At 35.3% G+C, this 72089-nt stretch overlaps 3 protein-coding genes across 8 annotated transcripts in view; 1 reads left to right on the top strand and 2 right to left on the bottom strand.

Moving 5' to 3' along the window:
- The first annotated feature begins 18552 nt into the window (after positions 1 to 18552).
- LOC126821783 (ras-related protein Rab-4B) lies at positions 18553 to 37809 on the top strand. Its single transcript, XM_050550285.2, has 7 exons — positions 18553 to 18653; positions 23211 to 23291; positions 25131 to 25245; positions 27257 to 27319; positions 31511 to 31665; positions 32207 to 32302; positions 32530 to 37809. The coding sequence occupies exons 1-7, from the start codon at positions 18638 to 18640 to the stop codon at positions 32643 to 32645; spliced, it is 642 nt and encodes a 213-aa protein (XP_050406242.1). The 5' UTR covers positions 18553 to 18637; the 3' UTR covers positions 32646 to 37809.
- A 1031-nt stretch (positions 37810 to 38840) lies between these two features.
- LOC126821773 (aftiphilin) lies at positions 38841 to 58854 on the bottom strand. 4 transcript variants are annotated; one of them, XM_050550264.1, is made up of 9 exons: positions 58754 to 58854; positions 55852 to 58159; positions 54981 to 55135; positions 53427 to 53559; positions 52456 to 52605; positions 51191 to 51248; positions 49165 to 49227; positions 48002 to 48016; positions 38841 to 43629 (listed from the first exon to the last, which is right to left on the bottom strand). In XM_050550264.1, the coding sequence occupies exons 2-9, from the start codon at positions 58090 to 58092 to the stop codon at positions 43409 to 43411; spliced, it is 3036 nt and encodes a 1011-aa protein (XP_050406221.1). In that variant the 5' UTR covers positions 58093 to 58159; positions 58754 to 58854; the 3' UTR covers positions 38841 to 43408. The 4 variants fall into 4 exon arrangements, 3 of the variants coding, with proteins under 3 accessions (XP_050406221.1, XP_050406222.1, XP_050406223.1); XM_050550265.1 differs by lacking the exon at positions 48002 to 48016; XR_007680491.1 differs by lacking the exon at positions 51191 to 51248 and having other exon boundaries at positions 43514 to 43629.
- Positions 58855 to 68028: 9174 nt separating this feature from the next.
- The window catches only part of LOC126821777 (tyramine/octopamine receptor), a 13011-nt gene continuing 8950 nt past the window's right edge, over positions 68029 to 72089 (bottom strand). For 2 of the 3 annotated variants that reach the window (XM_050550276.1, XM_050550274.1), the window contains exon 2: positions 68029 to 72089. This exon is cut by the window's right edge. In XM_050550276.1, coding sequence (XP_050406233.1) covers positions 71357 to 72089 — 733 coding nt within the window. In that variant the 3' untranslated portion in view covers positions 68029 to 71356. The other variant, XM_050550275.2, reaches the window with a different exon arrangement.

The following is a 72089-nucleotide window of genomic DNA, read 5'->3' as shown; positions in this document are numbered from 1 at the left end:
ACAAGCGCGGCTAGATAAACACGTAAATAAACACAAGTATCTCTTGAATCTAGTTTTACCCCTACCGTGCTTGGTATAGAAAGGTCCCGCATAGTCAACACCAACCCTTGCGAACGCACGTAGTGGAGATCCAAGACGATATGCAGGCAAAGGTGCCATAACTTGTTCGGCAGGCTTCTTGCGACGTCTGACGCACTCATTACAAGCGGACTTGACAGATTTTACGAGACAACGAGCACGAATAATCCAAAATGCAGTCCGTAAAAGCGACAATGTGTGTGAAACACCGATGTCGTGGTTGCCATCCTCGTGACAAGCCGATACGATAAGACGCGATACATAGCTATCTCCCGGCAATATAACGGGGAATTTCGCATCATACGATAAATGTTCTGACTTGCCGATTCTTCCATCGACGCGAAGTACTCCATTGTTATCTAAACAGGGATGTACTGTTAACAGTTTTGAACTCTTAGGAATAGACTCTCCCTTAAAAATTGCGTTAATCTCATCACTAAATGCAGTAGCTTGAGCAAATTTATACCAAAATCTTCTAGAGTGATCAATTTCTTCAGAACTTAGAGTTTTTGATAGGATGCGCGAATTAGAGTTTCTTGAATTGTTTACAAACCGAAGCACCCACGAAGTTATTCTTAAAAGTTTAGACCACTTAGAAAAACGTGACGGTGCTAATCTTCCGAAGTCTTCTATGCGTGGAAAAGTTAGAAAAGTATCCGAGACATTAGATCGAACTTCAGTCAAAGCTGTATCAACTGAAGCTGGTATCTCGATTTTTGGCCAATGTGACGATTCTTGCGAAAGAAACGATGGGCCATACCACCATGCGTCACTGTGGGCTAAGTCGGCTGCGGTCATGCCGCGCGTAGCTAAATCAGCACTGTTTAAATTTGTCGGTACAAAACGCCATTGACTAGGTTCAGTTAGTTGGTGAATCTCACCCACACGATGTCCAACAAACGGTTTGTAATTCCTTGATTCACCCTTTATCCAATATAACACGTTCTGTGAATCGCACCAAAAAGTTACTAATTTCATCGAAATATTTAATACTTCACGAACAGTTAAGCTTAAGCGAACTCCTAAAATTGCTCCACATAGTTCTAACTTTGGAATAGAAATTGTTTTTAAAGGAGCTACCCTCGTTTTTGCAACTATTAAATTAGAAGTGACTGAGCCATCTTCATACTCGCTCCTAAGGTAACAACAAGCTGCGAATGCCTTTTCTGAAGCATCGACGAATACATGTATAGTCTTGTTTACAATGCGCGATCCGTCGTTTACTAAACACCTCGATACTTCGACATTTGCTAATAAAGAAAGTTCTTTGAACCAATTAGTCCAATTAAAGGCAAGATCACCGGGTAACTCGTCATCCCAGTCTAATCCACGTACCCATGTCTTTTGTATACCTAATTTTGCGCGTATGGTGAACGGAGCGACTAGGTTAAGTGGGTCGAAAAGAGTGGCTGTTCTACTCACAACCACTCTCTTAGTAAGAACTATGTCCGATGGTTCCGTGATTTCAAAAGTGAAAGTGTCTGTTTCTGCCTTCCATAAAACACCTAGAGTTTTTACGGATGGTAAATTATTATCGTCCAATGAGAGGCGATTTACACGATCCGAAACAGGAATGTCTGCCAACACTTCTGTCTTGTTGGACAGCCATTTGCGAATCTTGAAACCCGCACTATCTAATAAACCGGTTACCTCGTGGCGCAATTGAATAGCTTCCGAGATGGACTCGACACTATCCAGAAGGTCGTCCACGTACATGGAATTCAAAACCGAGTTAGTACCATTTGGGTATACATGACTATTTCGATTGCAATGTTCTCGAAGCACTGCTTGGGACAAGTATGGTGACGATGTATTCCCAAAGACTAGTCTATTGTATTCATAAATTTTAACAGGTTTATAATTGTCCAAATCTCGCCACAAGAATCTGTGATATTGGTGGTCCTCTTTGCGAAGCCCAATTCTCAAAAACATCTCACTTATGTCAGAGGCAATGGCGACTGGCTTGCTACGGAAGCGGAGGAGAACGTCAAAAAGTTCACGCTGAAGTTTTGGTCCAGCGTTAATACAGTCATTCAAAGCGACATTGTTAGTTGGCGCTGCAGCGTCCATTACAATTCTCACTTTCGTCGTCGATTTGTCATTTCTAACGACTGCAAAATGCGGAAGATACCACGACGGTTCACTATGCGAGTCAACCAGAGAAACGTATCCTTTTCGTATATGATCACGAATTGTTTCACAATACTGTTCAGCAACCTCGGGTCGTTTAGCTAACGAATGTTCTAGTTTGTATAGACGATTTAACGCACTTGGATAATTCGACTGAAGTTCATGTCGATTCGATTTCCAAGGAACGCCAACGATATAACGATTAACGGATTCATCGAAACGCAAAGTGTCCTGTGTAGATTGGATTGCCTCTTCCTCGGCCTTAGTAAAGTTCTGTGATTCAAGCCGAACGCCTGCGTTCTCGATCTCCCAATAATTACGAAGTAATGTATCTGTATCCGATTCAGTTTTCACGAAATACGCGAAATGAGCGAAATTGTTTGTATTAGGTCGAAATGGACTGACAGGACCAATGCATGTCCACCCCAACGGAGTTAAGCGGGCGACTGGCTCACTTGAGAGACCTGCTATCTCCGTGATAGCTCGATGAATACCAGGAACATTAAGACCTATCAAAACATCAACACGAGTGTTCTCAATTTGCGGAAACGGTATTCCCTGCAAATGCGGCCAAAATCGCGCTTGTTTATTCCAATCAACTGTGCGCAAGTCTCCGGTAACGTTTTTAACGGTAAATGCGCCGAACGAAACACATGTTCGGTAATCAAGACTACAAAGTTCTGCGACTACATATGTGGAGTTTAATGCGCTCGATTTTCCACCTAAGACATTGACATTCAAGTCCGACACTTCACCCCGTAAACCTAACTCTGCAGCTGCGCATTCGTTTATATAACTGTCTGTTGAGCAGTCATCCATTAAAGCGTTGCAACGAATTGATCTGTTGGCGCTTCGAATAACGATAGGAACAACTCTCATTACTAAGGCAGTGGCTTTTCTAACTTGCGTGTGCGTATGCCTAGACGATATAAATTCTGCAGACGGCGAAGGTTGAGATGTGGACGATCTATAAACTGCTGGTAGGTGGTTGGAACCAAGCGAGGGCGTGTCTGAATCCCCCGATCCCCCTCCGTGCAACAAGAAGTGATGAGTACGTGTACACCCATCAAATTTACACTGTTGACAGTTATTACACTGATTACCTCTATGATTTGCACTAAGACACCGAAAACATAAACGTTTCTCTTTGGCTTTCGACCAACGTTCGTGAACGGACAAGGACCGAAAGTACGCACAATTGATTACACCAGGTTCGTGACTATGAGTACAGAGTTCACACGATTTCGGATTATCATTTGTTCTAGCATTTGTAGCAAAAGTTTTCGATCTATCATTGTGATATCTAGATCTAGTATGCGAAAAATTGTCAGCTTTATTGCTCGATGAAAACGATGAGGATGAAGTCGAAAATCCTTCAACCTCTTCCTTAGATTCTACTCGATATTTGATTTCTTTCGAAAGCCATTCGTGAAATGTTACAACAGATTCTGGTTTGCGTTCTAAAGTGGCCCAACGTTTATATTGAGCAACATTGTTCGAAGATATTCTCGATCGGGCAACACAAAAGAACATGGAGTTGGGTCCAAACTCTTCAGTTCGGCCACTTTCGCGAAGCGATAAAATACAAAGTTCTAAATTGTCTACAAATTCTTCAAATTTCGTTAGATCATTAAAATTGACATTTTTAACGTTCATGATCGATTCCAAATGAATGAGAACGGCGCGACGGTCACCACCGAATTTGTCCTCAAGCCGATTAAGGGCTGCATCGTACCCAGTTTCGGAAGCCGGAAAGCCTTCAATTGATTTTAATGCCTCACCAGTTAAGTGTTGTCTAAGTTGGAGCATTTTGTAAGCTTTAGAAGACGATGTATTATTAATACATTCTCGAAATGCATCTATGAATGGCGCGTATTCTCTCTTATTGCCAGAGAACTTTCCTATCGACACCCTACCTAATTGCCTATACATATCTCTATCTATTTGTGTAAAATTTGAAACCTGTGGAGATTGTTGATAACTTTCACCATTACCATCTGTATTAACACCATTACTATCTGTATTAACACCATTACCATCTTGTTGAGGAGATTCGGTTGGATTTCTCGCTCTGGACTTCGTTGAACTAACTGTGGGCTGAAGCCGGACTGTTTCAGCTGGTGAAATTGCCTCCCTTGATTGACGTCTACACAACCAATCTGTAGCTCTCGACAATAATTCTGAGATGCTCGAATCATCTTGAACAGCGTCGAGTTCTGCTTCGAATTCAAGATTCTCATCACAGAGACTGTTGAGAATATCAATAGCAGCATCTTGATGTCGTAATATAGCATCAACAGCATTTCTAATTTGTTGCTCTTGTTTTTCACCGGCACAAAGTAGGCTGGTCAGCAAAAGCTTCGATTTTGTCAATTGAGATTTACAAACTCTCTTCTTGCTGCGCAATGCAGCAACTGTTGCTTGATTATCGTTTCCGTCGACAGGTTGATCGGTAGATTTATCCGTTGTGGTCTGGTTGTTTACTTGATCAGGGTTATCTCCCATCTTGGCCACGCTTTCGTCTATTTTCTACTTTTCAAACTTCGATAAAACTAATAGAAAATACATTACGAACCACGACTCTGGCTACCATATGTTGCGGACGATGTTAAAAACGAAGGCCCATTCTAAAAAACGATGTTTTTTATTCGATGACATACATTACAATTATATCGATGGACGATGAAATGTGGAAGCGTGCTATCCGTTCTTTCTCTCTCGAAGCTCTTCACCCTCAGAGGTACGATGGGATATATGCTGTGTTTGACACCTGATCGAAAAATGTGATCTCGAATGGCTGCGCTCTAATACCATATCGACCACGTAATATCATTTTAAACAACAGTAGTGGACCGTCCTAAGGCCTTCCTTTGTGCAAGTTTTGTACAAAGTTACTGGCCTATAACTCCTTTAATTTCCAATTACACTGACCCCAAACTGTACTGTGCATAGCTTAACATATAATAAACCAATTCTCATTGAAATAAAGCTGAAACCTTACCGCATATTTATATGATTTGATTTAACCCAACTGCTATGCGAAATTTTTGTTCAGTTAAAATGGCCACCGTACCAAAATCTCGTGATATATCACTCGAAAATACAGAAAAACTATTCGGTAAGATGGAAATTACGATTTCACTGTTTGTAACATAATCACTTATTTCCATGCAATCTATGATGATAGGTGTTGAAAATTTTGCAACTGAACCTAATTTACTTGCGTAAACAGTCGAATAGTGTATCAATTGCAGCCGTAGATAAGAATTATCTCGGCTAAAAATTGCAGCTATTTAGCATGTAGACCCTGTAGAAATCACAGATTTTATTTGATTGTAAAAACCGCTCAAATATATCAAAGTTATACCATAATATTACCGTTGAGTTCAAATTTGGTGAAAATTGGGCCGAAAATGCTGTCGGACAAATTATTCGCTCCCCTTAAAAGCGTGTAATACCCAGGTTAGATTTAAATATTAAGGTCACCTGCAGATTTCGTCAAGTTCACGAGATGTAAAACAAGGCTAGCGACAACCCTAACCCAAGAACTAGCCCTTACCCAAACTCCACAATCCTCGCCACAAATCACGTTCCCTACCCCTGTTTACATCTCGTGACTTTGATGAAATCGTCCTCTGGCCTTAATATTTAGATCTGACCGTAATACCCAGGATGTGGACCATCCAGCGGTACGAATTTCTTATGACCCCCCTTATTGTACGAAATATCACGTTTTTAGCTTATGGGCCCTGCAGAGTTCAAAATTTTTATTTTATTTTCAAAACTGTTCAAACTGTTCACCCTTACACCATAATTATGGTTGAGTCCGAATTTCTTGAAAATCGGACCGAAACTTCTCGTCAAATAGTCGCTCCCCGTTACGCAAATATAACAAAAGCATGTAATAATAAATAATAATAATAATATTAAAAAACCCCAAAAAACCCCAAAAAAACACCTTTGTTGAAGGGTGCAATTAAACTGATATCTATCTTATTTCAACCCTGAACTTTTGGAAATCAGTCATTAAAGATGGATTGTCACGAAAGTATGAGAGTAGTTATTTCCAATAAAAGTATGGCAGGTACATTTCGTATAAACAGAGACGCCCAATCTTATTAGAAATATTCCGAATTCCCTGAAAAACACCCATGGGGCAGGCACTGGGCAAAAATGTCAGGATACCACTTACTGGCAAACCGACGGCTTATTGTCTGCCAGCTTGACTTCGGGAGCGATTGTTATTTCTTGATCGAAATATTAGGTAATTTTTGGGTACATTGAGGGGATTAAACGTATAAAAGACTCTGCAATTAAACAGCGGAAAAAAAGTCAGCCGAAGATAATCCAATAATTTACTTTGGCTTCAATATGTATGGCAAATAGACAGTAAGTAACGACAAATGCATTCTGAAATGGGCCCTCCCGCAATAGATTTTCTTTATATCTTGGGCTATTTCCTCGCGAATACAATGTTTTGAGGGATTTGAAGCAAATTTTTGATGGTTTAATTAGTTTGGTTATGTTTTTAGTCTAAATCTTTAACCAGATCACCAAGTTTTTACGCTGGAAGGCATCTTTAAATAAACGGTGTATAGTCCACTATATAGTTTTACTTTTCGTAAAATGTCTTTGAAACTGATAAAAAGTAAGGAATCAGACCCCTGATCTAATCTTTCTCTACTGAAAGATACGACTTTTCGCTCAAACCATGGAATTACCATGGATTTTTGTAGTGTAAACGGAAACCGAGTAAGACTTTGTTGGGCGAACGGAATTAATATCGGAGAAAATTAAAGAGAAATGGCCAAGGTATAAAATATATGTTTCTCACCTTGTTATATTTCTACTGATAGTGATGCAGTTTGTCCCTGGATTCGGTTCTCTCTCATCTGTAACGTAATCGACTTTAGGCATAATACATAATTCCCCAATCAAGTGTCAACGTATATGCAGTACACTTCAAGCGGAAGTACTAAATTTCCCCGAGGTCCGACCTGGGCGGAAATGAAAATTCGCGTACGTCAGTTAATCAATCCGCTCTGGCCACGCTCAAAATTCCGCTCTAAATTTCCTTCGCGAATTTAAATAAACCGCCGACCTCCGCGATTATTTTAAACCGCCGCCCACCGCGAAATTTTAAAAAGTCGGACTTTCCACGCATGTACAGTCGGCACACCCATAGCTGGTTTGAAATGGGTTTATTTATCGTGCGATTCCACGGCAGTGATATCGTAGTCGAATATCGGCTAATACGGCATGCCAAAAAAAAGATTGTTAATTTAACACGGTTAGACACGTAGATTTTACTGGCTTATATTGAAAAATAACAAAAATCAAACAGGCTTTTAAATAATAAAATAAACAGAATTATGGCTGTACCGATACATTACTTCATCAATATGTTCGACATTTTTAAGACTTGCATCGATCGACTATTTCAAACTCATTCAAATTACGAAAATTTCAAAGTTTACACACATAGATGCTGGTCTTACCGTTAGCAAAGTTTTGTCCATTGAAATAGCCATTTCCATTCGGACAAATATGTCACACAATGCATTTTAAATTGATAAATCACACCCGAACAAGTAATATATGCCTTCATGTCCTGTTTTCAAGCACACATAGCCAGAGGTCACCGTCAATCTTGCTGAACACGTGTACATTGTACACGTATCAGTCTGATAATACCTTGATTTCGGCACCAAAGAGTCTGAGTCAATGCATACTGGCAGTCAAGATTCCTAATTAATTACGTGAATTCACACGTGTCATCAAAAGGAATTGATAATTGACTTAAATAGAAGCCCCTTTAACAACAAATTGTTACCATGTCGTATTCTTGTAAACAATACTTTTATTCTGAATTGTTAGTAAGTAATCATTATCCAAAATAGTTGACCTCATTATTAAAGAACAATTACAATTGGGACGCGACCAATCTAGATTTTCACACAAAATAGGTGCCGTTATCATGGCTAAATTACGAACGGGCTACGATGAATAGCACACCCCACCCCATACAATATACATCATGTATTACCAGTAGGTTACAAGGGATTCTATTAATTTTATTTACGATAAAACTAGGGATTTAAAAAATGTGGATATAAAAGATAATTCAATTTTTGAATCGGTTTTTGTCTGCGATATCACCTCGGTGGAAGCGGACGTAAAATACAACTAACTAACAACAACATTGAATCGGTACAGACTTAAAGGTTGTCGTATGCACCGTGTGAAAAGAATACTTAATCATCATATTCGCAGTTGACATATTCCGTTAAATCATTCGTTGAACCGGTGGTGATATTTTTTTTTTAATTTGGCACAAAAACCATCCCTTATATCGCACCGTGTCCCTTTAAGTCGGACTTTCCATGCATGTACAGTCAGCACATCCGTATATGTAAATGTTTTAAAATAGCTAGGTTTATTTATAGTGCAATTGCACCGCAGTCATCATATCGTAGTCGAATATCAGCTAATACGGCATACAAAAAAAGATTGTTACTTTAACACGGTTAGACACGCAGATTTTGTTGTCTTACATTGAAAACATAACAAATATCAAAAATTGGCAGGCTTTTATATAATATAATAAACAGAGTTATGGCTTACGATACATAACTTCATCAATATGTTCGACACTTTTAAGACATTCAAACTCATTCAAATTACGAAAATTTACACACATAGATGCTGGTCTTACCGTGGGCGAAAGTTTTGTCCATTAAAATATCCATTCCCATTCTGACAAATAAGTTTCACAATGCATTGTAAATCGGTAAATCACACCTGAAGTTCGTTCGTTCGTTCTTGGTGTTTAACGTCTGCTTCCACATAAGTGATTTCGCAGACAAGACATAGGAGAGCCGAAGCTGATTCCAGTTTTTTAGAATATGATTTTGCAATCTTTCCATTTGGCCGTAGGCCATGGATTTGGTTTAGTGGGAAGTTCTTCCCTTTATTTAATATAAAACATATCGTTTGGTAGATGATCTCGTCTGCTTCTGGATTGGTAGATGTCATCGTTTTAGTGTTTAGGTGCCTGGTCCGTCTTATCGTGGCCTCCCCTTACTCCACTATCCCACTCTCTGGGTTTGGTATCAGTTTTATTTGCGGAATAGTGTTTAGGTGCCGAGTTCGTCTGACCGTAACCCCCCCCCCTTACTCCACTATCCTGATAGTTTGGTAGATGTCATCTTTGTGGGGTTTGTGTTTAGGTGCCAGGCCCGTCTTATCGTGACCTCCCCTTACTCCACTATCCCACTCTGTAGGTTTGGTGTCTGTTTTTGGTGGAATAGTGTTTCGATGCCGAGTCCGTCTGATCGTGACTCCCCCTTACTCCACTATCCTGCCAGTTTGGTATAAATCCCCTATGTAGTTTAGTGTTTAGATGCCGGGCCCGTCTAACCGTGACCCCCTCTTACTTCACTATTCTACTTAGTCCAACTGTGTCCATTAGGGCGTGGATTTGTTCGAAGATTTGCAGTTTCAGATCTGGTCTCGGGAAGAGTAGGTTCTTAGTGTTGAATGGTATGTTGTTGGTCTCCATTGTTCTCACTAGTTCCCTTCTCTCCTCCTCGTATACCTCGCAGTCTACCAGGACATGGTTGGTGGTACATTCTTCTCCGCACTCACAGATGATGACTTGGTGTTTGTAGTCTCGCAGCCGCTCTTTCACCCTTAGCTTCGATATAAGTCTACAAATATCTCTTCTAGGGTGATTGAGTGTTGTCTTTGTGTAGATCTTGTCATCCAGCCGGAATCTGTATGTGCCAAGTTCAACGAGATTTAATTCCCAGATTGAATTGACCTGTCTTTTGACCATACTGTAGATTTCCGTGGTGCTGTAGTCTATGGTGCGGAGTGGTGCTGTGTCCTTGAGACCTTCATTAGCGAGTCGATCTGCCTCCTCGTTTCCTCTAATGTTGACATGTGATCTAATCCACACGAGTTCTACTTTGCTTCCCTTCTCTATAACCCTCTGGTACAGCTGCCTGATTTCCAAAATGACTTCTGGTCTTGAGTCCGAGTTGTCATTTTGGATTGAAATCAGAGAGAGTCGCTTGGAATGACGAACTTACTAGTCTTTTGATGGGAAATCCATGATATAGCGTCACGAATGGCCACAAGCTCTGCAGTGTACACCGAACAGTTATTGGGCAGTTTCCTGCTTATTCCCTGTTTCCCGTTTGGCAGGTATATTCCAAACGAGCTGGTGCCCCTTTCAGGATTGCGTGAGCCATCCGTGTACACATGGTCCCAGGCATCAGACGGCCAGTTGTCTTCCAGGTGTTCTAGAGAGAAAGCACGTGCAGCAGTGGGGTTGTTTTTCTTGTCAGTTTTCTGTAGTAGATCTAGATTAACCGGCGGTATAGGGAGCGTCCAAGGGGCGATCGCTGGAGGGTCGTGTTCATTTATCACGAGCTCCCCCAGTTGCAGTTCCTTGATTGTTTCCCTGATACCCTGGTCGAAGCTTTTCTTTCTAGGATCTCTTACATATCTTGTCTTTTGTAGACTGACAAAAGTAGGGGATCTTTCGCCCAGTTGCGAGATCTTGGCCCAATACCTGGTCGCTAGTTCTTTTCTTCTTAGGGATAGGGGCAACTCCCCGGCTTCCTGTAGTAATGCCTCTCTCCTAGTCCCAAGCCCTACGCCGGTCGCAATACACATAGCTTTGTATTGGATGTAGTAGTAGTTCTTGGTGTTTAACGTCTGCTTCCACATAAGTGATATCGCAGACAAGACATAGGAGAGCCGAATTTAGCTGATTCCTGTTTTTAGAATATGATTTTGCAATCTTTACATTTGGCATTAGGCCATGGATTTGGTTTAGTGGGAAGTTCTTCCCTTTATTTAATATAAAACATATCGTTTGGTGGATGGTTTCGTCTGCTTCTGGATTGGTAGATGTCATCGTTTGGGGTTAGTGTTTAGGTGCCAGGCCCGTCTTGTCGTGGCCTCCCCTTACTCCACTATCCCACTTTTTGGGCTTGGTATCAGTTTTATTTGCAGAATAGTGTTTAGGTGCCGAGTTCGTCTGATCGTAATTCCCCCTTACTCCACTATCCTGCTAGTTTGGTAGATGTCATCTTTGAGGGGTTTGTGTTTAGGTGCCAGGCCCGTCTTATCGTGACCTCCCCTTACTCCACTATCCCACTCTGTAGGTTTGGTGTCTGTTTTTGGCGGAATAGTGTTTAGATGCCGAGTCCGTCTGGTCGTGACTCCCCCTTACTCCACTATCCTGCCAGTGTGGTATAAATCCCCTATGTAGTTTAGTGTTTAGATGCCGAGCCCGTCTAGCCGTGACCCCCTCTTACTTCACTATTCTACTTAGTCCAACTGTGTCCATTAGGGCGTGGATTTGTTCGAAGATTTGCAGTTTCAAATCTGGTCTCGGGAAGAGTAGATTCTTAGTGTTGAATGGTATGTTGTTAGTCTCCATTGTTCTCACTAGGTCCATTCTCTCCTCCTTGTATACCTCGCAGTCTACCAGGACATGGTTGGTGGTACATTCTTCTCCGCATTCACAGATGATGACTTGGTGTTTGTAGTCTCGCAGCCGCTCTTTCACCCTTAGCTTCGATATAAGTCTACATATATCTCTTCTAGGGTGATAGAGTGTTGTCTTTGTATAGATCTTGTCATCCAGCCGGAATCTGTATGTGTCAAGTTCAACGAGATTTAATTCCCAGATTGAATTGACCTGTCTTTTGACCATACTGTAGATTTCCGTGGTGCTGTAGTCTATGGTGCGGAGTGGTGCTGTGTCCTTGAGACCTTCATTGGCTAGTCGATCTGCCTGCTCGTTTCCTCTAATGTTGACATGTGATGGAATCCACACGAGTTCTAATTTGCTTCCCTTCTCTAAAACCCTCTGGTACAGCTGCCTGATTTCCAAAATGACTTCTGGTCTTGAGTCCGAGTTGTCATTTTGGATTGAAATCAGACTGCTCAGAGAGTCGCTTGGAATGACGAACTTACTAGTCTTTTGATGGGAAATCCATGATATAGCGTCACGAATGGCCACAAGTTCTGCAGTGTACACCGAACAGTTATTGGGCAGTTTCCTGCTTATTCCCTGTTCCCCGTTTGGCAGGTATATTCCAAACGAACTGGTGCCCCTTTCAGGATTGCGTGAGCCATCCGTGTACACATGGTCCCAGTCATCAGACGGCCAGTTGTCTTCCAGGTGTTCTAGAGAAAAAGCACGTGCTGCAGTGGGGTTGTTTTTCTTCTCGGTTTTCTGTAGTAGATCTAGATTAACCGGCGGTATAGGGAGTGTCCAAGGGGCGATCGCTGGGGGGTCGTGTTCATTTATCACGAGCTCCCCCAGTCGCAGTTCCTTGATTGTTTCCCTGATACCCTGGCCGAAGCTTTTCTTTCTAGGATCTCTCACATATCTTGTTTTTTGTAGACTGACAAAGGTTGGGGATCTTTCGCCCAGTTGCGAGATCTTAGCCCAGTACCTTGTCGCTAGTTCTTTTCTTCTCAGGGATAGGGGCAACTCCCCGACTTCCTGCAGTAGTGCCTCTCTCCCAGTCCCTTGCCCTACGCCAGTCGCAATACACAGAGCTTTGTATTGGATGGTGTCAAGCTTACTTAAGAGTTTTGGCGCACAGTTCATGAAGGCCAAAGAGCCGTAGTCTAATACAGAGCGTATTAGAGCACGATACACCATCATTAATGTAACTCTATTGGCACCCCATGTGCTGCCCGTTATTTTCCTCATTAAGTTTAGGATTTTGGTGCATCTATCTACAGTCTCGTCGATGTGCGGTTTCCAGGTCAGCCTTCGGTCAAAGATTACACCAAGGAACTTGGTTTGGTCTTTAAACTCGATGGTTTTCCCGTTCATACACAGTCATTCTATTTATCCCTCTATCCCTGCTTACAAGCATGCCGACTGTTTTCTTCTCCGAGACTTTGAATTCCCAATCGTTTGCCCATGCCATGAATTTGTCTAAGGCCTTCTGCATGTTCTTTTGTAGTTCACAGAAGTTCCTCCCTTTCCTCCATATCGTACTGTCATCAGCACACCTGAAGTAATATATCTTCAGATTTAAATCACAAATGAATTAAATGCACACCTCGCCAGAAGTCAACGTCAACCTTGACGCAACAGGTACATTAACACGTATCGGTTGGATAATACCATGATGACCTATTCATTTCGGCACCAAAGAGTCTTGAGTCAATGCATACTGTCAATCAAGTTTCCAAATTACGTGAATTCGCACGTGTCATCAAAAGGAATTGATAATTGACTATAATAGAAGCCCCTTTAACAACAAATTGTTACCATGTCGTAGTCTTGTAGACAATACTTTCATTCTATATTGTCAGTAAGTAATCATTACCCAAAATAGTTGACCTCATTAAAAAAGAATAATAACAATTGGGACGCGAACAAACTGGATTTTCACACTAAATAGGTGCGGTTGTCACGGCTAAATTACGAACAGGCTACGATGAATTAGGGTTAGGTTAGGGTTAGGGTTCCGATATCTTTCTTTAGGGTTAGGGTTGGGTTAGGGTTCATTAGTCCACCGATATCTATCATTAGGGTTGAGTTAGGGTTAGGTTTATTGATACCCACATTATAGTATTTCTTATAGCGGCGGACTAGTGAACCCCTCTCGGTGATAATATTTTTAATTTGGCACACAAATCATCCCTTATAACTAACGCATGCTTTTTTGTTAGGCAATTTCCTTTGTTCTGTTTGATGTTCACTCTTTGATCAGTTACTATTAATCTAAATTCTGTCCGGACAAGATCCCATTCATAAGATCTGGTTGTTAGGTGTTTTATTAAAGGTTCTTCGATATGTTCATTGATAATTATTGGTAAGAAACCGAACCGGATTATTATTTAGGATATTTATCGTCAACTGTATAAATACGGTAAGCAGTTTGTGTGTTGCATTTATAAGTTAAAGTATAAAAAGAAATATTTGAAGGGGCTAAATAAGACATGATATTTTTAAGCCTTTTACCTGTAACTGAAACGATTTGACGTGTTGATCTGTTTTGGAATGGGGAATCTGTAAAGTCAAATACGAAACTGAAATAAGTAAACAATCTTCCAGCTTCTATCCAATATGACTTTTAATTTTGGGGACATAAAGTACATGTATATATTGAACGTTGGGAGCCGAATCGTCATTTTAATTGAATTACCGTTAAAGGAGAAAATATTCCTTCCTAGCAATTTATGCTAATTCGTTTATTTCTACGAATATCGTTAAATTGTTGTTCATAATTAAAACGGATAATAAATCAGTATATAAAAAAACAGCATATTTTAAGACATATCCACGTGCAAATCGCTACCTTCTATATATATATATGTTTATTGTCGTCCATTTTCAGACATTGTTATCAGAATTCACGAAACATGGTTTCATTGTCTGCTCAACTAATGACATAGAAAATTGCTATGTGTGTGTGATTCACGAATTAAATACCGATGTAGATGTACATTATAAATGAATAGAACATAACGGACATTTTAGGATATGAATACAATAATACATTGGTACACTTTAGTTAATAATCAATTATGAATTACCGGTGAACTAAAACGACTAATATACTCGTGATATCATTCCATTAAATATTTGTTTCTTTCTAATAACGTTGTGGCAATATGGACTAAATTACTCTGACTATTTCAAATCACTATGGACTATAATCCGCCGCGAATTTGATATTTCCACCGACTATAATCCGCCGCGAATTTCATATTTTCGCGGGCGATAATCCACCGCTAATTTTATATTTTCGCGGACTTTTTTCCGCCCAGAACGTCTCTAATTCCGCTGAGTGTATATGGGTAAAACACCGCGATTTTTGAGCGGAAAAAAACGCCCTCAAGGACTATTTTCATACTTCCGCACGAAGTGTACTGGTATGTCATAGCTAGGATACGTTAAATCCACTAGCATGTGCCACCAAAACATTCCCGACCCCCCCCCCCCGTTTTTAATTAGTGCCCTTATCTAAGTTTCATCTTCCTGCCCACTTCGAATGCCCCAGCACGCCTCTGGTTCTTCTGGCATCCTAGACCGTGTGTTAATCAGATTCATTGTTGTCCAATGACTAAATCTATTTGTTCGGGCCAGTCAATTTTCGTCAGGGTCGTTGAGATGTAAATAAGGTTAGGGCACGTGATTGTTGGTGAGTTTATAGGTTAGGGTAAGCATTGGGGCTAGGTCCAGAGTTAGAGTTGGGATTAGCGCTAGTCCGTTTACATTTCGTACGTGACCTATGACGAAAATGTGAGCTTCATCATTGGCCTTATCATTTAGCACTAACGGTTGTCCAATATTGTCAACCGAAATCCCATTCTATGCCGACCTGAATTCCAATCATCCAATCAGAATGTTGCAGCTGCATTCGCAAATAATAATCGATGCCCGGAAAATGTCGCACAAAACAGAGTGGCTCCAGACAATATGTTTTAATCCATAGTCAATTCAGTACAAATTCGTGGTGTTCAATTTTAAAAAAAGGGTAAAATTAGTAGCCTATATGGCTACTATCAATATCGAATAAAGTAACTCCAAAAAAGTCATTCGAAATTAAAACAAATTCGTATATGATTAAAAGGTGTAAACTTGCACCCCTTCCCAAAACGCATACCCCTGAAATAAAACGGTATTACCAGCAACACTCAATTAAAACTTTCATAAATGATAGAATTGTGTTATTGAACTGGATTTTCTTCAAAACGGGGCACGGATAACGACATTTTATTTTATGATCAGTAGTGGAATACCGCGTTTTATCAGTGAAATAAAAGTGTTATTCCACTGGCTAGCAGTAGTCCATGTTGTTTTTACCTAAAATGATTGTAAAATCATAAAATAAATAGAACATTTGTCGTTTTGTCGTGAATAACATATTTTATTTCATCTCTAAGCAAGAAAACGTTTATATTTTCACTCATGCTACGCATTCGTGAAAATATAAGTTTTCTTGCTTCTCGATGAAATAAAATATGTTATTCACTCTAAAACGACAAATATCCTCTATATATAATACCGATTTAAAGGTGCCTATATAAATATATTTTTATGTAAGGTTTTTATTAATTAATATACCCTCCAAAATGTACTCCCCTCCCTCTTCGGAATATGTCATATAAAATTTATGAAGCTATCTCAAAATTCATAGCAAAATCGGGAATTAACTGTTAAGTTAGTTGCGTTAAAAGAGCACTTGTCAAGGAAAGATAACTGGTTGTGTAGACTAGGTTGGTCCCTAAGCCACCTGGATGCTTTACTAATATCAGAATAAATTAACCTTAAGATAGGGAACTACATATCTAGTTACAAAGGCAGGAACTATTGTTGTAAGACAGTATGGTGGTTCAGCCTACTGCATGATTTAATATAAGAGAGGGAGAGAGAGAGAGAGAGAGATGGGGTTTAACGTCCACTCGACACAAACTAGGTCATTTCTGGACTAACATAATATGGTTCAATTTTATTTCCATAATTCGCTTGCGCGTAGGGATCTTTAGCCTTGGGATGAAACCGGAGAAAACCCACGAGGTTGGACAGGCGACCCTACTCCTTGTCACGTACAACCGGAGAATCGAAACCCCGTCAGTTGACTCAATGACAGACTTTTATGATGCAGCGTTCACGTGCTAATCATTCAGCCATCTAACCCCCCGATTTAATATAATAATATAACTAGGGACAAATAATGGCAAAATAAAAGAATAGGGACCTACAAAACCATTATTAACAATGACAGTGCATATCAATCAATTAAATTTAATTTATGTCTAAATATTAAATGTCATGTATTATTTCTATAAATGTTTTAATTTGTTTTAATTGCTTTGTTCTGTGTTGCTGCTAGCTCTTATTTTCTTTTCAGGTAACGTTTATCTGGGGAGAGTCATACGCAAGACGCAAGAAAAACCCTAAAGGCCCGGTCCCTGATAAAATTACGGATGCAAAGAAGATGTAAAACGGGGAAAAAATCGTGCCCTCCGTTTGAAAACGCCATTGCATACGTGTTTCATACGCTCTATCCATCGAGCATCCGTTCACTTTGATTTCATCCGCACAAAAAGTTTTGAGCTGCACAAAACTTTCATATCGGATGAACTTTCTGCCGTGTACGATGTAAATGCGCGCCATATTATACGAGCACCAAACGTTCCATGTCCGTTATCATCCGTTAAACGTCCACTGTATCCTCTCTGCATCCTCTGGGCATCCTCGCAACTCACATCTGCTCCAGCTAAAAACGGAAACAGTGAGGAAAGATAAGGTAGGCTACATGGAACGTCTATACATCGTTATAATAGTAGCACGGAAATAGAAAGGATGTAAGCGTATGCATCTCGTATATAAAGTTTTCAAAACGGACAAAGCGTTTGTATCTGGGATGTATCTGATATATTGAAGGATGTCTGGAGTTTGCCGGAGCTGTCATCCACTTCCATCCGCTAGGCTCCCGATGAACATCCATTTAACATCCCCGCTACATACTTCCCAGGTTCGTTCTTTTCCGTTCTGTTTTCGCTATAATGTGGTTTTTACTGCGAACACTTCGCTTTTTCACATAACGCAAGCGGATTCTTTTTCCCCACGTTTTTTTTTCTATCCGCACTGATGGCGCCAAACATCAGTCAGCTGGACCTCCAGTAACATGTTTTTATTATGACAAAGGGAGAAGATGACCCGCCCTCTCTTCTCACGACAGCGATTTTATAAGTGTGCTTTAAATTGACTTTTTAATATTCAAGGACTTTTTATTTTGTGTTAACCAATTTTAAGGAGACAAAATTTTGATATACACGGACGTTTGTATTGTATGTTTTTACCAATTTTCAACCCATTAAGTGTAAATAATTTAATTAAATCAACCTGTCCATAATCATATTTAACATTAAATCTGTAATAAACAACAACATTAATTATTGATTGCTTGATAAAGATACATGTAAAAGTATTGAAACGTTGCATGTAATAAACCAAGAAGTAGTAAATCCATAAAGTTGTGTTATTATGAATATTAATTATACATGTACCTCTACTTCTGAATGTCATTTAAATTTAAGGATATTATAGTATAGGCCTATATATGTAATTATAACAAAAAGTTTTTGCCTCGGTAGGCTCGGCAGGCTTTTTTTCACATAAATTTTATATGGGTTTCTAAGTTTTTCTAAGTTATTCTGGCTTTACAAAGATTCCATCTACGTAATAGGTGGCAATGACGACCAAAAAACAATTTTATTGTAATGTCATGCAATTGGCGTTCTTTCCGTGTTCAAAGAAGGTCGACATTATTATAGCGTAGTATAGGAGACTGGATAATCGGGTCAATAAAAGCCGTCCATTTTGAAGGAAGTGGTCATCGAAGAAAAGCGATTACATCCAAAACATCAAAAAATGTCAGAATCTTACGGTAAGCAGAAACATGTTGCTTCTGTCTCGGGGAAAGGTATGATGAGAGATTAATAAATACTAATGTAGCTCTCTGTAAATGTGTCGATGTCAATGTTGTGAGTATTTTTTAGAATGGAGTAAAAATGTTGTTTACATTTTCTGATTGTCTTCCCCCACGGCCCAGTCATGTCATTTTCTATTTTCTCTGCACGTCACCTAGTACCTACTCTCTCTTACTGACGTTTTGCCAGATTTATTAATATCCCCCAAATTATGGTTGCATGGTTCTATTTTAATCTCTGTGTTGAATATAAATCAATAATAAGGTATTTTGTTTTTGTGTCTGTCTCAGGTTAAGTGCGACCCTTTGGCTTTATTTTAAACCAGCTGTAGGCTAGTCTACTCTAATAATGAAGACTTATTAAATGTAATACGGTAGGCCTAATACAACTTTTAAATTAAAATGGAAGTAGATTTAGTTTTAAAGATACATTCTCACAAAAGTATTTAAAGGAGCTAAATCGCCGTTCTTTGGTATCGGTAGGCCTACCTAGAAATGGACACAAATGAGTCGTAATGTAGCCTATTATTATGAATGTATATATTTATAAATTGATTTACATTCAATCGTTTCTGTTTTTACTGTAATTTCTAACCAGTTATGTTCGGCGAAATACACGAAGAGTCCTAATTGAATATGGCAGTCTTTGGCGTCTGGTCTGGTTATTCAAGTCTACACCAGTAGTATCTCCTGCAGGGTATGGTTAGCCTTGTTCATCTAGTCCAGGGGTAGTTCAGCTCTGAACATAGGTCTCATTACACTCGCCCTATACGTTCGGGAACCGCCCTTTTGAATCCTTGTCGAAAAAGTATTGGCTCCCAGTCAATTTTACTGGTAAACGCCTCAGCAATGTAAAGGAACCTTTTAGTGAGAAAATAAGACCTTGCTTACCTCGCTAGAGTAAGTATGTTTGACACAACATGCTGTTAAAAATATGTCCCCTTCTGCTAAACGGCTTGGCAGAAGCCATTGAAGTCTTAATATAGAGTAACACACAAATTTACGTAACCCGGCCATATAAGACGAAACGAAATAAAACTTGTCGTGTTTGCAATGTCAAAGACTGTAGATGATATTGGCTTAACGACTTGCCTCCTTTAAAGGGTACCGGGTATAGTTATTTTCAATAAAAGTATGGCAAATTTGGTATAAATGGAAAGCAGAGACACCCAGTCTTACTAGAAAAATACTGGATTCCTAGAAAAACACCAATGAGGCAAGCACTGGGCAAAAATGTCAGGATATCACTTACTGGCAACCAGACAGCTTATTGTCTGCAAGCATTATTTAGGGGCGCTTGTTATTTCTTGATCGAATGGTTAGGCGGTTTTGGGAACATTGAGGGGTTTAAATGTACAACAGACGACCCTACTCCTTGTCACATACATGTACAACCAAATATTAATAGGACAATTAAACCCAAAACTTCATAGAGTATAATTATTACCATACTGAATTTAAAGGAACAGCAAATCAAAACACGTCCCTTGCTATAACTATAAATGAAAGGGGATACAGATTGTTAAAATTACAAAGACAAACCATATTGGGCATACTGGTTTGTACTATAATTTGTTTAGACCTATAGCCTACATCAGTGGCGGATTAAGCTCCACCAAGGCCTGAGGCGGCAGTTGCTGGAGGACCTATTTAGTTTTTAAAGTTAGAGCCAAGGTAGTTGCTAACATTAAAAACGTAATGTAACTTTATTTATATGCCCATAAATGACGTCACGTGGATACAATATATAAAGCAAGACATAACCGAAAACTTACAAGGATTTAACGTACATTGTAGGCCTACGTTTAAAAAATAAGATTAGATCTCCAAACAATAGGGCCTATTTAAAATGGCGTGGGCCTAATTAATTTTGGGTCAGGGCCTATGTTGATTCCCGTTGGGCCTAAACCCCACCCCCCTAACATTCATTGTCTATGCGTTTTTAATCGTATCAGACAAGTCTAAAAAAAAATTATTTACAAAATCTTTGGGCCTGAGGCTGCAGCCTCATCAGCCTCACTGATAATCCGCTACTGGCCTACATTTGTGAAAGCTATTGTGTAGTTATTGAATGTTTATACAATTATACAGCGGGATAACCAACTGTACACTCTTTGGATTTGGATCTTACTGCTTTGGCTTTGTGCAGGTTTTAATCTGGATGGCTTCCATTATTCCCCTAATCTTCTGGTGGCGTTGACTGATGTGAAAGGTTTTTACAGATGACCAGCCGATTCTGTGCTGAGGGATATTTCTTAGGTGTTCAGCTACAGCCGAGTCGTTGGTACTGTCATGGTGTTCTATGTATACTATAAGTCTTTTGGTTTCTCCTACGAGGTACGTTTTATTGCATGAGTAGGATATTTTGTACACATCCCTTCCCGTGAATTGGATTCTTGGGTGCAGCTTATTTAAGTACTGGAGAAGATTGGTGGCATCATCATTATTTTCGAGCATCAAAATTTAAATGTCATTCACTTTCAGTCAGCATATCATGTGGAGTTTTATGTATATTGGGGTTTCTAGCTCATTGATTCATTGACTAAAGGTAAGTAGGTTTTCTGGTCTTGATGCTGTTGAGTTTTTCACAGAAATCTCCAGAGTCTTTGATGAAGAAAGATGTGTGTGTGTTTGTGGAGCTAGTTGCTTGGATATGTTATGTGCAATGTTGTAGTAAACATAATCTCTGGAGCAGACTAGTAGGCTGGGTTTGTTGGTTTGTGGGGCGTAACATCTGCTTCCACTGGGGTGGGTGTGTGTGTGTGTGATATTGCTGACAGCTGGCTTTGATGGGCGTTTAGTTGTTTTTATACGCCCACATTTTCATGTGGACGTATATTGTTGATTTTTTTAAAATTTGAAATGTAAGTTTATAACCCAAAGATCTTGGTTCCTTTCGATATTCGCGCATATCGGACCGTAACTTCCTGAATTATGGCCCCTGATTGTACGAAAAATAGTGTTTTTTAGCTTGTGAACTCTATGGAGGTCACAATTTTATTCCGATTTAAAAAAACGTTTGAATATATCACTGTTACACCATAAAAATATGGTATATCAAGGTTGTTGACCCTCTACAGCTCACAGTTTTGATCCGATTTTGATGAAAATTGAAATACATGTTTATAACTCAAAGATCGTGGTTGCTGTCGATATTTGTGCATATCGGATCATAACTTCCTGAATTATGGCCCCCTGATTGTACAAAAAATCGCTTTTTGTTTAGCTTGTTCTCTATCCATCTCTTGAAAAATGTGGGTGTATCCTGACTTGCGGTCGCTGGTTTATAATGGCTCTAGCAAATAGTGGACAGGGGTGCTTTGTTTGTAATAGGTTAAACAGATTTATTGGTGATTAGGCTTGGTCCATTTAATTGTTTGGTTTCTCTGTCATTGGTTGTTTTGTTTTTCTTTCTTTTCCTCTGGTACTACAGTGGTAGGTGGTAGTTTCGATTAGCAGGTTGGAAACTGTGCCTATATGCATGTAGTAATTTTAGTCCTACTCCCCTGGTCATTAAACTATCTGTTTACCACATGCATCATGGATCACAAATCACAATTTTGCATGTGTTCTAAAACTTCAAATCGGACAATCTTTATTTTTCAAAACTGGATGTTGGTTCACTAACCTGGAGGTCCTGTGTTTGATCCCTGTGTTGGCTGAGAAAGTTTATCATGGCGTGGTTCCCCCCTTGTCAGTAGTGCTGGCTGGAGGGTTTAGCAATTGACAGCATTGGCATGAACGTAAAAGTACCCTTGACATTTGGAATTCCCAAAAAAGAGTAGGCCATAGCACTGCTGTTTGGGGAAGATGCCTCAGATAGCACACTGCTTGGCATATATGCCCTTCTTCATTAACCCAGTGGGTGCAGAAAAGTAGAGGATATTATTCCCCTGAAATTAATTTCACGGGCGTCAACATCTTGTTTTAGGACTAGTTACCTCCCTTAGACTTTGTTTATGATAATGTAAAAGATTGGATAAACTAGCCAATGACCTATTATTCGTAGAATATTTTTCTGGATGATATAGACTACTCAAATGACGTGTTGCGATATTATAGCTTAATGAAAGAAAACATGATATAGTCTGAAGTTAGAACTTAATAGTGTGAAGAAACTTATAAATCAGACTGAGTCCATTAATAAGAATATTGACTGTGTATGTTGCTTTTATTCTTGATTGTATACTTTTGGAATTGTTCTTCCCTGTAGGATTATATTCAATGAGTCAGTGCTTTTGTTTTGCTGTAATATTTTTCCTGTGGAATGAGTTGTTCTCTTATTAGCTGACCCCAACTAAGCAAACAAAATAAAGATTATTTCTTTAACTTTAGAATATTATGTTTTATAAAAAAATTTGCAGTCATTCCAAACATGTTATTATAGTATAATGTTACACTATCATAGTTTCTAATCAGCATTATTATATCAACTTAAACCTTCATTCATTGTTAACTAAACAAATTTTTGCAAAAAGTTTATACCATTATCATATACCTGTTCTTTGTTTTCAGATTTTTTATTTAAGTTTTTGGTGATAGGAAGTGCAGGTGCTGGTAAATCCTGTATTTTACACCAATTTATAGAAAATAAATGTAAGTAGCCTTGAATAATTTTCATAATATGAAGTAGGGCTGTACGATATTGCAAAAAGGGACGATATTGATATTGGCATTTTTTTCAACAATATAGTTAAATATCGCGATATTTAATAATAATGTCACTTTGCTATTAAATAAATTAAATATAAATGCATTAAAGCTGACTACAGTGTGAGTAAGACTTGTGGGTAAGAATTGCTTTATTCATACACTTTAAACTTTGCTTTTTTATATAGATTTATCAAAATGAACAAAACAACATCCTTTTTGGATAAAAATTAAATACAACCGCTTTAAAAAGCGTCTGCTTGTGACCTTGTGTAAGAAAATTCTCAAATATCACCTGCAGCGGAAGTACGTAGGTGCGGTCTTCTCGTCTTGTATTGTAAGTTCAAACAGTTTAACAAATACTAAATGATCTGGACTATCTTCCATTCATGTATTCGATTGGCTTCGGTATTTGTGGCCTAACAGTGACAGTAATCTATTTATAGATCGATTTATTCTTGCTTTCAGAAATTAAGTTTTGTAGAGTTTTCTAAAAATATTCGTTTTTTAAAAATATGACAACCTATTTAAAGCCTGGTAATTAGCCGCGGTAGTGGGAAATTTCAGGCGTTTAGTAGGCCTAAACTTTACATGTATGTAGTAACAACTGACAATTTATTGTGGACTAAAAACAAAGTAAAAGTAACGCATACACGATGCACTGAAAAACGGCTGCGGACACTGCGCAAGTGTTTTCAACATTTAACGATTCTCAAAACATTAGTTTTAATATAGTTTATTGTCGTCGGCTAATTTCCACTGCTGTATAGTGTATTTATTATCTATTTTTATGATATTTTTTTTTTGATATTTGAAGTTTTTGGCGATATTCGATAAACCACTATATCGACGATTTTTGGACACCATGATATTGTACTTGGGTCTGAAAATACCATATCGCGATAAATAACTATATCGAGAATATCGTACAGCCCTAATATGAAGTAGTCCAGATAACAGTTTTATATCTGCTTAAACATACATTATGCAAGAGCTAAATCTGCCTATTGTAGGTCTTTCTTTAGGCCTGAAATGTTATCTAAATTATTAATTAGACATTAATTAACTTATCCAGACCCTAATCAACTCTCGATGTCATCGCTAGCCTGCAATATTTACTGGATTTGGATCCGATTTGCTGCTCAACTTTCATTCAAGATTAAATCATGAAATGGATAATCGAGACTATGTTTTTTATCGTACCGACTTTATGATGATCCAGACTAGGCTGAAAATTCAATTGCTAAATTCTTGGTTCAGAGTGGATCAATTTTACTGAAATTTTCAGCAAATACCCTTTACATTATCTAGTTTTTAACTATTATAGTGAAAACTGCCACTATACGTGACGTGACAAGGAGTATTGTCGCCTGTCCAACCTCGTCGATTTTCTCTGGGTCCTCTGGTTTCCTCCCACTACTAAAGACCCCAACGCGCAGGCAAATCATGAAATAAAATTGGACCATATGTATCGAGTGGACGTTAAATCCTATTTCTCTCTCGAATCCTGGTGTGAGGTGAGAATAACTGTTAGTATTTTACAAGCCCAGTTCTTACATGTCAGGGATGGTGCCTGTGGGTTAACAAAGAAAGTGTCCTTAGTTACTTATGGAAAACTGAGGTCTACACATGTACATAATGCACATAAAACACCTTTGGGAGTTGGAATTTGAAGAAAAGGTAGGCGAAAACATCACTGTCATGGTAAAAAATCCCCCCCCCCCCCAACCTGCTCCTGTTATTGCACTCATAACTATAGAGATTGTGTTTTGGTTTCTCATACAGTTAAACAGGATTCTAATCATACTATTGGTGTAGAATTTGGTAGTAAAGTTGTTAATGTTGGAGGTAAAGCCGTTAAATTACAGATCTGGGATACAGCTGGACAAGAGAGATTTAGGTAATGTTGATAGAACTGGTTACACAACATATATACAACACATGTATCTAGGTTTATAAACATTACTGATTGGTAACTTCTAAATTAGTGCTGATTTCTCTGTAGATATATTTCTGAAACAGTTTTTGAACTTTTGATTCATTTTAAGGTAGATATGAAGAAAAAATTTAATGTAAAAATGGTAAAACAGTTTTTATACGCCCACATGGAAATGTGGTTGAATATTGCCGACGCTCCCGTCCGTCTTTCCGTTGTCCACAATTTCTTGTGAAAACTCTACAGACAACATTTATCATCTGATTGTTTTGAAATTGATATATGTTGTTTACATTAGTGTGATGAAGAAGCCTATTTAATTTCAATAATTTCCGTTAATTTCTTCTGGAGTCATTTATGTTAGTAAAAAGAAGAATCCTAAGGAATTTCAGCATTTTTGTCAATTACATCCAAAGTTATGGCCCTTGTTTCCCCTTTTGAGCCTTGTAAACGCTCAAACGACAAAAGTTATCATCCAATCTGTATGAAATTAATATGCATTATTTAGATTAGTGAAACGAAGACTCCTATTGACTTTCAGCAATTTCCGTTTACTACGTCTAGAATTATGCACCTTGTTTCACTTTGTTGGACCTGTGAATGCTCAAACGACAAAAGTTATCATCCAATCTGTATGAAACTTATATGCATCATTTTAATTAGTGAAACAAAGAATCCTATTGAATTTCAGCAATTTCTGTTAATTACTTCACGAGTTATGGCCCTTGTTTCACTATTAGCGACAAAAGTTGTTGTGTGATCTGTATGAAATTTATATGCATCATTTAAATAAGTGAAACGAAGAAGCCCATTGACTTTCAGAAATTTCTGTTTACTAGGTCTAGAGTTATGCACCTTGTTTCACTTTGTTGGACCTTGTGAACGCTCAAATGATAAAAATTATCATCCGATCTGTATGAAATTTATTTGCATCATTTGAATTAGTGAAAAGAAGAAGACTATTGACTTTCAGCAATTTCCGTTTACTACGTCTAGAGTTATGCACCTTCTTTCACTTTGTTGGACCTTGTGAACGACAAAAGTTAACATCTGGTCTGTATGAAACTTATAATGCATCATTTAAATTAGTGAAACAAAGAAGCCTATTGCATTTCAGCAATTTCTGTTAATTACTTCTAGAGTTATGGCCCTTGTTTCACTTTGTTGAACCTTGTGAATGCTTTAGTGAAAAAATTATCATCCGATCTGTATGAAATTTTATAATTTCTAGAGTTATGGCCCTTGTTTCACTTTGTTGAACCTTGTGAACGCTTAAGCGACAAAAATTGTGATCCGATCTGTATGACATTTATATGCAGCATTTAAATTAGTGAAACGAAGTTCAAACCTATTGAATTTCAGCAATTTCTGTTAATTACTTCTAGAGTTATGGCCCTTGTTTCATTTTGTAGAACTTTGTAAACCCTTACACGATGAAAATTATAATCTTATCTGTATGAAATTGTCTTGTAAAAGCCCCTATTACCTACAAAAGAATAGATATGCGACAACACTTGTTGACCGATGCGCTTGAACGTTTTAGCTACTGTGGGCGTATGTTTCTTTGCCTGGCAACCTATCTTAGTATCCGCAGGCATTAAAAAGAGTAAATGTGACAGTTTAGCCTGGTCTAGTTACAACCATAGTATTGATATGCCTATGTTAACGAACCAATTTCTGATTTTTAACAGTTTGTTTTTGTGCTTTTATACACGTTTTATGATGTATCAAATTTTACATTTATTGTAAATAAAACTGTATTTTATCAGTAGTTTTAAACAGTGGTTTTAAACAATGGCATTTAGTTTAAACAGTGATATTATTATTCAATAAAATGTAACTTGATTGATCTTGAGGTAACAATGCCATCTTCCACAGTATTGAAAGAATGCATTCATTATCATCAGAGTTAGACACTTTGTTTGCCCTTCTACATTTAACTTGAAATTGTAATATTTATTTTCACATTTTATAGATCAGTAACTAGAAGTTATTATAGAGGAGCTGCTGGTGCCTTATTAGTTTATGATATTACAAGGTATATATAATCTGTAAACTTTCTTACACCTAAGTTATACCTGTATTCGCTTTAACAAGTCCTGAATTGGGTAACATATTCACGAATGTTTCCTTATGAAGAACACAGGTGTCATTAACAAATCCTATAATTCAGAAATAGTGATGACGAGACAGTAACAAATGATGGCATTTTTTATCTGACTCTTTAACACATATCTATCTCTATGTTTGCATCTCTGAGCTATTTTATTATTAATGCATATTTAAAGGAGAATGCTACAATAAAAGTTTAATTTTATCATTTACTTAGTTCATTGTGTAACGCATTTCAGAATTTTTTTTTTTTTTAAAAAAAAGTTTTAGTAACAAATTACGTTAAAAAACACTTTCAGATTTCCGAAGTTATGGAAACACCCAACAATTAATGAGGTAAAGCTAACTCATGTGACATGACGTAAGAGGTGACACTCGTGTAGCAGTCGATGTATATTTCAATATGGCATCGGCAGAAATTGACAGCTTGTCAGGCATTGATTTTGCCCCGAATGTTCTTCCCTATCAGTACAAGCCAATTAGAAATGCGAGCACAAATCGTTGCAGGCTGTGTTTGGATTAGATCAGAGTTAAGAGTACCTTTTCTTCTTATCACAGTCCTTTGATTCTTGATAACTTTTCGCTTTATTTATTGATGTTCAGACTTTGTCGGTGAAAATATATCAAAGAAAGACTATTATTTCCAATAAGTCTACCCTAGTCATAGTCATAGGGTAATATGGTATTATATGCCCTAGCCTACTTTCTTTGTGCAACAACTGAAAAACAAGGGTTTATTGTTTTTGCTTAGATTATTATTATTATTTGTTTTGTTTTTTTGTTTTTCTCCTGCAAATCTTATATCTCAGAATCTGACCATAGGATCTTTCTGAAACTTTTATTTTTCAGATTATTTTCTCGCTATATTTAAGCTTATAACTTCGCAAGTTTTTGAGCGATTTTAATAATTAATTTTTCTTGTTAAGATTCTTTATATAACCTATGACATGTGACTGGAAGTGGCAGATCTAGTTTATTGTTGGTGCTATTAGTACATCCCCAAGCATCGCAGTTGGCCATGTTTATGCTTCTAGTTAGTCAAAATGACGGGATGCAGTGCTCAATTGCAATAGCCTTCTATAGGGAAATTTACAACATCTGTCATCTCTTACGTCACTCGGGGGGTTGGATGGCTGAATGGTTAGCGTGCGCGCGCTGTATCTTAAAGTCTGTCATTGAGTCAACTGGCGTGGTTTCGATTCCCTGGTTGTACGAGACAAGGAGTAGGGTCGCCTGTCCAACCTCGTGGGTTTTCTCCGGGTCCTCCGGTTTGTCCATCTGTCGTCCACAATTTCTTGTGGACACTTTACTTATGCCAAAAGTTATCATTCGATTGGTTTAAAATTGATATATGTTTACCTTAGTGAGATGAAGAAGCCTATTTAATTTCAATAATTTCACATTTTTGCACCTTGTGAATGCTCTAACATCAAAAGTCTTTCTGCTGATCTGTATGAAATTTATATGCGTCATTTAGATTAGTAATTACATCTAGAGTTATGGATCTTGTTTCCCTTTATTGAACCATGTGAATGCTCTAAAGGCAAAAGTTATCGTCCGATCTTTGTGAAATTTTTATGCATTATTTAAATTAGTAGAACGAAGAAACCTTTTGAATTTCAGCAATTTCCTTTAATTACTTCTAGTGTTATGGCCCTTGTTTCACTTTGTTCAACCTTGTTAATGCTCCATTAATTAAAGTTATCATCCGATATGTTTGAAATTTATATGCATCATTTAAATTTGAGAAACAGAGGTCTATTGAATTTCTGCAATTTCAGTCAATTATTTCTAGAGTAATGGCCCTTGTTTTACTTTGTGAACGTTCGAATGATAAAAGTTATCATCCGATCTGTATGAAATGTAAATGCATTATTTTTAAATTAGTAAAACGAAAAAGCCTGTCAAATTTCAAAAGTTTCTGTAAATTACTTCCCGAGTTCAGGCTCTTGTTTCTGTTTGTAGAACCTTGTAAACCCTCAAACGACAAAAATTATAATCTGATCTGTATGAAATTGTCTTGTAAATTCCCCCATCTTGAATTTTGCAGGGCCCAAAATATTCTAATATTAACGTCATTTTTATAAGCCCACATTGTCATGTGGATGTATATTGTCGTCGCCCCCGTCTGCCCACAATTGTTTGTGAACACTCTACCCTTTACAATGAAACGTGAAATATAGGTTTATCATCCTAAGATCTCGGTTCCTTTCGATGTTGGCATGTATCGGACTGTAACTTCATGGATTATGGGCCCTGATTGTACGAAAAGTCATGTTTTTAGCTTGTGAACACTGTAGAAGTCACAATTTTTATCCGATTCGGTTTAAACTTGAAATGTATGTTTATAACCCACGGATCTCAGTTCCTTTCAATATTCGCTCATATCCGACTATAATTTCTTGAGTTACGGGCCCTGAGTGTACGAAAAATCATGTTTTTAGCTTGTGGACCCTATAGAGGTCACAATTTTTATCTGATTTAAAAAAAATGTATGAATATATCACCGTTACACCCTAAGGATGGTTGAGTTCGAATTTCGTAAAAATAGGACCGAAACTGACTGACAAAATGGCCGCCCCTTGTTCGCAAATAGTGTCAGGGTTGTGGACCTTCTGGATGTCATAATTTTCATCTGATTTTGATGAAACTTGAAATGCATGTTTATAACCCAAATATCTTGGTTCCTTTCGATTTTCCTACATATCGAATCGTAACTTCCTGAAATATGGCCCCTGATTGTAGCTTGTGATCTCTCTAGAGTTCACAATTATTATCTGATTTAAAAAAATGTTTGAATATATCACCGTTATGTTTGTTGAATTTGAATTTCGTGAAAATCAGGCCGAAACTGCCAGACAAAATGGACACCCCTCATACGCAAATAGTGTAAACATCTGGTAAATTAATGTTGTGGATCCTCTAGAGGTCACAATTTTGATCCGATATGGATGAAACTTGAAATACATGTTTATAACCCAAAGATATTGGTTTCTGTCAATATTTGCACGTATTGGATTGTAACTTCCTGAATTATGACCCTTGATTGAACAAAAGAATCGCGTTTTTAGCTTTTGGTGCCTATAGAGGTCACAATTTTTATCCGATTTCAAAAAATGTGTAAATGTATCACCATAACACACTAAGATCTTGGTTCCTTTTGATAATTGCGGATACCCGAACTTAACTTTCTGGATTATGGCCCCCTGATTGTTCGAAAAATCGCATTTTTAGCTTGCAGATTCTTTAGAGGTCACAATTTTTTTCCGATTTTAAAAACCGTTTAAATACATCACCATTCCACCATATTGAAGGTTGAATTTGAATTTCGGAAGAGTCCAAATTAAACTACTCGACAAAATGGCCTCTCTTTGTACGCAAATTGTGTGGAAGTGTGTAATATGAAGGTTGTGGACCTTCTAGAGGTCACAATTTTTATCCAATTTTGATGAAACTTAAAACATATCTTTATATCCCAAAGATCTCAGTCCATTTTGATATTTGCACATTTCAGGCCATAACTTTCTGGATTATTGCCCCTGATTGTACAAAAAATTGCATTTGTTTTTAGCTTGTTCTCTATCCATCCCTTGAAAAATGTGGGCGTATCCTGTCTGGCAGCCGCTGGTTCATATTAAAACCACTTTTTGTGGTAGTATTCTCCTTTAAAGATAATAATAATAATAATAAATTGTCTTATATAGCACTAAATTATGACCGCTTGGTCATTTCTAAGCACTTCACAGTGAGGCCAACTATTTGTTCTTGCACAGATATTTGGTAAACAGATGTGTCTTTAGTGTTGTCTTAAAACTTGAAAATAGAATTGTCAAGCACATAATCTGTTGAGGAAGCTCATTCCATAAATATGCACCATGAACTGGTAAAGAGTATTTTCCATGCAATTTATTATATCTTGGAACCGAAATCAATGTTTTATCTGCTGAAGATCGCATTAATACTTCCAGTATTAATTAATACTTCCAACAAGACAATAGTGATCTATTCAAAACATCCCAAAACACACCTAATTATCAAAACTGTACTAAACCTTCATTTAATATGACTGAATTGTTAAAACAGTTAATATTCAACTTTTATACTTTATATATTATAGTCGTGAAACATACAATGCCCTAACTAACTGGTTGACAGATGCTAGGACATTGGCCAGTCCTAATATAGTAATAATATTAGTGGGAAATAAAAAAGATCTGGAAGCTGATAGAGAAGTGACATTTTTAGAAGCCAGTCGATTTGCTCAAGAAAATGGTAAGTTTGTGTTATCAACAATAACTCCAAGAATATCTCTTTAAATTTAACTTGTTGGATTTTGATGTAAATAAAGAATTGATTAGTGTTGTTATTTTGATTAAGGATGAGTCAAGCGCTATATGATTTTGTTTTGAGTTTGAAAGATAAGTGGAAGTCTGATTGTTGTATCAATGTTAGTTTTGTTTGGGCTTCCATGTTTACTATTGTATTAAACACAAATAAAATTAGACATTTAAGTACCCAGAAATCAAACTAAAAAAAAAAACCATAAAGTTTCTTGCTGCTGTACAGTTAATATTATGGGGATGTTAGGTTACAGTTCAAAGAAACATTGACAGTTATTATGTTGAATAAGCTCATGTATTGGCTTAATGTAATGTTAGATATCCATTTCACAAAAGAGTAGTATGTTTTACCTAGAAGTAGAATAGAACACCCAGTACCACTTCCCTTTCCAGTTCACACAGCTATCAATATGACACATTTGTATTGATTGTGTATTGTTCTAATTCAATTGACATCTGTATTTTTATTGTAGAATTAATGTTTCTGGAAACAAGTGCATTAACGGGGGAAAATGTAGAAGAAACCTTCCTCAAATGTGCCCGGTGTATTTTGACAAAAATTGAAGCAGGTAAGTTTTGTCTTCTTTTTTTGTTTAAATGAGTTATAAGCCTTTTGGGTAAATGGATATGTATTAACCATTATAATAATAACCCATACTGTTTCTATTGCTAATCAATTGATTAAAAGCTTATATGCAAAAGCAATATGTAAAAAAGGCACTAGGCCATTTATTTCATTTAAAAATAGAAATATTATAATAAAAATGAAACATCATCATCTTTTATTCTTGAATAGGTGAACTTGATCCAGAAAGAATGGGATCAGGAATACAATATGGTGATGCTTCTCTCAGACGATTAAACAGAACAAACAAAGAACCGCAACTCCGTCGACCAGATTGTGCATGCTGAGTACACTTGGTATACTATTCCATGACATTCAAACCAGTATATATATATATAACTATCTACTTATTATATATTTTCCTTTTTTTACTGGTGTATAAAATGACATCTTATAGTTTTATTATTATTGTCTGAGAAACATTATCAAAATGATCTTTTTTACCTTTTAATCAACATCATTACCTTAATTATCACCAGTCTGCTTATACCATCATCTCTCTAATAGGGACAACATGACATTAGGCTGATAGAAATTTATTGACAATGTTTTACAAAAACTGAAGGTCAATACGAATTATTTATAGATCAAAAAGTACTAATGAGTATTATTTAACATAGTACAAATGTAGGTTAACTAATCTTCTTGTGATGATGTAAGCAGATGCAATTTCAGAAATGATACTCAGATATGTAAGACAAAATGATCAAGACAAGTGTTATAAGAACTGTTTTGAATGAACAAATTTCAACTTATTTGAACACAATTGTGTTTTAGAATGTTGTCTTTAGGATGGATCCAGTAATAATCTATCTTTTTTCTGTCCTGTTGTCTCTCTAATATGATAAATACATTGATAAGAAATTGTGATACAATCTGTTTAAATACTAAAACATAGTGGAATATATATTATATATTAAAGATACATTATGGGAGATTAGATAAAGAGCTGGCAGTTCTCACTATAATAGTTAAAAACTAGATAATGTAAAGGGAATTTACTGAAAATTTCAGTCAAATTGATCCACTCTGAACCAAAATTTTAGCGATTGAATTTTCAGCCTAGCCTCGATCATCATTACTAAAGTCGGTATGATAAAAAAATAGTCTTGATTATCCATTTCATGATTAAATCATGAATGAAAGTAAAGCAGAAAATCGGAACCTAATCCAATAAATATTGCAGGCTAGCGATGCCATCAAGAGTTGATTATGGTCTGGATAAGTTAATTAATGTCTTATTAATAATTTAGATAACATTTCAGTCCTAAAGAAAGACCCGCGATTGGCAGATTTAGCTCTTGCATAATGTATATTTAAGTGTCTGACAAATATCAACCAAAGATAAACCAAGATTTTAGACCTGTAAATGTAACATGTATGAATAGAGGTTAATAGGTTGTAAAGTTAATTGGAATGCAAATGTTATGTTAACGTTCAAAGTACAGAGTCAACAGAAGTTTAGAAATTTTCTACAAATATTTCCATCCTTTTAACTAACATTATTTAAATTGTATTATTATCCCTTGACAAGATATGTAAAATATAAAATATACTTGACAAATATAATATATTAATATATATATACTGGAAATTAATTAACAGTCAACCCTGTGGATTGCGTGTATATTTTTCACACAAGTTTATACTACATGTTTGTAGTGCGAATACTAACTGGCTTTTTTTATAATTAATCTATACATATATTCATTCATGTTGATTGTTTTATAATATTTGTTATGTTTGAAGTTTCTGATTCAATTTGTGTATTTATAATAAATACATGCCCCAATGAATTTATTTCTTTTAAGCTTCAAATTTATTGAAAGAATACTATTAACCTATTAATAAAAAGGTCCAACTTACCTAGCCTATGTAACTTTAAGAGCAATTCAAGGGTAATAGGACCTCCATGATTTTGAATATGTTCCAACAACTTCAAATTTAAAATGAATTGAAAGAATACCATTAGCTTACCATTGCATTAAATATTTTGAATTTGGTCATATTTTAGGTAGTTTAAAAAGTGTTTTTAATTGGATACAGGGTGATAGTTTGTTGTCAGATTAAATTAGGTCAGAATTCTGGTCACATTGTTTGTTCTAATCAGTCACATAGTCTCGTCGATTTACAACTAGTAGTATCTTCAGATAGTGATATCACAAAAACTAACTAATTTTAAGAGATTCAATTTTATGATTTATTGGAAAGGTAATGAATAAGAAAGAAATGGGGTTTAACTTACACCAAACTAGATCATTTCAGGACTAACATATGGTATATCTTACTTTCAATAATCACTTGCAAGCAGATTTTTAGGAATAAGAGGAAAGTGGAGAATCCAGAAAAAACCCATGGGGTCCTGCAGGCAACTTTACTCCTTATCATATACAAGCATTAGATGGAAGTGCCACAACACTTTTCTTATGGCAGACCTGATGATCTAAAGCACACACGGTTGAATCACTTGGCCACCCAACCACTGCCAAGGATTAAACTGAATACAACAGATTACGGCCAAATATAATTAAAGGTACGTGGTGCATTGCCTCCAGGTCCTTTAAATTATTGTTTGTCTAAGGGGTTTTGGACTATGATATAACTAACATAAAATCAATTCTGAGGGGGGTAGACAATAATTGATGACTTGATTTGATTAAAATCAAAATGAATTTCTCTTGCCATTGTTTAATTTTCTATAAATTCCTGAATTATTCCTGATTATTTCAGCTGGAAGTGACATTTTATGTACAAATACTGTATACATATCATTTTCAAACTTTATAATTTTTAATGGTGTTTGTTTCATAATTAGCATGATGGTGTATTTCTTCAAATTGATTTTTATTAATCATAATTTATATGTTTTGGATGCCCATCAAAGATATTTCTCTTTGAAAAAAAATAAACACAAAGAATGACACTGTGTATTCACTACACAATTTCATTTTAGTTATATTGTTACATTTATTCATTTTTCATAAACTTCGTGGAAACAAATTTCACATTCAAATTTTACCATTTGGTTAGTTTGTTATGTTAGAATATTTGTGTTCTTTGATGCAGTTTGTTATATTCTTAATTTTATTTTTCTTACGTTAAGTACAATTTATAATTAAATACTGGATTTTGTCTCTTTTTGTATGCAATGTAGTATTTTTGATTTTTATAAGATTGTTAGATTATATAGATGATTTAAATACAATATACACAGTGTGAATACCGTTTGGTTCGTTTAAAAATTGAAATTACCAGCATGTAATATACAGTGTGATAATTTCATATTATTATTATATATATATATATATATATTTCCAGCAGTAACTTGTGCTGTATTCGTTACTTTTACAGGAATTGGGGCTTTCCGGCTTGGGATTCATTCATTTCCATCTCTATATTTTAAGATGGACACCATCAAGTTATTTTGTCATTTGAATATCAACATCCTTGTGATGTCGACTAACTTTCTCTATCTCGTTTAAAAAATAGTTATCAATTAATATTTCGTAATTCTAAGCCATCAGTCTTCAGAATTCTTCAAGGATATTCAACCTGCGAACTCATGTGATGAGAATGATATGTAACGAATACAGCATAATCTAAAATAAATAAATTCATAAAATGAACAGTCAGTGTAACCCTTTACCCTTTTACCCTTTTAAACGTAGCATTAAACTGAAAGGTCTTGTGAATCTTTTAACCTTACCTATGAAATTGTCTAAATGTGCATTTGTTTAACTAAATCTGGTTACTGCTGCATTTTTAGCCCGGTAAAGTAAATAAGGAATTAAAGGTATGAAGAATTTCTGTTTTCTCGTATATTGTGTTTCTTTGAGAAGACTAAAGATGGTGGTATTTTATTTATTTATATAAAGAATGATGTAAATGTATATTATTGTATATATTATATTCATTGGATGTTTTATATTGTATATATAGATTTGTGTAATATATTATCTTTGTTTTTCATAGGAGAGTAATATTTAATAAGCTGCAAGCTTTCAAGTTAATTACAATTAAAATACATATCTCTCTATTAAAATAAGAAGCAAGTTTCTGTCTAAATGGCAGAATTAATTGCAAACTGTATGAGGGCGGAGGTGATGCAATTTCTAAAAATAAATTAACTAGTAACAAATGAACAAAACAGTCTGCTCAATACATTTAACTACTATAACTCCACTATAACTACGAAATTAGTATTAATGGGCAATGTGTTTTTGCTAACTTGCATTCATTGCCCTTCGGTATGTGGAATACATAAATAAATTTTTTAGATTTAGTTTTATTCGAATTCCATTCAGGTAACTAGGGATAGCAATGATGGTTAGTTTTCGCATTCACAGTTTTAATTCTGATGTGCTTTATGTTCTGTTGGTTTACCTTACATGAGATAAAAAAACAAAACAGGGGATAACTAACTTTGCTATTATTCATTAGTTGTGTAAATAGTTGTAAATTTTGTTCAGGATGAAACATTTCTGTCTTATCCCATTAATGAAAACAACAGACAAAATAGTTAAACAGACAGTAATCATATACAGTATGATATATATATATATGATGAATGGGCAGGGCAAATAGAAAATTCTAGTACCAGTATATTATGCTATATTTTAATTGTTTGATATTAAAGGGGCAGTCCTTCATTTTTTAGGACATCATATGTAAAATAAAAATTTAATGCCAAAATTTGAAGAATATCTTCCAAATTATAATATTGAACGGTTGGATAAATGTAGAACTAGGATAAATTTTTCTAAGAGTATTTCACTTAACCAGTTCTATTTACAAGAATGTATTGGAGACTGCTCCTTTAGGGACACAAAGGTCATAACAAAAAATATTAAATATTTGTTTTGAAATGTACCCATTGTTTGTGAATATCCTAAATTACAGTAACATCTTTCTTAATAAAAAAAAAATATTTAATTATATATGACACTTTAGAATTGATAATGCAAATGTTCAATCTATGTTGAAGGTGTGAGTTTGGGGAGTTGAAGCAATAGTAATGTTAAGATTTAAATGTGGTGGTTTAGATTGTAACTGTACAATAATGTGTGGTATAAATGCTTTCTCAGGTAGTTTGTTGTATGCTTAAACAATGCTTTAGCATAGAATCCATCCACTAAATGCTATTAGGCCACTATAATATCCTTTCTGTATCAAAGATTAAACAATTAGAATTTTTTAAAGTAGGTTTTTATCTTGGTTTTATGGTAACTTCATAGCACAATTTAGTAAAAAAAATTACAATATAACAAATAAAATTCAAATATTCATTGTAATTTAGCCTGTGTATTGTTACATCAGATCTGTGGATAAATAATATGGCTGGATTTAGAATAGGTATTTGACACTGTATACTCCACTTTGTAATGGCTTTTTTCATGATGAATGATTGTCTGTTACACTATGTTTTTGTCTTAAAATAAATCATAAATACTTTTTCTCTTGTTTTTTTTGTCCTAAAATACCATGTTCAGTTATTCCTTAGAATGAGAACATTTTTGGACAAACTTTATCATTTGCTCAAAGATTTAGTGGTCATTATAATTAAGTCTACTGTGCATCTATTTGAAATGGCGAACAAGATTGAATAGTACAGTACCAATTAATTTTGTGAAAGTCACACTGTCCTGCTAAATATTCACAAATATCTTTCAGTTATTTTGTAACTTAAAGATGCATTCCCACGAAAGAATTTATTGGGCAGTTATTTCCACTATAAGTATGGTAAATAAGTAGAAACATCCAATATTACTAGAAACATAATTGATTACCTGTACCATGCACAGGAAAAAAGCAAGAGTATCACTAAGGAGCACTTTACCCGGTTGTATGACATGGTGATGGCTGCTCCACGATTGACCAATCGAAATATCGCCAGTGCTGTGGGCATTTCTCATGAGAGGGTTGAGCACATTATCGCCAATAAATTAGGAATGACAAAAGTTTCTTCAAGATGGGTGACAATCTGTGCCGTTTTGAAGCAGATCCTTTGGACAGATCTGTAACCATGGATGAGACCTGTTTACAGAAAAGAAAAAGGAACTAGCCAGTGGTCATTTTCCTAGTAATGATGACTTTTTAAGGGTGGCTTAAAATTTCTTCCAAATTGGCATCCAGGCCTTGCCACATGATTGGCAAAAGTGTGTAGGCCATCGCCTTGAAGGGGACTATATAAACAAATAAATGGAAACCATGGACTTTGTACAGGTCTTTCACAGATAGTCTTAGAACTTTTCAGCCAGCCCTCTAGTTTGAATATGGCTACTTAAAATAGATTTCTGGGGGAATTCTTTGTGATTAAAATGTTGAGAGGGGTTTGAAAAAACCCCAGTTTGTACATGGCAAGGTATCTTTAACATAATGTAGCAGTAATAAGTTTTCTGAAGGTGCAGCCAGAGGGAGAATTCATAAGGATCTTTGTTCCTAACGTTAAGTACATTATCCTTTAAAAGAAAACTAAGGACACATCAAATTTCAATATTTATTTTAACATGGAATGCTAATTTTGTTTTATTAAAGCAAGATCTTGTGAACAAAAGCTAAAATGTATAACAGTGTATTTAACATAATAAGATGAAACTTTCACAGAAATATATTCTTTTTGATAACTGTCTTAACATAAATAATAAATTCTATATATTCTATAGCATTTCAGGTGTGAAAAAAACCCAACTCATCTATTTCAAAATATCAAACTTTCTGCCCTAAATTTTTCTTCTTCCAAATATGGCAGTAAATATATGACCAGTATTAGTATTTTTCACTTTTGAAATAATATATATGTGAACAATCTGGCTTGTTGTGTCTTAAATAAATGTAATTACTGCTCTTTCAATATAAAATTCTGAAATTTTGTTATAATTATGCCTAATTAAGTCAAGGGGTGATTTTCCAAACTAAAGCCATGAGTTGTATTATCTTAATGATAAGAGGAAGAAAAATTCTTTTAAGAATATGTAGATCTGTATAGGTAAATGTACTGACGGATCATAGACTAATCACAAGATCCATAATATAACAAGACATTCATTATTTGAAAGTGGAGGAACTTTAAGATTTAATTAATCCATTGTACATGAAGAATTTGAATATCAATTCCCTCAAAGTTTAAATAGTACTGTCATTAACACTACATAAAAATCACAGGTGACTTCTAACATATAACTTTACTCTGTTTATAATGTAGGCTAGTCAGTAAAACAATCCACTGACTAGTAAAGTATGTCTAGAATTAAAATAAAACAGTAAAATGACCATAGATTATATACACACAACCTCTACATTAAAGATATAATCTATATAAAGTTTAACAATTTCAGCATAATATACACTTTCTAACAATTACATTATATACAGACTAATAAAATATTTAACAACTAAAAATTATATCCTAATTTAAGATCTTAAAGAATAGTTGTTTAACGGATCATCAATTTTAATCTTAAATTTAGCTCATGTTTTGACACTGTAAATTTCACTTTCAATAATGTTGTCACTGAACATTTAAATTAATGATTCGCTTGTGATAGAAACTTGGTGCAACCATTATATAAATAAGATTTCAATGACCCTGTACAAATAATTAATTCACTTACAAATAAATAATGATCCCCAGTATTAACATTATCTAAAAAATAAAATGTGCATGTGAATACTTGAAGCAATATTGTTTAATTCTCTTTAAAAAAAACAATGAATCTGGATTTTGAATGGTTAAATTATATTACTATTTTTTTTTAAAAAGTCTATTGAAATTCAAATTGTGAACAGCATAAATGTAAAAAAATAGTAATTTAATTTAACCATTCAAAATCCAGATTCATTAAGAATTTCCTAATGATTTTTTTTTTAAAGAAATTACCTGTTGAATGTTTTATAAAACCAATGGATTATAGTTTATAATGATTTAAAGAAGGTTCCCAGAAAAGTATTTATCGGGTGGTTATTTCCAATAAAGGTATGGCAATTTTGTATATATGGAAAGTAGAGATATCCAATCTTACTAGAAAAATACTGGATTCCCTGAAAAACACTCATGGAGCGTACAGGACAAAAATGTCAGGGTTGCCCTAATCGACAGCCCGACGATTAGGAATATCTGCACGCTTAACGTCAAAGGTTGCACGCTGAGATTGAGTGCTTGATGTACATGTTGATAAACTTTATGAAGAGTTAGACGTACAACACTTTCTGAGATAAAAATCACGGAAAAAGACGCGGGCAGTGGATAATCCAAAGACAACATCGTCTTGTGTATGCAATGAATTCTCCTCCGACACAAACATGACCTCTTTTGATCGATTTTTTTATAGCATGGGTATTCCATGACAATTACAATGTTTTCAGAAGGAATTGAAGCAAATTTATGATAAATTAATTAGTTTGAATATGTTTTTAGGCCAAATATATCATCAAATCACCCAGTTTGTACGCGGGAATGTATCTTTAAAAAAACCATCAATCTATTAATCTGAGAATACTTAAAGCATTGTAACGAATTTAGACAATATATATACACACAGAGTATGACATATGTAATAATAACAATATGATATATCTATACCTATATTTGCACCATATCTACACAACCTACTATTGCACAAAACATAACATAGAGGAATCAAGTATAATATATTAACATCTTTTAATTGTTAATATAACATTATATAATAGACATATATAATAATTTAAATATATAACATTACACAATATACAGTAATATTTAAATTGGATGGATTACACAATTTTCTTTATATTCATATTTAAATCTGATTAAGTGTTCAGAAAAAAGCAAAATGTCAAAACGATTAGATTAAAACATAATTTTAAAAAAAAGATGAGCTAAACGTGTAAGACCTCAACACTGAAACCATTTGACACCCAATTCCTATTATTCAATAGAAAATCATGAAGTGTAATACATTTTAATTATATAAAGATGTAATGTAAGAGCTAAATCTGCCTAATTCAGATCTTTCGTTTGGCCTCAAATGTTATATAATTTATTATTTAGACATTTATCCACATGCTAAGTTCATAGTCAACTCTCTACACCATCGGATAGTTTTGATTTTCAACACAATTGCCAGTTAATAATTTAATTAAAAAATGAATAATCGAGACTTAGTTTATTATCGTAACAATGGTAGCCATGACAATTGGGACTACACTGTTCTACAAATGGACATAACTCAGTTCAGAATGAGAGAGAGAAATGGGGTTTAACGCCCACTTGACACAAACTAGGTCATTTCGGGACTAACATATGGTTCAATTTTATTTCATTAATTTGCTTGTGTGCAGGGGTCTTTAGCAATAGGGGAGAAACTGGAAGACCCAAAGAAAACCCACGAGGTTGGAAAGGCGATCCTACTCCTTGTCATATACAAGCAGGGAATCAAAACTAGTCTAGATTTAATTGACGTAAATTGTCGATTTCATTGGATTTAAAAAGTTGATTTGTTTTGTGGAATGATAATCAGTCTTCATTTAAAGTTTGATATCTATATTTAAAGCCAGTGTTGAGATATAACCAGTCAGCCAGAAATGAAACTTCGATTAACCCAAATCAATACTTTATTTTGACCTAACTCAAAAACTTTTAGCTCCTAGAAATCAGCTTCTTTTCCCCTGATATCTGTACCCATATTCATTTGATCAAACTATACATTTCTTGTTAACAGTGTTACTATGGTCTAGTTTTATAGATATACTCTGGGATATGAACTATATAATTTATATCAAAATACAACATAAATATATCCTAATACATACAATCTCTTTCTTTCATTAATAACATATATACATATTTAATACAACACTGTAAATATACATGTACATTGTTAATCCATATCGACTCTGTGACCACAAACAATTAACAAGTGCACTTATTCTAAAATTATCCCACATCATACCCAGATATTGTTTTAAATGCTCACAGATTTCCATAAATTTTAAATGGTGTTTTAATACATTGTAATTACTTGGTTTACAAAAAGGACACTGATTTCTTTCCAAGATAGTGATTCTCACTAAACCCAGATCTTGAAATGTAACTTAATCATAATTTTAATTAAAAATATAAACAGTCATATATTTAAAGACTAACATGAGCATACAAATGTTAGAAAACCATCATGTCTCCTGCAACCTGTAAATTGTCTGTCATTGAAATATGGGACAGATGTATTCTAAACCATAATACTGAGTTGTTTTATTATGAAATAAGAGCAGCACACTGTTATTTTTATTTAAACATTGATATCTGAATCAATAGTTTACTGAGCTCAAATGTCACCATTTGTCATTTTGTAGGCAAGAATATTACATGACACAGTCAATAGGTGGTAAACGGGTAACTAAATATATCATTTCAAATAACTTGTATTGTGGTTATTTCCTAGATCTAGTAAAATAACTGAGTATTTTATGATACAGTAAAAAAAAGACACTTCTATTCTAACTTTAAACTAAACTGAACGAAATAGATAATGAATGGGTAGTGTTTACAGGTTAAATAAAGAACTTATTTTCAAAATTAGGCTGCTCACATTAAGAAAATCAAACCAAAAATAAACAAGAATTGAACCACACTGTACAAGATTTGTACTATAGGTCACAATTCTTACTATAATATGAGATCTAATAACTGGCTTGTATGTTCATATTTCTCAATGAAGCAGTAACATAAAATTTGTATGTGAACGGAACCAGATTTTCCACACAAATTGGATTAAGATCAGCTGATATACATGTACGAATGAGATCTGTAAACTACATGCTTCGTTTAATGGATTACACAACCCTGTTAAGAAAATCTAGTGTCGATTTAAGAACAGTACAATATTTTGATTCAGAATTTTTAGACAATGTAAACCAACTATATTGTTACCTTTTATAAAACCTGGAACTGTTCCTTTCAAACCTTATTGAGTTTTATCTTTAAAGATAATCTATGGCTCTCCCCTCCCCCATCACCACACAAAACAAATATGAGGGAATTAAAAGTTAATTGTGGGAATTTTTGTTATTTTGTTTATGAGTTTTGCAATCTGAACATTAAAACCTTTGACTTCATAAAAGAAAGCAGAGGTAGAGAGTTTATAATTGTGTCTGCCTCTTTAGAAAGATTTTCATCTTTAGCGACTGTGGTCGGAGCAGTGGTTGTCGTTAGTTTCATATTCTTTAAGATTTCTTCAAGAGGCTGCATGGGTTTCACAGACGACCTAGGTGCATCTAATAATTCAGACTGGAAAACTGGAAAAAAATAAAAATAAATTTTTTATAACATAAACATTAAACATAATCAGGGTACTTTTCCTGGAAGGATTATTACAAACTATCTTTATACTCAAATACTGGAGAAAATAAATCATGATAATAAACAGTATGAACTATTGTCCCTGCATACTGTTTTTATTAAATATTTTTATACACATGTAACATATGAAAACATTTTTCTGAAATTGCCGGAAGCCATGGATATAATGTGTATTGCAATAATATATTTTCAATAAGTGTTTCACATTCCAAATATTGGCTTTTTGTGTTTTTAAATGACTTGTCTAATCCAAAAGTTAGTTATTTTGTTGTGTATATAATTCAGTTATATTTTCATAGACACATAAAGATATCATCTAATGACGTTTGTTATTCAAGTATTATTTATACTAGTTCACGAAGACCTACATTATAACAGTTCAGTATGTACGATATAATCTAAATTAACATAATTCTATAATTAACATTACCAGTATGTATTAATATACATATACTGTTACAAACAGTCATGACCCAAATTATATCTACATAAAAACAAACTACACAAAGAAATGCATGTGGTGTGTACACTGAATATAATAAATTAAAATATTTTAAAAGTCAGAAGAAAAAACATTTAGATTAAGAGAAAAATACAAATACAATACTAAACATAAGATTGTATCCAATATGGCATAAACAAATCTCAATAATTCACTGGTTTTACATTACATAACTACATACCAGTTTATAAAAGCAAACTACCCCTTTTTCTTGGATTGTTTTCCTTATCGTTAGTTTGTTTTCATTTTGAGTTAAGTCTGTACAGTGCAGTGGATACTTACGGCTAGCCGCCCAGATCCATTCACTTGAGCTGATATATATATTATTGTTTGTAATGTCCATGGATTTGTCTTGTGTAATTGTTTATGTGTTGTGTGGTCCCCTTGCACTTACTGCAGTACATTAAATGGATATAGCTATGTTTAGAATATGAATGCCTATATGTTCCAAGTCTTTTAATCACTGCAATCTTCTTCAACACATGTAAGACAATTGACTTATCATTTACAATGTATATATATATATAGATGTTGTTTTTAAATTGTAATATGCATTAATGCTTTGAATCGGACATTATAATTTATATAAATACGTTAAATGAACCTAAACCTGACCTGGACAATTTTCAGTGACAAAATAGAAAATTGCAAATCACCCAATGTGCCAACAAAGAACAAAGGGGATGTTCCTCAAGTATGGATCATGTTCCACAAAAAAGGATAAAAGTCAAAACTTGAATGACCATGAACTTCATAACTTACACCAATCGAGAGAGAGAGAGAGCATTTAATGTCCACTAGACACAAATTAGGTCATTTCGGGACTAACATATGGTTCAATTATATTTCAAGAGAGAGAGTTTAATGTCCACTAGACACAAATTAGGTCATTTCGGGACTAACATATGGTTTAATTTTTTTTCAATAATTGGCTTGTGCGTAGGGGTTTTTAGCTATGTGAGACCAGCAGCTGCCAGGCAGGATACGGCCACATTTTCGAGAGATGGATAGAGAACAAGCTAAAAAGAAAGTGATTTTTCCTACAATCAAGGGCCATAATTCATGAAGTTACAATTCGATATGTGCAAATATCGAAAGGAACCAAGATCTTTGGGTTATAAACATGCATTTCAAGTTTCATCAAAATCGGATTAAAATTGTGACCTCTACAGGGTCCGCAAACTTGATATACCATATTTTTACACCTTTCGCGTACAAGCGGCAGCCATTTTGTCCGGCAGTTTTGGTTTGATTTTCAGAAAATTTGAACTCAACCTTTATTATGGTGTTACGGGGATACATTCAAGAGATTTTTAAAATCAGATAATAACTGTGAGCTTCAGAGGGACCACTAGCTAAAAAAGATGTTTTTTTCGTATAATCAGGGGCCATAATTCAGGACGTTACGATCCGATATGCGACAATATTGAAAGGAGCCAAGATCTTTAGGTTATAAACATGCATTTCAAGTTTCATCAAAATTGAATTAAAATTGCGACCTCTACAGGGTCCACAACCTTGATATACTATATTTTTACACTATTTGAGTACAAGCAGCGTCCATTTTGTCCGGCAATTTTGGTCCGATTTTCACGAAATTCGAACTCAACCTTCATTACGGTGTAACGGTGATATAATCACACATTGTTTTAAATTGAATAATAATTGTGACCTCCAGAGGGACCACAAGCTAAAAAAGATGATTTTGCGTACAATCAGGGGCCATAATTCAGGAAGTTACTATTCGATACATGCCAATATCGAAAGCAGCCAAGATCTTTTGGGGATAAACCTATATTTCAAGTTTCATCAAAATCGAAATAAAATTGTGACCTATACAGGGTCCGCAACCTTGATTTACCATATTTTACACTATTCGTGTACAAACGGCGTCCATTTTGTCTGGCAATTTTGGTCCGATTTTCACGAAATTCGAAGTCAACCTTCCTTAGGGTGTAACGGTGATACAATAATACGTTTTTTTAAATCGGATACAAATTATGACCTCTATAGGGTTCACAAGCTAAAAACGTGATTTTTCGTACAATCAGGGGCCGTAATTCAAGAAGTTACGGTCCGATATGCGCGAATATCGAAAGGAACTGAGATCTTTGGGTTATAAACTTACATTTCAAGTTTCAACAAAATCGGATAACCAGCAGCTGCCAGGCAGGATACGCCCACATTTTCGAGAGATGGATAGAGAACAAGCTAACAAGAAAGTGATTTTTCCTACAATCAAGGGCCATAATTCAGGAAATTACAATTCGATATGCGCATATATCGAAAGGAACTGAGATCTTTGTGTTATAAACTTACATTTCAAGTTTCAACAAAATCGGATAAAAATTGTGACCTCTATAGGGTCCACAACTTTGATATACCATATTTTTACGCTATTTGAGAACGAACGGCGGCCATTTTGTCTGTCAATTTTGGGGCGATTTTCACAAAATTCATACTCAACTGTCCTTAGGGTGGAACGGTAATATAATAATACGTTTTTTTAAATCGGATAAAAATTATGACGTCTAATGGGTCCACAAGCTAAAAACATGATTTTTCGTACAATCAGGGGCCATAATTCAGGAAGTTACGGTCCGATATGGGCAAATATAGAAAGGAACTGAGATCTTTGGGTTATAAACTTATATTTCAAGTTTCAACAAAATCGGATAAAAATTGTGACCCCTATAGGGTCCACAACCTTGATATACCATATTCTTACGCTATTTGGGAACGAACGGCGGCCATTTTGTCTGTCAATTTTGGGCCGATTTTCACGAAATTCGAACTCAGTCATCCTTAGGGTGTAACGGTGATATAATAGAACAGTTTTTTAAATCGGATAAAAATTATGACTTCTATAGGGTCCACAAGCTAAAAACGTGATTTTTCGTACAATCAGGGGCCATAATTCAGGAAGTTACTGTATAGGGTCCACAAGCTAAAAACATGATTTTTCGTACAAACAGGGGCCATAATCCATGAAGTTTCGATCCGATACATGCCAATATCGAAAGCAGCCGAGATCTTTTGGGGATAAACCTATATTTCAAGTTTCGTCGAAATCGGATAAGAATTGTGACCTGTAGAGAGTCCACAAACAATTGTGGACGGACGGACGGACAGACGGACGTCCGGAAGGACAGGGGCGACGGCATAATACGTCCACGTGAAAATGTGGGCGTATAAAAATTGTGACCTCTATAGGGTCCACAAGCTAAAAACGTGATTTTTTTTCGTACAAACAGGGGCCATAATCCATGAAGTTTCGATCTGATACATGCCAATATCGAAAGCAGCCGAGATCTTTTGGGGATAAACCTATATTTCAAGTTTCATCAAAATCGGACAAGAATTGTGACCTGTAGAGAATCCACAAACAAATTGTGGACGGACAGACAGGGGCGACGACAATATACGTCCACATGAAAATGTGGGCGTATAAAAATTGAAGGACCCAGAGAAAACCCATGAGGTTGGAGAGATGGAGAGATAATCCTACTCCTCGTCACGATCAAAGACTCCCGGCTTGTCCACCCCCTACACAAACTAGATATGAAATTTGCTTAAGTCACAACAGCAGTTCTAAGGAAGCTAAAATGTAATTTGTTTATGCCGCCCCGACACTGGACAGAAGTGACGACATAAGCCACCAAAACAAACTCAAAACAATTCAAGTGAAGAAAAAATAAAAGGGAAACATAATCAAATTTGACAGATGTAAAACACATGGAAAAAAAGAAAGATAATACATGCATACATTTAAAAACTAAAAATATTCTGCAAAATAAAAATCTTACCCCAATCCCATTCATCTGATTATAGTATATAGGGAAGGTAAAAATATTATATTATTACAATTTGTCTGTCTATACATTTCTTTAATTAGAAATTGACAATACTGGTCATGCAATATTTTATTATGGTAGGATAGATGATCTAAATATCATTAGTAAGGATGGATGGATGATAAATAATTCTATTACCAACTTGTACTATGGTTTCATGCAATTTTGTAACACATTTAATAATTCTGTATAGAAATAAAGCTTTTCTAACCTCTTCAAATTTTTTTCAACCTCTGACATAACAGTTCAGGGGCAGATTCAGGATTTTCAGAAAGTGAGGGGCGTGCAGCCCCCACTTGGGAGTGCGAAGCCCGATTCGCCACTGCAAAAAATGGGGGTGGGGGGCGGATCCACGCTTGCAGTTTGACACAAAATAAATTCCTGCAAGGATCTGATTAGAATTTACAAATGTATACATGGAAGGAAGCTTTATGTCAATTCTTGAAACATCATACGTTTTCAATATAATAAGCCTATGGCAATTTCGTCTACTAATCCCAGGAGTGTGTAGAGTAACTGGCTCATTTGACTGAGTTCTGACACATTCTAATGTTTAGGGACAAATTCTAACTTTATAATGCATGGAAAAAGTGGGAATTCTATACTTCATAATACACGGTAAGGAAGGTATTCTAAACTTGTAACTGTGATCAAATATGTATCCTCGCGTATGCTGGGGAAAAATAAACTAGGGAGGCAAATTGTCAATAAATGGAAGCCATTGGGGTCACAGCCTTGTAACTTCTTTTATGTTACATTTCATCCATTAAAGGAGATAAACCTCTTTGATTTAGGTCAAAATATAGTATTGAAGCCCATATAATAAAACTTTTAATTTAATCAGAAGTTAAGTTGTACTGTGGACACAAAATTCGTTATATTTCAACAATCCCTTAGATGTAAAATTTCAACAATGACATATCCCACAATATATATTATCATATAAAATCCAATGAAACCAACAGCTAATATTATCAACTGGACCCAAGTCAAAGACGTTGAGTCATTTTCCGTTTATCTGACTCCTGCTTTCTCTCCCACCTAGATATTCACCTAGTTTAGATCGCTGTTTGGACCATAAAAACAACAGTAAATGTGCAAAAAATTTCAATTACCTCCAGTTTTTATACTGTTTTCATTTTCTTGTAACACCATAAAATCTAGATCCAGAGTTTTTGCTGAAACAGTAAAATATGTGATGAAATAAAAATGACCTATTTCAATGTGTACATAAAAAAACCAAGGACAAGTTGCCAGGCCAAGAAACATACGCCCGCAGCATCATTAACATAACCATTGTGTTTAAATAATTTTAGCGTCCAGCCAACAAAATTTTTCAAATTGATCATGAGCCGTAACTGAGCAAGTAAATACTGTGTATAAATGTCAAGTCAATAGGATGATAACTCTAGCCTCTTGAGCATCCACAAGCTTTTTCAAAATAGTCAAGGGCAATAACTCTATAAGAAATTGCTTAAAATCAATAGGTTTTGAATTTATTATCTCACGAATAACACCCCTGAAGTCAATCTGATGATAACTTTAGTCCCTAGGCTTAGAGCTTCCACAAGGAAGTGTGGACGGACGAGTAGAGGGCAATATGCAAGCACATTTCAATGTGGGCATATACATGTAAAATTGAAAAAAAAAACCAGCAGAAAAACATTCAGATCTGTTTCCTCATCTGTTATTGACTTAATTTTTGATAAGGAGAAGTCTACAGCTGTGTAATTTGTCCTCTGTAAATATTAATCTGGTACTATATCTTCAACCTGACATCTATTGGCTTTGTTTGAAAGGGTATTAATAGTTTCTGTCAATTTGATACACATCTATTACCATAACATGAAAGATTCTGTCTATTCTACAAGAGATAGCTTGATAAGTAAAAAAACAACTTAACATTCTTAACAAATCGCAAGATTTTGATTGGACAGAAGATAGGCTACCAGGTTATGAAACTTACACACGCGGCAGTAAATCATCCGAGTAGTCCACAAAGGTTGTCACATTATGGTTCTTTTATAAGTTACTTGAAACAACAGATCTATATTTCGTTTCATTTTCTTTATACTTAGATGGCCTCCCCTACATTAAGATCTGACAGTTTGTTGTGGGAGTTCGTATCAGGGGTCAAACCATTATTACAGTCATTCCATTAACCAATCAACTTTGGTGTTTCAAGTGGCTATTTGGAAATACAAATTTTGATTTGTTTTGTTTTCTTTCACTGAGAATGTTTACCCACAGTTCTGTGTGGCACACGATAAGAACATGAATCAACAGACCATATGATTGGCTAATCCTTTACATCACCCAGAAAGTGGGTTATTTAACAGATCCTGGTGTAGTGAAGACAAGCAATTCAAATTTTGAACTTTAAAAAACAAAACGAAATAGAATCTGTTATTTAATCAGAACTGGCGTGCTTTCGATTCCCCGGTTGTACGTGACGAGAGTAGGGTCACCTGTCCAGCAACATAATTTGAAGTCTTTAGTAAGATTAAAACAGCCTGGGACCCCATTTTACATGAAAATAATGAGAAGCAACACCAATTTAAAATTCTCAAATATCCTCCATAAAATGGTCTTTACTGACATAACTCGATTAGTAGATTTAATTTTAGATATAATGACTATATTGGGAGCTTTGTTAATATCATTTCCTTACACCTTGCATTTAGTTTTTCTATTAGATATCATGGTTTTCAGTGACCAACTCAATGTATGTAAAATGAAATGAATTTAGGAGGGTTAAAATCTAAATGGGTCAATTAAGAATGGCTTAATATTTTTCCCCATACATGTAGTCTCTACAAGTTTAGTATCTTTCATATATTCATACATTGTCAATTTGACATTGCAGCTTCTGGGTATCTAATATTATTGTTTTGCAAACATTACCCCATACCAATAATCATCTGTAGTTTTGCATTTACACATGTACATTGTCAAAATCTGAGATTTACCCAATGAGTATTGCAAATAAATTTTTGAGGGAGCCAAGGATTTCTGAGAATCATTGTGCATCTATAAGTTAATTCTACTAAACTCATGATCACTGCATCACTCATGATAAATGAAGCGTGCCATTTATTACTATAAAATCTTATGTGTATAAAAAGGTGTAAAAGAGCCTACCTTCTAGAGGATTAGTGAGACCGCTATTGTCCCAGTCAAACTCAACCGGAGGCATATCCTACAATAATATACAGAGCCACAAATACTTAGGGGACTAAACCTCTTTGATTCAAGTCAAAATAAATTGTTGAACTGGGATGATCTAATGCTTCAATTAGTAACAAGCCTAGCTCTGTACAATTAAATAACTTGGTCTGTTATAAAAATTTTGTTTCATTTTTTTAATTAAAGGGTCAACTAGTGAACAAAACAATCATTGAGTGATAAAACAAAATCAGTTATATCTCAAATTCAGGTTTACCAAAGGATATAAAATTACAAGGCAAATCAAGACATAAAATTTACTCAAATTGACACTTTTATTTTTGATGCAATCTAAGAGGTCCTATCCGTTTAACATATAATTTTATGTTATGAATAAATAAAGTCTGAAGGATAAGCATTACAAATAAATTTCTAAATATCTAAAATAATTTACATTGGAAAAAATGTTGTTCATGCATTATCAAATTATCAAAATTCGAAAATATAGAGCTCTACTATATAAAGTTTGGTTAAATAATATCCAGGAATTTATTTCTGCTTTTAAGTCAAGCATGCAGGAAACAAGACTGATATTAATATAATCAAGATATAAAAGCAATTATAATAAATTTCAACTGTGCGTATTATAGTTCTATTGGAATTCTTATCTATTTTGTTAATCCATTTGTAGTTAATAACAGATAAAGGTAGGATAATCCGATTGAGTTAGATTGTACAATGAATGAATAAAACTACAAAAAGCATCAAAAAATGAGATTAGTACATATAGAAAAAAGAAAAATTAGTGTTAACGTGCAGAATTAGAAAATGTATTAATAAAACAACAATTACATTACAACATTAATAGTAAAAATATATAGTTAGAAAAGGTATATCAAAATAGTTGTTTGTTTAGCAATAATTTCATAATTTTAACTGGTTGTAATATTTATAGAAAAGTATTTGTAGAAAAGAATGGATGTAGTAATATCAATCTTTACTGCAGAAAATTAGGTATTAGGATTTCTAGAATTTCAGTATTATCTAGAAATGGTCAAACCTTTGGCTCATAAGAAGTACGAATAGTAATACTATATTACAAGATTTTAAATAAAAGCTTCTGTTTACTGCTTTAACAAATAGCCTCAAATACCATTTCTAGAGATAGTTTTGTTGGGGGCTTTTAAAAAGAGAAGAGCACTTAAAAAAGAATAAGAAGTTGTCTCATTTTATAATTATACCTGAAGTGGAGGGATGGATTCTGTATTATTAGGTTCAACTAATGCTGCAATATTTTTATCTTTTTTACTATCAATAGCTCCACGAATAGGTTCCAGTATAGTTAGACTAGTTACAGATAATGGTACACTTTGTTTCTTTAAACCAAAGAACTGAAATATACAATTATAAATCATATTACTGAAATTAAGTTTAACCCAGTGTCACCATCACTGTTTGGTTTGGTTCCTGTCTCTTATTTTTGGATAATACAAAGTAAGAAAACTAACACCAGGAGATTTTTGCAAATAAAATTGCAGACTTACATAATATACAATACAGTACACATTAAGCCTAATAATAAATAATATGTTTTATAAAGAGAAGATGTAATTACATACAATCAAATTGAACAAATATAGCACCAAATCAAAGCTTTCACCGATACCTGGTAGTATAAGGTGAAAAGCACTCTTGCTGAAAGCTTCATTAAGGCTAGGGAAAAAAAATCAATTCTGGGATATGATAAAATAAATGTGCGAGTATTTGTATTTTTTTAAGTTGTTTAATGGTCTCAAGCTTAAGATGTCAGTCCCGAGATGTTGTTTCAATAAATTACACAATGTCTTGCTCTCAACCATTAAACCACACATAATATGACAACATTCAGGTGTCAGGTACATTTCGTTTTATTTTTTTTTATATTGAGCTACATGGACATCTGACATATTTTCTTTGGCCAATTAAATGATCTGTAATAGGATACATGGCTTCATTTTGTGGTGATGGATGGGACTTTCAAACTACAATTATATGACTTATAAGAGTGGATCTGATGGCTTTTTGTGTTATACATGTACATAATGTAGTATGACAGGCTGATGTACATACAATTGTCATAGATTAGAAAGTAGTGTAAATATGAGAACAACAAACTGTAACTACATTACAAACAAATAATGAATCCAATCAATATTGTTTCTCATTTTCTTACCATATTCTGTGTGTCTATGTTCAGAGTTTTGAATAAATGATCATTGCTGTGGGATTTTTTCCATTGATAAATTAAGGCATTGGTATTATCATAGTCATAAATCTGTTTCAAAACTTTCTTTTCTGAATTTTGGCTGAAAAAACAATTTTAAATGAGTAAATAATAGGCCTACTGGTAAAAGAGAACTTACCATTCACATTAGAAAGGGTTTTTCAAATAAGGGTTATGATTTAGTGTTAAAAAAAGTGTTGATTCAATCTTCGATATGTACATGTAATATATGTATATGTGCCTGGTTACTGGTGTCAACAATAAAAACTCTGTCAAGGCTCATTTAATACATCAAATTTATCACTCTTTTATTTTAACTTAATTTTCATTAGTAAAGTAATGTGAATGTAAGCTTATTGCTTAACACCCTTTCAAACTTTTTATTACTATCAACATTTTCATCTTCTGTATTGCATAACATTCTTTTTGTTTGTTGTTGCATTCAGAATTATAAGTGCATCTCTCAAAAGAGATTTACAATCATCCATTTATACAATGTAAAGGTAGTTGATTTTCATTACATCTCAGTATATATGTCATGTTAAAAATCAAAAGATATTTTTAAATCATTAACTATAAGTCTGACTGGTAGCATGTGTTTAACAAATAATAATATTGGTTTATTATCTGTACTGTACTTGAACATACAGTAAGACAGATCAATAATGTCAATCAATAGAGTTCTGTGTTAATATAAATCATATTGTTTATGAAATAAATATAAATCATAGTCTGATCATAAATAACTATATTTCACTATTCTACATTGTATGTACACAACACACCTTATAAAAGGTCATATTAATTAAGGATTCAGGATACACTACTTAATATACTGAACAGCATGCAGATAGCAGTATAAGTATAACAATCCTTAGATGTTTATTTGATTGTTCAGGAAATTAAAGGAAGCATCAGTAATTATGTACATGAACTGGTATTTCAATATTGAAGATTTTTACTTGTCTATTCAGGCAGATGTGTAAAATAAAGTATAAATTCTTGCAGTATGTTTACTCCCCATTAATGTATTATACATGTACATTTGTACCTATTAATGCCCATGGATAGCTAATACCTCAACTGTTATGAAGGCATTTATTCGCTTGTTTCCTATATTTTCAACCTCAATTGTGAATGTTTAAATCATGTTATTTTCTCCTAATTATCTGAATTCTTCATACTTCATATCATACAGTTGCACAAGTTTACATGTATAACCTATTTTCCATTAATCACATGTGACACTAGATTTTTATGTGTACATGTATGTACACATTGGATATATACATGTACATGTACGTAGCTTTAAAAGCAGGCCAAATACATTTACAAATAGATTAATGTATATATACATGTGACACTAGATTTTTATGTGTACATGAATGTACACATTGGCTATATACATGTACATGTACGTAGCTTTAAAAGCAGGCCAAATACATTTACAAATAGATTAATGTATATATACATAGGCCTAAAGAGACTTGTAAATTTACATACCCATTATTGATATGAGTAGGTTGTTGATATATAGAACCAACCAATAAACTTTCTAATAAAGATATGTCCTGATTCTTCACTATATTATCATCATTAGTATTAAAACATGCATGTAATACAGTCTTTAATTTATCTATCTGTACTACTACATTCACCTGTAACAAACATAAAAACACAATGAAAACAACCGGCAAATTATTAAGTTTCATTTACTCCAACCAATTCTGTACCTCTCAGTCTCATAGAGTAAATAATTTTCACATTTATCAAACAGAACATCTAATACATGTATATTCATTATCGTTATGTAAAACATTTGTTCCGGATTTTATGCATGCTTATGTTGTTAAAAGGGCAAAATGTAAGAAAGACCCCAGGCCTAATATTCTACCCTTTTGAAATAAAGTGATTATTATTATTATAATGTCTCTGATTTGACTAGCAGTAGCAGTGTTGCTCAGGATAAAACAGTGATCATTGTGTATACATGTACATCCATTACTCCAGCAGCCAGACCAGACAGCCAATTACATGTACTAGAATAAATACAATGGACTCTAATTTGTCTATATTAAAATTCCTTGTAGTCAAAACTTGAATTTAGGAAGGAACGGTTGACATAATAAAAATAATTAATAAGATTTGGACTTAGGTAAATTTTGTTGGAAAATAATTTGTTAACAATTTTATAATACCCATCAGTGATGGTTGAAAATCTCAATCTAAGTAGCCAGAAATTCATACTACAGTCATACATGTATGGCTACTTAGCTGAAATAATAATTAAATTTGTAAATTATTCTGTTCATGCAGTAAGATTTCTATGCTCTTATGTAGTCTTATCCAATCAAAAGATAACGGATATCAGTACCTGTGATTTTACTGCTTCCGGTTGTTTATAAACTTGTTGCTTAGTAACACCTGTATCAAAGTCATCATCTTCATCAAATTTTCCCCAATCATCTTCCTCATCTACAACTTTAGCTTGATCAAATGATGCAAAATTATCCTTTTTATCTTCAAATTTTGTTAGACTCTGATTTTCAACATTCGCGCCACTAAAGTCTGCGAAATCATCGTCATCCTCCTCCTCATAATTATCAGACATAGGTTTTATTGAGTCTAACTTTACGGCACTACCAGAATTAATATTCGGCCTACTAAATTCTGCAAAATCATCATCATTCTGTGATTTGTTAGGTAATGTCACAGAACTAAAATCTGCAAATTCATCATCATCATCATTGGATACAGTTTTATTGTTTTCAACTGTAGGTTGTGTTGCGAAATCATCGTCGTCTTCCTCCTCATAATTAACAGACATAGGTTTTATTGAGTCTGACTTTACGGCACTACCAGAATTAATATTCGCACTACTAAATTCTGCAAAATCATCATCATTATTCTGTGATTTGTTAGGCAATGTCACAGAACTAAAATCTGCAAATTCATCATCATCACCATCATTGGATACAGTTTTATTGTTTTCAACTGTAGGTTGTGTTGCCGAGCTAAAATCTGCAAAATCATCATCATCATTGTTATTATCAACCACTTTTTCACAATCATTCGATTGGGGCTGATCATTATCAACTGATTTTGCTGAAAACGACACAGAGCTAAAATCTGCAAAATCATCATCATCATCATTACTGACAACAGAAGTAACAATATCACCTGTCTGAATATTTGAATTATTATCACTGACATCATTCTGAACACTACTAAATTCTGTAAAATCATCTTCTTGTGCAGAGTTTTCACTATCTTTTATCTCATCGTTCTCATTTGAGTTGTCAACTGACAGTGATTCTGTTTCATTTGCTTTACTAAAATCAGCAAATTCATCATCCTCATCATCATTTGAATTTTCATTATTAACAATTTTACTTTCTTCTGGTTTTTCTATATTGTCATTAACAAAACTATTCTGGTCGTCAATTTCTTCACTGTGATTGATATTTACATTGTTCACTGTCGTTGATGTATCATCATCTTCTGAACTTATTTCCAGCGCTTTTAGCTTCAATGGTGGTACACTATCGGCAGTATTGTCTCTGGTTTTGTCAGTATCTATCACTTCCACAGGCTTACTCTGGGTTATACACTCAGAATTTGTATCACTATCTGAAGGTAGTTCCATTTCTACCTCATTATTTGAAATCACAGAATTACTTTTGTTATCAGAACTTTTCCAATTTGAAGATTTTATTGTTTTATCTGAGAAATCAGCAAAGTCTACAAAATTATCATCAGTTTCTAATGTGTTATTTTGAGTGATATTTTCTGGCTTGTCAACAGAATGACTATAAAGGATTGAGGAATGAGCTGCCTCTTTCGATATGGAATGCAAAGCTTGAGAGCTGTACTGATCAAATTCCTCGTCCGAATCAACTAAGTTATCAACTGATGCCTTAGATTTAACATTCACTGAAGATACAGGTATTGTACTACCCGTGTTTTCTTCTTTTGAGCAAAGACTTTGATCTGTGTGTACAACATCTGAGTTTAATTCTGGTGGTGATTGTTGAACGCTGATTATATTCTCATCATTCACATTAGTATCGGTTGGTAATTCAGGTACCACGTCCGTTTCATCATCATCGATGGAATCAACAGTTTTATCACAATTATTTAACTCAATAGTTCCCTCCTCAGACACTGGAATAGGGGAAATATCTGTGCTAAACATCCCAGAATCAGAATCACGTTTCATGCCCCCTGGAAGAACAGTTCCATCGAGATTGGAATCAGTGTTCTCTACACCGTTACCATTATTGATATGATCATCTTTTGTCAGAGGTAATTTTTGTACTTGTGGTTTTGACACAGTATGAATTTTACTTTCGTTGAATGATTTGAAGTCGGCAAAATTGTCACTTTTATCAGAACCTATATGATGATTTAACACTGGTTTGCCATTTTTTTTGTTTGTACTAACATTATCATTGATATAATCGGAATCATATTCATTATTGGATATATTTATTTCTGATGCACTATCGTCAGCACCAGTAAATGTTCCAAAATCTTCCTCATCCTCCCCCCAGTCAAATGTCTTCTCATCCAAGGGAGGTGGAGATTCTGAAACCATAGGAATGAAATTAGACATCTTTGGTTGTTATTGTTTGAGTTTCTTTCAGTTACAACACTGCCATCATTAATTTAATATAAACTGGCTGAAAATATATAAAAAACAAAATTCAGATATCTATGCCATTAATTTGATTAAATGTATGTCAGAGCTTTAAAACAAGCTTACCCTTGAAAATGTTAGTCAGTCTTACTAAAAAGCAAATACCATCAACCATTATAATTGTTAAATTCAAATACAGAACGGATTTATATCTTAATTCAACAATGACAATTATTTTTTTTCACAAATTACTATCAGACACAATTGTAAAAAAATAAGTTCAGTCTTCGCCTCATGGCTGATTCACTGTGAAAAACAAAATTGACTAGCTTACGTCAGGACTACTCAACTGGTTTAATTTTGAAATAGTTTATCACAATTGACACATTTTTGAAAGCATTAATCATTATGCTACTATCATTTGCATTTTAACAAAATAGGTCGTAATGCCTAACAGCTGTCGAACCTTATTTATGTAGAGACGGCGAACTGGAGACGCCCTGCTCCGTTCTTCTTGGTCTTTCTGCAGAAAAGCAGGTGCTTTCCTCAGAGGGTCATAAAACTTTAGGGATGCTTACGGACTATTTCATTGAGCATTAACAACAAATTTTTAAAAAATCTTATACACAAAACCAACCTCTTAACCCATGGCTTCAATTAAGTAAACAAGAAATGTAAATAATTTTGACATTGTAGATTTCCACATAGATCGAGTCCAATCACTTCCGGAAAAGCGCCATCTGTGGATATGTGTTTTGACAATCAAGACTATATTATTGTTTTTCTTCTAGTGTAAGGTAAATAACTCTATTTAAAAGACGTGTAGTTGCCTCCCTTCTGCCATTAGATAGCGCGATTTTACACGGGCGCAAAAATGCGGCATAATCTGAAGTCTTTGCGAAAGTCGGGTTTTGTATTAGACAACCTCCAAACACACAGCCCCGTTTTTGTATTTAGCGGCCAAAAGTTAATATTAAACATGCATTATTATGCAAGAGTTAAATCTGCCGATCTTCCTTAAGATAGACCTGAAATACTATAGTATAGGCTATAATTATAAACTACCCGGTATTAATTTTAATTTGACAATATTAAAAGACAATATTGGCGTCATTATCACATATGTGATAGAACTGGTTAAACACGTTCCAAATATAATTCTAACACAGAGATTATTGCTACGATAGATGCGTTATGAAGATTTCAAGATGATGAACGCAAAAGGAAAATACGAGTTATCCTTCTTTTTATAACTGACTAAGTGACGAGTGATAACAAATACACGGGCGAATTTCTGCTCACTAATAATTCCTTCGAAGACCAAAAGTTATTATATGAGACTGTGGGAGGATACCTGACAATTCAGAAAAATAATTGACTGTCACTATAGATAAGCGAAAACGAGAAAAATAAAAAAAAAGTCCGGGCATTCCCATGTTTTTATTAAGTATAGAATGAATAAAAACAAGGGAATGTGCGGATTATTTCTATTTTTTCGTTTTCCCTTATTTAGTGACATTCAATTACTTTTTTGAATTGTCAGATTCTCTCACAGCCTCACATAACAACTTTTAATCTTCGAAGGAATTATTAGTGAGCAGAAATTCGCCCGTGTATCTGTTATCACTCGTCACTTCAGTCAGTTATATAGAAGGATATATCGTGTTTTCCTTTTGCCTTCGTCACCTCCCTTTCTTGAAATCTCCATAACGCATCTATCGTAGCAAAGAATTCTGTGTTAAAATTATATTTGGAACGTGTTTAACCAGTTCTATCACATATGTGATAATGACCGACACCAATATTGTCCTTTAACATGACAAGATAATGAAGTCTCGATGCCATCGGATATCTCCGATATTAGAACGGTTCAGCCATATTTTGATTTAATTTAAAAATGGAGAAGCGAGGTTTAGCTTCAAACAATCAGTACGCGGTGGTTACAATTAATGAACACATCTTGTCAAACCTTCAAAGGCTAATATATATCTTCGCTCACAATAGAGAAATTTGAATGAAATTTTCAATATATTCATTTTGTATTATCTATTTTCGAACTATTATAGCAAGAATGGCTAGCTCTTTATCTAAATCTTACATAATGTATCGTTAACAATCTATTCTCACACGCTGGTCCATAAAGTAGGCATATACACCAATATCGGGCGTTGAGCGAACCAATGCGCATTTTCTATTTTTTTTTTTCTTCTTTTATTTTAAATACAGCAATTTGAAATTATCAAACCTAAAATTTGTAGCAACCATAAAATCAACTACCAATGTGTTGAACCGGAGAGGCCATGATACAAGAAAGAGACAGTGTCATATACGATAGCCTAAAATACTCGGTCGACTGGTCGAGTGATATGAAGTAGGCATATACACCAATATTGGGCGTTGAGCGAACCAATGCGCATTTTCTAGTTTTTTTTCTTCTTTTATTTTAAATACAACAATTTGAAATTATCAAACCTAAAATTTGTAGCAACCATAAAATCAACAACCAATGTTTTGAACCGGACAGGCCATGATACAAGAAAGAGACACAGTGTCATATACGATAGCCTAAAATACTCGGTCGACTGGTCGAGTGATATGAGGTGCCGATTGAGAGACTCTATTGTCAACTCAAAAAATATAATGCTAAACTTTATATTTGCTAACTTGGTTTTATTTCTTTGGTAGGAGATCCTGCTATCCTGTGATACATTTTTCAAGATCTCAAATATTATTATGTGTGCGCGTAGTTTTTAACTTATTCTCAGCGCCCCACGACCTGTCGTTTCGGAGTTTAATCCCTAATAGCACGATAGAGCCCACATTTTTTAACGGATTTGTTTCAATTTTGGTGTGAAGCATTGGCGCCATGAGAGGAAGGCCCCTATCGATGTTTAGCCCACCTAGTAGTTCTGGAGTTTCCCCCCACCCCCTTTCCCGAAAACCTTGTTAACGCAATAAAGGCTACTGTTTTTAACCGATTTTGTTTTTCAAATGTGGTGTGAAGCACTTGGGCCTGTCGATTTTCAGTACTCCACAAAATTCTGTTCCAGAGTAACCCTCTTTGTCCGTATTTTTTTTTAAATATGGGACGATGAGAGGACGAACCCTATCGATATTCAGCATTCTGTGACCCGTTCCTTAATATACCCCGCTCCCTGAAAGCCTTAAAGTTAACGTCATAGAGGCTTTGTCGGGTAGTTGAGTGGTGACAGACATAAGTTAAAAAGTAATTATAAGGCCCAAACACCTGGAAAATATCTTTCCCTAGGGTTAGGGCTCGGGTTCTGGTTAGGTTTACAAATAACATGTCAAAAGTACAAATTGAAGCTGTAAAAACGGTGGAATATGGGTAAAACTATTCTGAAGGGTTGGGGTTAGAATTGTGAGTATAAACACGGAAAGATATTTTCCAGATCGTAGGCTACAAAGATCAAGTATTATCAATGGCAATACTAATGCCAAGCGCCCTCTATTTATTATGACAATATAAAACACAGTGCATAGTATAGTATAAGGGAGGGAACTCTTGTTGAAGTCCTTGTTTATTACATTTCCTCATAAGATTAAACGTAATCTTAAAAAAAACTAAACAGATCAATTTCACCTAGAAACCACAAAAAAAGTCTTTAAACACAGAAGAACATAAAGTTACTAAACTTTACGTAAGCAGGTGGTTTCCTAACACGAGCAGGAAAACGTGACCCATCATCTGGAATAACATCATGATGAACAACAGGCAATAGATGTACATTTAGCACAGGTATATCCATTGGAATATCCATTGGAATATCCATATCTACCACTGAATCAACAACTTCATCATCAGATGCATGACGTAACAATATCTGATCAATATGACGTCTCGTGACTCTTCCATCTGTTGTCTGAATCTGATACGATAACGGACCTGTAACTTTAACAATTCTCGCAGATATCCATTTAGGTCCATAACCATAATTTTTTACACTAACGCGATCATCGACTTGAAAGTTTCGAAACTTAACCTTCTTATCATGTGACTTAATTTGACTCTCTTGTTCTTGTTGAACTTTAAGTGGAAACACACAATCAAGACGAGATCTTAACTGACGTTTCATAAGTAACTCTGCGGCATGTAAGATATGCGATATGTAAATAAAAGTCTATTTAATCTGTCATCTAGTGTACTTTGTTTATTCTTCTTTAACCAATCCATCACAGTTTCTACTGCAGGTTCTGCTAAACCATTACAACTGGGGTGATAGGGTGAACTGAATAACTGATGAACCCCGTTTTTACATAGGAAAGTCTTAAACTCTTCACTAGTAAAACACGAACTATTGTCAGAGACAACTGCTTTTGGTAAACCATGCGTTGCAAAGATACTACTGAGTTTAGTAATTGTTACTTTTGATGAATTTGTACTGCAAACTAACGCTTCTATCCACTTCGAATGTGCGTCAACTGCCACTAATATCATCTTCACCTCCACTGATCCCACGTAATCAATATGAAGACGAAACCAAGGGTCAGAAGGTCAGTCCCATGGGTGCATTGGTGCAATTGCAGAATTGTTCCTATGAGCTTGACACGTCACACAACTCTTTGCACAATTTTCTACAACCAAGTCTAGATCCGGCCACCATACATAAGTACGTGCTAAATATGTTATCTTATTGACACCAGTGTGTTGTATGTAGTTCGTCTAGAATTATTTTACGTCCATTTGGCGCTATTACTACTCTTGCGCCCCACAAAAGACAATCAGGTTTGAAAGAATCATCCACATTATTAGGCCATCCTTTTAGTACAAACTGACGAACCCGTGACAAAACTGATTGATGTGATGTCCATGTAGCAATCTGTTTAGCATTAACAGGTTTTTTTCCCTATAGACCCGGTCAACAATACAAAATCAGTTTCATCATCTTCATTTGGAGTTTGTGTAGGTAACGTTACCCGACTTAATCCATCAGCGCTTGCTATTGCGCTTCCTGACTTATAAATAATATTATAGTTATAAGCGCGTAGCCAAACTTTCCAGCGTTGAACTCGCGGAGATACCATCTGAGGAACCGCCTTCTTCTCACTGAATAAGGATAGCAACGGTTTATGATCAGTAATTAATGTTACACTTCTACCATATTATATATACTTGTGAAATTTCTTCATACCAAATATCAACCCACAACCTTTTTTATCTATAGTTTTTTTCAGCAGAAGTTAAGACTTCTTGAAGCAAACATAATAGGTTGTGCACTACCATCAGGCATAATATGATCTAATACCGAACCAAGTCCATATGGTGAAGCGTCACACGTAAGTTTCAAGGGTTTGCTTGGATCATATAGTGAATTAGGAAATTAGAACTCAACAACATCTCTTTTGACCGTCCAAATGCAACATGATGAGTTTTATTCCATTTCCATCTTACATCTTTTATCAATATGTGGTCTCAGAACTGTAGAATCTTGTAATTCTGTCTAGGGGCATCCTTATTTCTTTAATCTTCTGTTCCATAGGATGAATGCCAGATGGATCGATACAATATCCCAAATAGCTAACTCGCGACAATTGGAAACTACATTTTTCTTTCTTAAGACGCATATTGGCTTCCTTTAACCTTGTGAGCACTGCATCAACATTAGCGAGTTGATCTTCCTCGGTCTCTCCTGTACTAAGTATATCATCCGGTAAACCGCAGTGTGAGGTATATCACCTAACAAGTTTTCCATCGTCTGTTGGAATATAGAGGGTGGTGAAGAGACACCGTAACCTAGTATATCGGAACAGTCCTTTATGCGTGTCTATTGTTTCATATTCCCTCGACTCTTCATGCAATACCAACTGTTGATAAGCATGAGTTAAGTCTAACTTTGTGAAAGTTACCTCACCAGCTAACTTTTCCCACAAATCTTCAAATTTCGGAATTGGGTACTGTTCAACAGAAATAAACTGATTAACTGTCAACTTGTAGTCACCACAAATTCTAATAGTATGGCCACCTTTCAATACCGGAACTATTGGGGCTGCCCATTTGAAGAATTTAACATGTTCTATCACTAAATCCGGAAGTAATCAGTCCAGTTCGTCTCCAGTCTCCCGTTTCATTGTGCAGTGTACTGACCTTGGTTTATAAAACTTTGAACCTGGAGTTTTATCAACACGAATATGAATTGCAACACCTTTAAGCTTGCCTAAACCTCCAGAAAATACTTCTATGTAACGTTTTAAAACATCTTTTAGGGTTAATTTAACTTTGTTACTCGAAACAATCGGAATCTGTACTACTGCCAGCGATAACTCCTAGATCTAAAGGTAAGTAAGTTCCTAATCCACACTGTTCCTAATAAGGGGTGTCCACGACCTTTTACAATTATAAGGCGTAGTTGCTTCTGACGATCTAACACGCTGACGTCCACTGGAATTAAATCACCAGTATACGTCCACTGGAATTAAATCACCAGTATACGACTTGAGCTTAACTTTACTTGGTTTCAAATCCACTCCAACCAGTAGTTCTGATACTTTCTGTTCACCCATTAAGGTAACAGAGCAGCCAGTATCAACTTCCATGGACACGGAATTTCACGTAAAAGAGCCCCTGACAGTTGGAATTCAAAATAAGAGTAGGCCGTAGCGCCGCTATCCGGACAAAGTTTACCTCATAGTACACTGTATAGGGTATGTCTGTCTTCACTAGCCCAGTCCGAGTAGGACGAAATGACCAAGGTTACGAGATAGACCGAGTCATGGTGAAACAAATAGACGCATTTCCTCGTCACTGGACTGACATGGCAGTTTTTCTATCTATGTATTCTATCTATGCCATGCCTTACACAAGAAAACAGGAACATAGCTATTGGCATGCTGAATCAGGGGGCTTTACAGATAGCCGTCGCCAGACACTTTAATGTTCACCCATCGACCATTGCTCGCCTCAGACAACGCTTCCACGCCACTGGAAGAGTTGCCAATCGACCCCGACCTGGAGCGCCAGCTGTAACAACATCCGACTACAGCATCTGCGCAACAGTTAATGCTACTGTCAGGGGAACTGTTGGAACACGGCAACGTCAGATCAGCCCTCAAACAGTCCGAAGGCGCCTGGCTGCTCTTGGGTTAAGCTGCCGTCGACCTTACCAAGGTCAAATCCCTTTGCATCGCCATCGACTTGCCAGACAGCAACGGGCCGCAAATTAGGGGTATCTGCACAACACACCATGGCGAAATGTCATCTTCTCGGATGAATCCCGATCCAACCTCAGTTTTCCTGATGGACATCACCGTATCTACCGACGTCGACATAAACGCTTTTCTCGTAACTGCATGCTGGAAAGGGATCGTTTCGGAGGAGGTGGCGTCATGGTTTGGGCCGCTATCAACGTCAATTTCCGGTCCCAGTTGGTGGTGGTCCAAGGCAATCTCAACGCTCAACATTATGTTGACGCTTTGGCCATCCTTCGTCAGGTGTTGCTTCCATTGCTGGCTCAACATGTAAGAGCTCAGGGTGGACATACCCGATATTGACTTCAGCTGACCCCTGCTTTGTTTCATGGTTCTCTGTGCATTTGTAGTGAATTCTTTCATGACATTATTCACAGATGCTTGTTATCTCGATTTTGTCGATTGTTATGTACATTTGTTGCAGTAAATAAACTTTGAATTTGGCATTGCGTTTTTAATGGCTTTGAGTGTATATTTTGATTTAAAGACACTAAATCTTCTACTGATGTAATTATAAGTAAATGCCAGTTTCTTAACTTACTATACTTTACAACCATTGAATATTATCAGTAATGTATGCAAAAAAATGAAATGAAATGAAATGAAATGGCTTTTAACGTCCTTCTGTTTTGCTCCGACAGGGCTAATGAAGATGAGCTCACGCCATACAGTGTGTTATGGAGGGATATTTTGCCCGAACAGCGACGCTACGGCCTACTATTATATCGAACTCCAACTGCCTCGGTTTTTCGTCCCATCAGAACGACTAGACAGCTATCCTTGTTAGGCCCTCCTTCCTGCACCCCTGACAAGGGAAAACCACGTCGGAAATGTCGATGAACTTTCTCGGCCAACACCGGAAGCGAACCCGCAACCTCCAGGCTAGCGAGCCAGGGTCTTACTCACTTAGCCACTGTGGCGTCCGGAGCAGAACAGTTGGACGTTAAACCCCATTTCATTTCATTTCATTTTCCTACTTTTCTGCACCAATCGAACATACGCTATGCAGAGTGATATGACGGAAATTTTCAATGCGACAATGGACCGTGGCATTTCTTCATCGAATTTCAACATAGACGGATTCTTTTCTGTACACGCCAATGTGTACACAGTAGTTTTTTTTTGTCCCATCTACAATACTAGAAACTGTTCTTTGCCAGGCCCTTTGACCTGCACTACCGACACGGAGAAACCGCGCTGCAAAATCCCGGGGAACTTTCTTGACCACGACAACACCAGGATCATAGCATTGAGAGAAAAATGGCCGATAACCATGACACCACGACAACCCGACATGACGACATTTTAACCCACCAATAAGACATTATTACGCGACATTACGACATTCAATAGCTCGGTTGGTGCAGACAAGAAGTATGCTAAATATTTCGTTTGATTTCAGATACATCAAATGAAAACCTGCGAAAATTATGGTATCTATATGTACTACGCATAAGCAGACCTTTAGATCTACATTAAAGACCAATGAAGAAAACAAATAGAAATATAACGGTTTTATTCAAATAAATTATATACATACAAAATATTTAACAAATTTTTGAAAATGTTAAGAGCTTCTTGGACTAAATTCGATGCTATAATTTAAAACAAAAAACGGCACATAGGAGTATGCCATTTGTTTAAAATTCCGAGAAAAAAACTATCGTATGAACAGGAGTCACCTTTGCTTGAATTCCTATAAGACCGACGCCTGTTACATTTGCAAGGTTTACGGAAAAGGGGTGGGAGGGGGGTAACTCTGAAAAAGAAGGTGGGGGAACGCTGATAATCGATACGGTTCATCCTCTCGTGACCCCAGTGCTTCACATCAATTTTGAAAAACCCAAATCCGTTAAACACTGTAACCTCTAGCGCGTTCATAAAACGATCGTTGACGTGTGCACTGCAGGGTGACACTCAGTGGCGGCGTTAACCGTCTTTGATTGAAAGGGCAAAGCTGGGGCAAAGTCTAAGGTTAAGGTGGCAAAGACGCGAGCTTCAACTAGGGGTATAGCGGGTCTGCCCTAGACATTTTTGAAAAACAGACTGCCGGAAATGCAATCTGGCAGTATTTCAAGCAACAGTTGTCGAGATAAATAGAGCTGACCAAATAACGCCTGCCGCCTGACCACTAGTTTATCTGATTAACGTGAAACGTGTCAAACGAACGGATATTTTGAGAAATAGACTGCCGGAAATGTAGCCTGGCAGTATTTCAGACACTGATCGTCGAGATAAATAGAGCTGACCAGATACTGTCTGGAGCCAAATCTCTAGCTTATCCGAATAAAAAAGGATGTGTCAAACGAACGGAGCGAGGGAATCAAAGAGAATTAATATTCTTTCCGCGTTGAACCCATAACCAAAAACTTTGAGGATCGTAAAAAGCACTTGAGGTTAACATGTTATTGCTTATAGTATGTTTACAGCAGGATGGGTTCGGTAAAAAAAATCACTCGAACTCTACAAGATGCAAGTTTATGGCTGAGTGGAAATGTGGGATTTAATCACCGTAGAAGGTATTGATTACCGAAACATATAACAAAGAGGGTGTGTGTGGGGGGGGGGGGGCAAACAGAGGTCAGATCATTGGTGACACTATATTGTATATGTCCACACTGAAGGGTTTTGACCGTTCAATGACATTTATACCCAGCCTACAATGTAGTTCCATAATCTTGTATAGTTATAAATGTTTTGAAGAAATTTAGAGTCGATACTGTTGTTTATTTTCAAACAATGATAATGTATCACGAACACATTGAAAAATAAAGCTGTACATATTTTTAGTGTGACAGTTCAATAATCACTATTCGGTTGTTTGTATTCAAAGAATATAGTTAATTTTTGACGAATAGTGTTGTTTTGTTTATATCTTTCTAGATTTTTGTATATTGTTTGTATATTGAGCCTGTCAACAGGTTATCCCAAAATAAAATAAAAAATTAGTAAGCAGATTGACTTCTGGTTATTACCTTCTTAGTGAATTTCATCGAACAGATCTGACACGGTCAATATTCGAAACAGTACATCAGATCAAGCGATTTAAACCTTTATTTTGAGCTAATTCAAATAGGCTCCATTTCTTTAAGATAATTATGTTCATCATAGGTATAATAAATAATTTGTTGTAATCTCTTTGAAATACATTAACTATTTGCAAATAAATGTGTTCAAGGTCTTCAGTGTGTAGAATAAAGGTGACAACCATCACAATGTCAAGTGATTGCGACATATGGTTGGTTCCTTGGCTACATTAGCAGTCTCTGTCGCTCACTTGGGTAAGCAATATTCTTTGGACGATTCTGGTAAAAACTAGAATACAACTAACATAAAAAAATAGGATTGGGACGATAGCCTTAGTTTTCCATCTATAATGAGCGACGTGTTGTGATGTGAAATCCTTGTCCGTATTTATCAAGTGGCATTAAGACAAAATCCGTTGATTAAATAGCCGGTTGATATGCGTGTCTTAACATTGTGAATAATAAACACAGATTTTGTATTCATAATTTTACATTACTGAAGACGCTACTCAGAACACAAATTGTTATCAAGATAAAACACGAAAAAACACGATAAACACACTATATAACATACATATCTCAAACAAATAAATACAATACAATTTGTCATACAATTTAAAAATATTTTGAATGATTCTCTTCCTTTCTCTTCGCAGATTCATGTACACAATCCGTGGTTACATTTTGATAAAACATTCACAGTTCCCCAATATTACAAGGAAACACAAAGTTTAAACACTTTCAATCAATTGATATTTTGAAGTTCCATCTGCTTAAAATGTTTCTCTCGCGCGTAACGCGTACTTCATCACTAACCCGTTTTAATTCTCTATGATGTCCAAACATGCACATACTTTCATAGGTTAAACACAAATGTTTTACATCTCCTTCCCACTTAAAATTAAATGTAGGCAAAATGTCCATTTAGTCATACTGACGTCTCAGATGGCCTTAAAATGTTCATAATCAATTTCAACTAAATTGATATCCACCTCTTTTCTTCTCGTTTGCTTAAGTTCCGCCATCTCGGCCATGCCCACCATATTTCCACCATTATTATGCATTTGAATTTCACCATGTATCATTCATTTGAATTTCACCATGTATCACTCATTTGAATTTCACCATGTATCATCTATTTGAATTTCACCATGTATCATCCATTACGATTTAGATGTCTTAGAAAAAAAAGACAAAAAGACAATTGTAAAATTGATAAAATATTATTACACATACAAAAAATAATGGATATTGGGTTGTCATGCAACCTCATATCTACATTATCCGAAGCTATGTCATCCATACAAAAATTTCGGATTTTAAGAGATCTGAGTCTTGGATCTAATCCCGACGTAATAAAAAATTTCATAAAGTTTTTAAAATAATTTTCATTATCGTATCATGTATCATGTTACTAAGCTTTAAATAACAGAACAGAAAGATTTGATAAGACTATTGCCTCCACTCCACCCTCCAAACACAATTCATTTGAAGATAACTATAGGATAATCACGAAGTTTTATCTGAACTTCTTCCTATCAACAACTACAACTTAACAAAATATTAACGGATGGGCAGAAACATGCAACGACAATATACGTCCACATTATACGTTCTGTGTGTATAGTTGCAATGTAGAATCCACTAGGTCTACTGCGTATTGTACCTTGTTGGTGTCTACAAATATTACACATGTGATACAACTGGCAAAACACATTCCAAATAAAATTTTAATCGTCTGTGTACCCCTTACCGCACTTAATTTCAGCCAGTAACAATAAATGTTTTTTTGCGTCACTTCTCGATTCTTCAAATCTTTGTTACGGATCAACCGTAGCAAAGATCTATATCTTAGAATTATATTTGTAATGTGTTTAAGCAGTTCTATCACATATGTAATATTGGTGGACACGAACATTGTTCTATAACACATACCAAAGGTAAAGATTATGTAAAGAACTGAAAAGGATCTTTGCCAATGCGGCCACTTCTATCAATCGTTCAGTTTTGAAAAGGGTGTGAAACGAAATGTGAAGAGCCCTTTGATCAACTCTTAGATAGAAGCATGGAGAAACAATTTGCAAACGTTTATCTTTCTAATATTATAGGCAACAAGTTGAGCGATTATTAGACTGATAAATATTTAATCTAAAGATACGATATGAGGATCGTGTAGTTCAAAACATGTTTGCGCGCGCAGCAAAACGGCGCGTTTATTAATTTTCGTTATCTGAAAACAAAAAAAAAGATAACACAAAAACTAATTAGACAATTCGGAACACTTCTGAGCTGACATTAGGGAATCTGGAATTTAAAATGCGAAAAAATATTAAAAAGCAAGATAATTAAATGTCAATATCAAAAAGGTTTTTCTACATTAAATTATGTAAGTTTTACGCTTAGCTCCTGAAGTAATCATATTAAGTAAATTTGTATGAACTTAGCAGTTTAATTATATATATATATATATACCAAGTAAATAATGAACTGTGTTTATATATCAAAGAGAGAGATAGCAAATCAACATGAAAATGAGCAAAGCAAAATAATAGATATGAAGCTAGCCAATATTTACAAGGATTTGGTAACAAAGATAGACCTCAAAATGGACGTTTTTTTGTAGGGAATCGGAAATTGAGTGTCCTACAGAGTAAATTAATAAACATTTATACTAATAAAAGTCAACAAAAGAAAAAAAGAATTTCTAAAATAAAAATTGATTTACGTGAGCACTATAGAGTTTGGTTTTGCGTGTTGACTGATTCACCAAACACACAAAATTTGAAAAGAGACCAATCGGATTATATTTCCATTCAATATACATTAAAGATGGCATGCTCGAGTTACCGGAACAAATAAAAGAGGACGATGGAATCGATGTGGTTGCTCCAAATGTTTTATTGTGCTATGATTAGACCCGTGTCTTAACGGTTACTTGTAGCCAAGTTAAACGCAGGAATTACACACAATCATGTCAACTATATTTGTTAAAACATTTCTTTTCCAAATTAAGCAATCTTTACCTTTCCGGCATGTTGTTGGTCGTGCTCTTTCCACCAGTTCTCCGGTCGATGAGCAATCACAGTGTTTTCCAATATCCTCGATACAGGTGGTTTGACAAGGCTGGGAAACAGACTGTGAGGATTGACTTTAGGCATCGGCAAGAAATGTCGGTATAACGTAATGTCCGACGCTGGTAGAACGTCTTCCATCTTGGTTTTGGTCTGGAACACATCTGGTGCCAACATTCGGCTGTTTGTTCTAGAGAGAGCATGACCCGGTCCCTGAAATATACTGATGTCCGATCCCGTGCTAGAACGTCGCTCGGAGCTTTCACAAAGTCTATATAGGCAGTGCTCTCTGATGATCCGCCTAAAAGCTGCTCTAAATTCATTATTTTTAAAGGCATAAACCCAGGGATTCAGACCGCTGTTAAGGAATGCCAGTAAAGCCAGGTAGTTCCTCAGCCACTCATTCACCGGTTGCTCTAACCACATATCAATCACAAGAAAAGCTAAATATGGCAACCACAAGCACAAGAATACACCTATCACCAACCCCAATGTCTTAGCACACTTAGTGTCTTTCATGATGTAGCTTAGTTCTAGGTTATGTCGGATGGAAGTTTCCACCGCCGCTATGGCACGGGCGTGGTACTTGGCAACCGCGTATATCCGCGAATAGCAGAAGAAGATTACCACACAAGCCGGACCAAATACAACACCTAAAAATAGTATGTGT

This window comes from Patella vulgata, chromosome 5 (assembly GCF_932274485.2).
Source record: "Patella vulgata chromosome 5, xgPatVulg1.2, whole genome shotgun sequence".
Classification (NCBI taxonomy): domain Eukaryota; kingdom Metazoa; phylum Mollusca; class Gastropoda; family Patellidae; genus Patella; species Patella vulgata.
This window is presented reverse-complemented; position numbering and strand designations above follow the sequence as displayed.

Excerpts from the sequence above, each read along its gene's own strand:
- LOC126821783 (XM_050550285.2), top strand. Across the intron at positions 27,320-31,510 it reads TTAGTTTATGATATTACAAG|TCGTGAAACATACAATGCCC; the intron begins GTATATATAATC and ends TATATATTATAG. Across the intron at positions 32,303-32,529 it reads TTTGACAAAAATTGAAGCAG|GTGAACTTGATCCAGAAAGA; the intron begins GTAAGTTTTGTC and ends ATTCTTGAATAG.
- LOC126821773 (XM_050550264.1), bottom strand. The coding sequence starts at position 58,092 with ATGTCTAATTTCATTCCTATGGTTTCAGAATCTCCACCTCCCTTGGAT. Across the intron at positions 53,560-54,980 it reads CCTACTCATATCAATAATGG|CCAAAATTCAGAAAAGAAAG; the intron begins GTATGTAAATTT and ends TTGTTTTTTCAG. Across the intron at positions 51,249-52,455 it reads AATCCATCCCTCCACTTCAG|GATATGCCTCCGGTTGAGTT; the intron begins GTATAATTATAA and ends ATATTATTGTAG.